Genomic DNA, 61079 nt, shown 5'->3' on the forward strand with positions numbered 1-61079 from the left:
CAGAGATCCGACCAAGGGTTTCCCCCGGACTCGAGATATGCCACCGGCACCCCGCCAGCACCGGAACTGGCAGCAAAAGTTGCAGATCGGACACAGCCGTAGGGGAGGAGTGAGCACAGGAGGAAGAGCAGCTCGACCTTCAGATCTGGAGCGGAAGAAGACCGCGCAACGACCACCACCCACCGGATCCACGCCGCCCGAGAAGCCGAGGACGCCGGCCGTCACATCCCACACACGCCGCCTGTCGCAGAGGTTGCGCCGCCTCGCCGTCCGGGGCCGCCGCCCCGGTGTCCGGGGTCCTTTGCGCAGGAAAGAAGCGACAAGAGGCCTCGCCGCCACCTTCATCGGCGGCCGCCGGGGCTTGCCACGCGTCCCTCGGGTGGCGGCGAGGGGAGGAGATGTAGGGAGGGGTGGCGGCGGCGGGGGGAACACTAATCGCCCCCGGGTCGCCCGCTGGGGACGACACGAGAGCCGCGGGGGGGGGGGTCTGTTTCTTCTACTCTCCTTGGCTCACGTCGTCAGTAGAACAAAACTCAAAACTAGAATACACGGCCAAAGCCTGCCTGTTATATAGGGGACACAAATATGACCAACGTTAGAATAAATTCGAGGCATACCGTTGATCATCCAAGGACCAAGCAATCACACGAGCACGACACCGAGATTTGTTGACGAGGTTCGCCGATATGGCTACATCCCCGGGGCCTGACTATGGGCACTCCTCCCCATGACACCGCTATAATACTGCACCCGGTCGCCCTGGACACCGGCACATGTCGCCGGCTTCACCTGCGTTCCGGTGCTATTATGTTGGCATAGGTTACATCGTGTGTCTAGCCCCACTATATATGAGAGGCCTAGGATACAAGTGTCCTACTAGGACACGACTCCATATCCTATCTAAACACAATACAACTCAGAGTCCAACTGTAACCTAACTTTGTACATAATATTCGACACAACTCTAACAAACTCCACCTTGGCAAATATTCTCCACCACCCTGAATTTGTCAATGCGTCAAACTTCCATGTACATTGGACTTTAGTTTATCCCATAAGAACCGCTGCTACTCCAAAGACTCCATATGACTCCACCTGCAACTTGCAGTCCCTTCTTTTCTTGACCACAGTCAACACTCGAGCAAAATTAAGTTCCTTGTTACTCTAGTTTGTGCTCTCAACTTTCAGAGTATCGGTCCAACGCCATCACACATTGATCACTGACATGCGTGAAAGTGAATAACTCACATATTAGGTGTCACACATAAGAGTTACCTAAACTCAACATCACCGCTCTTTCTTGTCCGTCTGTCCGAAACTTGAAGGAATTTCATCATTGCTTGTAGTCATCCCGAGTCAAATTGGCAGTTGTCTCACCACATGTATGACCATCAGAGCCCTGGCCCGCCTCCATGTCCCGTGCGTACCGCACGCCTTGCCGCTATTACCGCGTCGAGCCTCCGCTGTTCCGGTCGAGTCCCAAGGGTCGCAAACCCACACCACTCAACCCCCACTGCAGAGTACCACCGATCATTGCCGACCGGTGACGAGTTTCACGCTTCCATCAGACCACTGGGCTCCAGTCTGAACTGCATGTCGCTCGCTTTCTCCCTTGCTGAATAGGCTTCGATCCCCTAGATCCTTACATCGTAGCCCCTCAATCCAGCTCCACCTTCAACATGACTCCATGGTGGTTTTACGTGCCACCCCGCGCCCCGTTGACTATAAGATCTCATGTGCACTGTCTTGAGTCAACCCCGCGCCATAGTCTTGTCGAAGCCACACAAGCCCTCGGGCATGTGCCACGTGTTTCCATGCCCCAGAAGTCGGTCACCATCAGCATCACGCTTCTATGTCGTCATCGCCAATTCCACCACCGTCTTCTATATCGACCGACTCGCGTCGATCCGTCAGATTGTCTAGTCCGACCCAGGCTCCCAAATCAATCCATGAATTTCCATCCATCACATGATAATTTCATCTCAGCTGACATGACTTGCTGCAATGCCTTCAAGCATCCCTGATATGCCAACAAATCGTTCATCTTTATCTGCTGTAACCCAAGGTTTTCAGTTTCAGTGAACTTCTCCACGTCAAACCTGGTATCTGTTGGCGCCATGGTCCTTTGTACGGCCGACCCTGCGAAAAATTATCCAAGCTTTGCACATGATGCCCCAAGTACACGAACAGAATCTCCGGTCCTCCGTGTACTACTGACAATTCCAACCAAAAAATCCTTTTGGTCATCACGTGTAGTGCTCCTGTCTTGGCTCAACTCTTGGTTGCTAAGCTAATTTCTTTGCCTCGCCTCGTCCCTTTCCCAGCTGCCTCCTTGTGCATGGTTCCAGCAGTCCGGCTGGGCTACGAGTTCTCCCGGGACTCGGTCCCTTTTGTTTCCAAAACAAATCTCTATCTACGGTTGTTTCTAGTTGCACCACACATCGTCAAAATCTGCACGTCCCGCGACCGATCGAGTCCATGCTCAGCCGCCCCCTGCACACGTTCTTCCGTCGCTTGGGCCTGTCCGCATTGCCGCTGGCCACGTCCCAACCTCGCCGACTCCGAGTACTCAACTCGACGACCACGCGATCGTGACCCACACTGATTCTTCCGATCTCGCTGATGATTGATTCTTTCACGATATTTTTACCCCTAGATCAACACGATCCACCTCGATCTTGAACCTTGCTTATGATACCACTTGCTAGAATAAATTCGAGACATATCGTTGATCATCCGAGGACCAAGCAATCACACGAGCACAACACTGAGATTTGTTAACGAGGTTCACCGATATGACTACATCCCCGGGGCCTGACTATGGGCGCTCCTCCCCATGACACCGCTACAATACCGTTGACATAGGTTACATCATGTGTCTAGCCCGCTATATATGAGAGGCCTAGGATACAAGTGCCCTACTAGGACACGACTCCATATCCTATCTAAACACAATACAACTCAGAGTCCAACTGTAACCTAACTTTGTACACAATATTCGACACAACTCTAACAACCAAACCGACTCAAGCACCCAAGGTAGATACGGACTCTATCTCCTATTGATACTAATCAAGGATCTTAATCACCTAGGAGACTAGATAACAACGCAACTTGTACTGGAGAAAAACAAAATAGACTTGACTCACGTATACGCCACCTATACCAAACTGAATCAAACTTGACTCGTATATTTCCCACCATAACGTGTGTACAGCACATGGAGTTCTAAATATTGGCTTAACTACATCGGGTGCAACAAGCTCAATAGGGATTCTTCCAACATAAATAATATGCTTCATGTTCGCATGTTCAAATGAGCCTGGGTTGTTTTGGAACTCTCAGGTATGACACGGATGCCCACATAATCCTCTCCTTGAAACGAAGCCATCCTCAGCTGTGTGGTGCTTTTAGAGACCTTCTTCTTTATTGAAAGAATATCATCCTCGTTAATAGCATTAGCAAACATTTGCTGCAACACACGTCGCCTTCAGCGCCCCAAAAAGAATAAGTGTTGGACCTTCCCTTATGTGTAGCACAAATCATATTTCCATGACCTTCCTAATAACAATTCACATGCAACCATTGGTGAAACATCACAGATAACTATATCACTATAGTCGCCAACCAGAAAAATGACATGGACCTTTTGAGTAACTTCCAATCTTCCCGACTGATATAACCAGTCAACGCAGTGTGGTTGTGGGTGCTTCGAGGTAGGCGAAGCTGAAGTATACACCAAGCCCTTGCTGACCGCATCGGTGTAGCTTCCACCACTATTAGAATTTTCTTATACGCGGGATGCCAGGCCCTTCGCCGAGAGCCAAAACATGGACACTCAACAAAGTAAACAATGCCGAGAGCCACACTCGGCAAACCTGGCTTCATGACAACTAGCTGACGTTGCCATCATGGGCTCACGGCAAACAAGCACCACATGGCAAACGGGGCAGACACCGAGAAACACGTGCGGTAAAGAGAAGCCATGTGGCATGCCCATTCGAAACTGATGGCACCATCACTTGGTTTACCTATACCGAGAGCTGTGACATCGCCCTCGGTATAAACACGTGTAACATCCCAAATTTTCAATTTGGAATGTTATACATTAGAGCATCATGCATATCACATTTTATTTTGCATTTTGGTTGATCCAAGAAATTCTACGCAACTCAATGACCCACAGAGAGAGTTGGGGATTTCGTTATTTTCATATTTGAGTTCTCTCAAATTTTGAGAATAGGATCATTTGATTTTATTTATTTTATCATCAATTATTTCTATTACAAAAATATGAGAGAGGGAATAAAATGACTTTCCCAAAATAAAGAAATATTGAGGATTTAATTAAAAAATCAAATAAGATTTTATTTCGGAGTTTTTCGGTGTATTATTTGAATTTAGGAAAAATGTGCATTTTTTAAAATTGCATTTAGGGTCCAAATAAATGTTCACCTTGTGCGACTTGATTTTAGAAGCCCGTGAAAATTTATTTCAAAATTTTTGGAGTCCATTTAGTATTTCTTTTTATTTTTCTTCTGAGCGGAATAATTAAAAAAACGAACCGACTTCGAACCGACTTTTTATTTTTTTTTAAATGAGTGTCCTGAAGGCCAAAATGGCAATAGAAGTTCTGGGAAGAAGCCGAACCCTTTCAACAGGGGACAGGTGAACCACGTTAGCGTGGAGGAGATTGAAGCTCGGCCCGATGCAGTAATAGGTAAGTTTTTGGTTAAGTCATTTACTGCACTCGTTCTTTTTTATACTGGCGCATCGCATTCATACATCTCAAGGGGATTTGTGGATAAGTATAACCTATCAACCCAAGCCCTTAGGTCACCCATGTTAGTAACCTCGCCCGGAGCAGAGTATGTGGCAAGTCTATGGTGTGATCGGTTACCATTAAGGATTGGTAACTATGTTTTTCCCTCAGACCTAATAGTATTAGAATCTCAAGGATTGGATGTGATATTAGGCATGGATTGGTTATCAAAGTATGAAGGGAATATTGAATGTGCTAGTAAGTCAATTTTGCTTACCACACCAGAAGGGAGAAGGATCAAGTATGTATCCCGGCATGTGCCAAAGAGGACTCAAGTAAATTGCCTAACAGGAGTTGTGCAGGAGGAAGTACCAGTGATAAGGGATTTCCCTGATGTATTTCCAGAGGAGTTGCCAGGCATGCCTCCGGATAGAGATATTGAGTTTTTGATTAAGCTATTGCCAGGCATAGGACCAATATTAAAGAGACCATATAGGATGCCAGCAAAGGATTTGGTGGAAATTAAGAAGCAGATTAAGGAGTTACTGGATAAGGGATATATTCGCCCAAGTTCTTCGCCTTGGGGATCGCCAGTACTTCTAGTGGAGAAGAAGGATGGATCATTAAGGATGGTTGTTGATTATCGAGGATTGAATGAAGTAACGATCAAGAACAAGTACCCGCTACCAATGATCAACGATCTGTTTGATCGATTGCAAGGAGCTAAGGTATTTTCCAAGATCGATCTGCGATCAGGATACCACCAGTTGAAGATTCGAGAACAGGATATTCCGAAGATAGCTTTTACCACCAGGTATGGGCTGTATGAGTATACCGTTATGTCATTTGGTCTGACTAACGCACCTGCCTATTTTATGAACATGATGAACAAAGTGTTTATGGAGTTTTTGAATAAGTTTGTCGTAGTGTTCATTGATGATATCCTAGTCTACTCGAAGAATGAAGAGGAGCATAAGGAGCATTTGCGTTTGGTACTTGGAAAGCTCAGAGAACACCAATTATATGCCAAGTTCAGCAAATGTGAGTTTTGGTTGAAGGAAGTAGGATTCCTCGGACATGTTATATCTGGAGAAGGTATAGCAGTAGATCCCACTAAAGTTGATACCATGACCAAGTGGGAAGCACCAACCACAGTTGGAGAGATCCGGAGTTTTCTTGGACTCGCAGGATACTACCGGAGATTTATTGAGAATTTCTCAAAGATTGCGAAGCCTATGACGGAGTTGTTGAAGAAAGATACCAAGTTCATATGGACAGAGGAATGTGAGGCTAGTTTCCAGGAGTTGAAGAAACGTTTGGTTACCTCACCAGTGTTGATTTTGCCAGATCAAACCAAGGATTATGAGGTGTATTGCGATGCTTCACGTCGAGGACTTGGAGCAGTGCTTACGCAGGAAGGGAAAGTTGTTTCATATGCCTCAAGACAACTGAAGCCTCATGAGTTGAATTATGCTACGCATGATTTGGAGTTAGCAGTCGTAGTGCATGTATTGAAGATATGGAGACATTTTCTCATTGGAAATCATTGTGAGGTGTACACAGATCATAAGAGTTTGAAGTACATTTTCACACAGAAGGAATTAAATCTCAGACAAAGGAGATGGTTGGAGCTTATCAAGTGTAACATCCCAAATTTTCAATTTGGAATGTTATACATTAGATCATCATGCATATCATATTTTATTTTGCTTTTGGTTTTGATCCTAGAAAATCCTAAGCAACTCAAGGACCCACGGAGAGAGTTGGGGATTTCGTTATTTACATATTTGAGTTTTCTCAAATTTTGTAAACAGGATCATTTGATTTTATTTATTTTATCATCAATTATTTCTATTACAAAAATATGAGAGAGGGAATAAAATGACTTTCCCAAAATATAGAAATATTGAGGATTTAATAAAAAATCAAATAACTTTTATTTCGGAGTTTTTCGGTATTTTTATTTGGAATTAGGAAAAATGCGCGTTTTTTAAAATTGCATTTAGAGCCCAAATAAATGTTCACTTTATCGAGCTTGATTTTAGAAGCCCGGAAAAATTTATTTTGTGACTTTTGGAGTCCGTTTAGTATTTCTTTTTATTTTTCTTCCAAGCGGAATTATTAAAAAAACAGTGGAACCGACTATGGGCCGTACTCGGCCAGGACTCCCCTGGCCGGGGCCTTTATAAGGCGCTGCCCCGAGAGCCCAGCCGCCCCAGCCCCAAACCCTAGGCCAGCCGCCGCCGCCGCCAGCCGCCGCCGATCCGCCGGAGCCGCGCGTCGCCCGAGGTTCGCCGCCCTCGAAATCCGTGCCGTTTAAAAAAATTCCGTTCGTCGTTTTTCTTTTCGTCGGATTTTCCGCAGTTATTTTCTGATCGCGGTTTCTGATCCAATTTTCGTTTTAGTATAACTTTTCGCTCGTTTATCGGAATCAGGCGATTCAAGCGCCTGGAGTTTCGTCTCGAAACCCTCTTTCCGAATAATCAACTTAAACAAGTTTTTGCTACTGTGAAATTTGACTTAGATCCAGATTACTAGAACGAAGTTGTTTTCTTTCGCCGTTTGATTCCTTTTGCTTCGTTTGATTTGATTCTTTTTGCAAACCAGGGTTCTTAAGTTGAACTTTCTGGTTAGATCTTCTATTTGAGTTTTACCTGTGGATTAGATGAGTACTTATTGTATGCTTGTTGTTTGTCTGCGATAGAATACCCGGAGTGCGCCGCCTGTTACTTTGAATCTCTAGGTTTCGCGGATCATCAGCAAGGCAAGTAACACTTTGATCATACCTTTTTCTACAACCCAGTTTTATTGCATTAGATCAATCCTCACACATTGCATGATTAGGATCTAATTAAATTGTGGGATGGGAAGTAGATGAGGTAGTACCTATTACCTGTTTATTATCAAACATTTGGGAGTTACTTCTACGTTTGCTTATTATGCCATGCTATGCTAGTAGACGTGGATTGGGTGAGTGAAATCCATGACAGATGTGAGATTGATAATTAATGGTTTATCTAAGGTGGCAACTTAAACACACATCTGGGTGGATTGAGGCACCTGGTTTCCAGGACTTGCCTGTTTTTCTTTTGGACCGCCACCCAGGCTCAAAGGGATCATGAGATTATTCATACTAGAAACTTCCGTGTGCAGCCACAAGCCATTATGGGCTCTGGCATAGTTGACTAAGTTGTGCGAACTCTTACAGTGGTAGACTAGCAGATGTAGGGGATGTAGGTGGTACGGTCTACCCGATCGTAAGGTGCTAGCACTTCTGAAAGACTATGTCTCGGTCATCCGTCTTCTCAAACACCCTGTAGTGCGAGAAACCAAACGGAGGCGATCGAGTCTTGTGGGGAAAAGTGTGCAAACCTCTGCAGAGTGTAACAAACTAATCATGGTTAGCCGTGTCCCCGGTTGTGGACATCTTGAGTATCTAGTACCTGGATTTTCATGTGAATCTCAACATGTTACTCTAAAATTAATTTTGTTGGGTTAATGATGATGCTTAATTGGGATTGAGAATGCTGTCAACCATTCTCAATGTTTAACAACCACCATGATAGTAATTAAATTTATTCCTTTGAAGTAGGGAAAAATTGGCTTTACGCAAAAACTTTAACCATAGAGCTTTCCACCAGCCAAATATGCATATAGTATAGCTGTTGCATTCCATTACTCTCTATGTGTTACCTTGCCAGCATATTCCATGTGTTGGCCCATTTTCGGGCTGCAACGTTAATGTTGCAGACTTTTCAGATGACGATTAAGGAGTTTTAGGTCGTGGTCCTATACTCAGTGATGTCGTTGGAGTTGATGGACTCACCTATCTTCCAAGCCTTCCGCTGTTATCGTTATTAGATGGCCTTAAGCCATATTTATTGTAATAAGATCTCTTTTGAGACACTCGATGTAATAAGTGTGTGATTGCTACTCTGCTATAAATCCTTTGAGTACTGTGTGGTGTCAGCATTACTGATCCAGGGATGACACCGGAGCACAGAGATCAGACTGTTTGAGGTCTGGTCGCTACAGAGATGGTATCAGAGCACATGCTGACTTTAGGACACGACCACTAAGCTAAAGACCTAGATCACTACTCACTCTCTTCTCTTCTGACCTCTCATCTTTTCTACTCTTTAGGATGGCGGATGCAAGGAACAAGTTCACCCAACCAGATGAAGATACACCCTTTGGACGCCACTTGAAGGAAGTCACTAGATATCTGAACATAGGAATACCAAGCTTCACAGGAACCTACAACGCCACTCTACCTGAAGAAGAGCGCTGGATGATTCAAGTTCAAGTTCCAGGAAGGACGTTCATGCCAGTCACTGAGCCCATAGCGTTTTCTTTTGATGCACCAACTTGGAGTCTAGGAAAGAGTATGGCAGCTCACATCGCCATGGGACGCATTGGAGAAGTCTACCACAAGGATCTCAAGGATACTATCTACCAGATTTGTGGGCGTCGAGATGAACACTGGGAGATTATCAGCACCAGGAAAGATAGATCAATTGCAGCTTTTATCCAGGAGTTAAACCAGCACATTCGACGACAGGAGAATCAGATGGGCGCCGACATGATAGATCTGAAGAAGGCTAAGACTAGAATCAAGGAACTGGAGGAAGAACTCAAGGCTACACGTGAAGATTATGAAGAAGAAATTGAAGTATTGGTGGATAAGAATGCCGACCTAACTATGAAGCTAGCAGTATTTATGGGAGGCCCGACTCCAGTAGATGAAGACGAAGAACCCAAGGAGATTAGCCCGGAAGACTACATCATCATTGACGGCACCGACTCGGAACAAGATAGTAGCAATGATGACTATGTTGATGAAGCAGGAGCAAATATCATGGAGTCTACAACCGTAGAATATTTCTAGTAGACCACCTCATCAGTAGTAGTAGTCCACCATGTAAATATAGTAGTCCGAGCACTTTGCGATAGTTAGATCAATTGTATGCCTTGTTTGTTTGACTGAAGTGAATTGATTGCTTTTGCCTCATGTGCATATGGGTAGTGTTTTCTCTTTAGACCCCCTCTATTCTTAAATCTCGTCTTTTCTAAACCCTCAGATGCCTCCGAGACGTGACCCCGGATTTGCCTTTCCGCCGGAGCTCACCCAGTTGATCCAGCAGCAGAACACCTTGATGCAGTTGCTAGTTCAGAACCAGAATCAGGGAAACAACAAAAACAACCCACCACCACCACCACCACCTATTGACCACTTAGCCCATTTTCTTAGGCTGAATCCGCCGGTGTTTTCCAGTAGCACCGAGCCGATAGTAGCAGATGATTGGCTCCGCAAGATAGCTAGGGAGTTGACCATGCGGAGAAGGTTAAGTTTGCCGCACATCAGTTAGAAGGACCCGCAGCATCCTGGTGGGAGAATTTCACAGCCACTTTCCCAGTCGACACTGTCACATGGGACTAGTTTCAGCAGGCTTTCCGTACTGCCCATGTTTCAGCAGGAGCAATGGCCATGAAGAAGCGTGAGTTTCGTAACTTGCGCCAAGGAGGACGGACAATTGGCCAGTATGTGGAGGAGTTTAGTAAGCTAGCATGTTATGCCCCAGATGACGTTGCTACGGATGCAGCTAAGCAGGAGAAATTCCTGGAAGGACTGAATGATGAGTTGAGTATGCAGTTGATGGTAGCCACCTTCAACAACTACCAGGAGTTGGTAGATCGTGCTCTTATGATTGAAGGGAAGCAGTAGCAAATTGAGAACCGCAAGAGGAAGTATGGACAAGGAAAGTATAATTCAGGAGCTCAGCAGAAGCCACGTTTTACCCCTAGGCCGGGAGGACATTTTCAGCATACCCATGGAGTAGGTAGCTCGCACAATCACGATGGCACCAAGAATGGTAATGGGAATGGAGGAAGCAACGACAGAACCGCAACACCCCATCAACCCCAGCCAAGAAGGACTTGAGCCACGTCACTTGCTATAAGTGTTCGAAGCCAGGACATTATGCAAATGAATGTCCTGAAGCCAAAATGGCAATGGAAGTTCTGGGAAGAAGTCGAACCCTTTCAACAGGGGACAGGTGAACCACGTTAGCGTGGAGGAGGTTGAAGCTCAGCCCGATGTAGTAATAGGTAAGTTTTTGGTTAAGTCATTTACTGCACTCGTTCTTTTTGATACTGGTGCATCGCATTCATACATCTCAAGGAGATTTGTGTATAAGTATAACCTACCAACCCAAGCCCTTAGGTCACCCATGTTAGTAACCTCGCCAGGAGCAGAGTATGTGGCTAGTCTATGGTGTGATCGGTTACCATTAAGGATTGGTAACTATGTTTTTCCCTCAGACCTAGTAGTATTGGAATCTCAAGGATTGGATGTGATATTAGGCATGGATTGGTTATCAAAGTATGAAGGGAATATTGAGTGTGCTAGTAAGTCAATTTTGCTTACCACACCAGAAGGGAGAAAGATCAAGTATGTATCCCGGCATGTGCCAAAGAGGACCCAAGTAAATTGCCTAACAGGAGTTGTGCAGGAGGAAGTACCAGTGGTAAAGGATTTCCCTGATGTATTTCCTGAAGAGTTGTCGGGCATGCCACCGGATAGAGGCATTGAGTTTTTTGATTGAGCTATTGCCAAGTACTGGGCCAATATCAAAGAGACCATATAGGATGCCAGCAAAGGATTTGGTGGAAATTAAGAAGCAGATTAAGGAGTTACTGGATAAGGGATATATTCGCCCAAGTTCTTCGCCTTGGGGATCGCCAGTACTTCTAGTGGAGAAGAAGGATGGATCGTTAAGAATGGTTGTTGATTATCGTGGATTGAACGAAGTAACAATCAAAAACAAGTACCCGCTACCAATGATCAATGATCTGTTTGATCGATTGCAAGGAGCTAAGGTATTTTCCAAGATCGATTTGCGATCAGGATACCACCAGTTGAAGATTCGAGAACAGGATATTCCGAAGACAGCTTTTATCACCAGATATGGGCTGTATGAGTATACCGTTATGTCATTTGGTCTGACTAACGCGCCTGCCTATTTTATGAACATGATGAACAAAGTGTTTATGGAGTTTTTGGATAAGTTCGTCGTAGTGTTCATTGATGATATCATGGTTTATTCGAAGAATGAAGAGGAGCATAAGGAGCATTTACGTTTGGTACTTGGAAAGCTCAAAGAACACCAATTATATGCCAAGTTTAGCAAATGTGAGTTTTGGTTGAAGGAAGTAGGATTCCTCGGACACGTTATATTCGAAGAAGGTAGAGCAGTAGATCCCGCTAAAGTTGAAACCGTGACCAAGTGGGAAGCCCCAACTACCGTTGGAGAGATCCGGAGTTTTCTTGGACTTGCAGGATACTACCGGAGGTTTATTGAGAATTTCTCAAAGATTGCGAAGCCTATGACGGAGTTGTTGAAGAAGGATACTAAGTTCAAATGGACTGAGGAGTGTGAGGCAAGTTTTCAGGAATTGAAGAACTGTTTGGTTACCTCACCAGTGTTGATTTTGCCAGATCAAACCAAGGATTATGAGGTGTATTGCGAAGCTTCACGTCGAGGACTTGGAGCAGTGCTTATGCAGGAAGGGAGAGTTGTTTCATATGCCTCAAGACAACTGAAGCCCCATGAGTTGAATTATGCCACGCATGATTTGGAGTTAGCAGCCGTAGTGCATGCATTGAAGACATGGAGACATTTCCTCATTGGAAACCATTGTGAGGTGTACACGGATCATAAGAGTTTGAAGTACATTTTCACACAGAAGGAGTTGAACCTCAGACAAAGGAGATGGTTGGAGCTCATCAAGGATTATGATATGAAATTGCATTATCATCCCGGGAAGGCTAATGTAGTAGCTGATGCATTAAGCCGCAAGAGCCATGTCAATACGTTAATGACGGGAGAAATACCCAAGGAGTTAGCAGAAAATCTTCGTGAACTATGTTTGGAAATAGTTCCGAGAGGCTATGTAGCAGCGTTGGAAATTTAGTCAACTTTGATGGATAGAATCAGAGAAGCTCAGAAATCTGACAAGGAGATTGCTTCTATAAAAGAGAAAATGAGCCAAGGAAAAGCTAAGGGATTTCGTGAGGATGAGCACGACACCCTATGGTTTGAAGACCGTGTTTATGTACCCAATGACCCGGAGATCAGAAAGTTGATTCTGCAAGAGGCACATGATTCACCGTATTCGATTCACCCAGGAAATACCAAGATGTATTTGGATTTGAAGGATATTTTCTGGTGGACCGGAATGAAGAAGGATATTGCGAAGTATGTAGCAGTTTGTGACGTATGTCAGAGAGTAAAGGCAGAGCATCAGAAGCCAGCAGGATTGTTACAACCATTACCGATACCCGAATGGAAGTGGGATAAGCTAGGCATGGATTTTATCACGGGATTACCAAGGACTCGTTCAGGCTATGACTCGATTTGGGTTGTAGTTGATCGATTGACGAAGGTAGCTCATTTCATCCCAGTAAAGACCACTTGCACCAGTGCTAAGTTGGCGAAGATATACATGACCAGGATCGTATGTTTGCGTGGAGTTCTGAGGAGCATCGTATCAGATAGAGGAACCCAGTTTACCTCAAAGTTCTGCAAGTAGTTGCATAAGACTTTGGGTACTAGGCTAGAATTTAGTACAGCTTTTCATCCGCAGACAGATGGACAGACCAAGAGAGTCAATCAGATTTTGGAGGATATGCTGAAAGCTTGTGCGCTAGATTATGGATCTAGTTGGGACGATAATTTGCCATATGCAGAGTTCTCTTACAATAATAGCTATCAGACCAGTTTGAAGATGGCCCCTTTCGAAGCTCTGTACGGAAGGAGGTGCAGGACACCGTTGTCATGGGACGAAGTTGGAGACCGCCAGTTGTTTGGACCAGATCTGATTAAAGAGTCTGAACAGAAGGTGAAGTTGATTCGCGATAGGCTCAAGGTAGCCCAGTCTAGGCAGAAGAGCTACGCAGATTCTAAACGCAAGGAGACAGTTTACGAAGTCGGAGATAGAGCTTATCTTCGAGTATCCCCACTTAGAGGGATTAAGCGCTTTGGAGTTAAAGGGAAGTTAGCGCCACGATTTGTAGGGCCATATCGAGTTTTGGAGCGTATGGGAGAAGTGGCCTACAAGTTGGAATTGCCAGAAGGATTGACAGGAGTTCATGATGTGTTCCACGTTTCTCAGTTGAAGAAGTGTCACGCAGAGATGACTGACATACCTTTGAGAGACACAGTGCCATTAGAAGCAATTCAGTTGGATAACAATTTGACCTATGAGGAGAAACCAGTCAAGATTCTCGAGTTTGCCAGCCGAGTCACTCGCAGCAAGGTTATCAAGTTTTGCAAAGTTCAGTGGAGCCACCACACGGAGGATGAAGCCACCTGGGAGCGAGAGGAAGATTTGCTCAAGGACCACCCTCACCTATTTTCTAGCCAACCCGAATCTCGAGGGCGAGATTCATCTTAAGGGGGTAGGTTTGTAACATCCCAAATTTTCAATTTGGAATGTTATACATTAGATCATCATGCATATCATATTTTATTTTGCTTTTGGTTTTGATCCTAGAAAATCCTAAGCAACTCAAGGACCCACAGAGAGAGTTGGGGATTTCGTTATTTACATATTTGAGTTTTCTCAAATTTTGTAAACAGGATCATTTGATTTTATTTATTTTATCATCAATTATTTCTATTACAAAAATATGAGAGAGGGAATAAAATGACTTTCCCAAAATATAGAAATATTGAGGATTTAATAAAAAAATCAAATAACTTTTATTTCGGAGTTTTTCGGTATTTTTATCTGGATTTAGGAAAAATGCGCGTTTTTCAAAATTGCATTTAGGGCCCAAATAAATGTTCACTTTATCGGGCTTGATTTTAGAAGCTGGGAAAATTTATTTCGTGATTTTTGGAGTCCGTTTAGTATTTCTTTTTATTTTTCTTCCGAGCAGAATTATTAAAAAAAAACAGCGGAACCGACTATGGGCCGTACTCGGCCAGGACTCCCCTGGCCGGGGCCTTTATAAGGCGCTGCCCCGAGAGCCCAGCCGTCCCAGCCCCAAACCCTAGGCCAGCCGCCGCCGCCGCCGCCGCCGCCGACGACCCGCCGGAGCCGCGCGTCGCCCGAGGTTCACCACCCTCGAAATCCGTGCCGTTTAAAAAAATTCCGTTCGTCGTTTTTCTTTTCGTCGGATTTTCCGCGGTTATTTTCTGATCGCGATTTCTGATCCGATTTTCGTTTTAGTATAACTTTTCACTCGTTTATCGGAATCAGGCGATTCAAGCGCCTGGAGTTTAGTCTCGAAACCCTCTTTCCGAATAATCAACTTAAACAAGTTTTTGCTACTGTAAAATTTGACTTAGATCCAGATTACTAGAACGAAGTTGTTTTATTTCGCCGTTTGATTTCTTTTGCTTCGTTCGATTTGATTCTTTTTGCCAACCGGAGTTCTTAAGTTTAATCTTCTGGTTAGATCTCTTATTTGAGTTTTACCTGTGCATTAGATGAGTACTTATTGTATGCTTGTTTGTTTGTCTGCGATAGAATACCCGGAGTGCGCCGCCTGTTACTTCGAATCGTTAGGTTTCGCGGATCATCAGCAAGGAAAGTAACACTTTGATCATACCTTTTCTACTACCCAGTTTTATTGCATTAGATCAATCCTCACACATTGCATGATTAGGATCTAATTAAATTGTGGGATGGGAAGTATATGAGGTAGTACCTATTACCTGTTTATTATCAAATCTTTGGGAGTTACTTCTATGTTTGCTTATTATGACATGTTATGCTAGTAGACGTGTATTGGGTGAGTGAAATCCATGACAGATGTGAGATTGTTAATAAATGGTTTATCTAAGGTGGCAACTTAAACACACATCTGGGTGGATTGAGGCACCTGGGTATTCCAGGACTTGCCTGTTTTCTTTGGACCGCCACCCAGGCTCAAAGGGATCATGAGACTATTCATACTACAAACTTCCGTGTGCAGCCACAAGCTATTATGGGCTCTAGCATAGTTGACTAAGTTGTGTGAACTCTTACAGTGGTAGACTAGCAGATGTAGGGGATGTAGGTGGTACGGTCTACCCGATCGTAAGGTGCTAGCACTTCTGAAAGACTATGTCTTGGTCATCCGTCTTCTCAAACACCCTGTAGTGCGAGAAACCAAACGGAGGCGATCGAGTCTTGTGGCGAAAAGTGCGCAAACCTCTGCAGAGTGTAACAAACTAATCATGGTTAGCCGTGTCCCCGGTTATGGACATCTTGAGTATCTAGTACTTGGATTTTCATGTGAATCTCAACATGTTACTCTAAAGTTAATTTTGTTGGGTTAATGATGATGCTTAATTGGGATTGAGAATGCTGTCAACCATTCTCAATGTTTAACAACCACCATGATAGTAATTAAATTTATTCCTTTGAAGTAGGGAAAAATTGGCTTTACGCAAAAACTTTAACCATAGAGCTTTCCACCAGCCAAATATGCATATAGTATAGCCGTTGCATTCCATTACTCTCTATGTGTTACCTTGCCAGCATATTCCATGTGCTGACCCGTTTTCGGGCTGCAACGTTAATGTTGCAGACTTTTCAGACGACGATTAAGGAGTTTTAGGTCGTGGTCCTATACTCAGTGATGCCGTTGGAGTTGATGGACTCACCTATCTTCCAAGCCTTCCGCTGTTATCGTTATTAGATGGCCTTAAGCCATATTTATTGTAATAAGATCTCTTTTGAGACACTCGATGTAATAAGTGTGTGATTACTACTCTGCTATAAATCCTTCGAGTACTGTGTGGTGTCAGCATTACTGATCCAGGGATGACACCGGAGCACAGAGATCAGACTATTTGAGGTCTGGTCGCTACATCAAGGATTATGGTATGAAATTGCATTATCACCCCGGAAAGGCTAATGTAGTAGCTGACGCATTAAGCCGCAAGAGCCATGTCAATACATTAATGACGGGAGGAATACCAACGGAGTTAGCCGAAAATCTTCGTGAACTATGTTTGGAAATAGTTCCGAGAGGTTATGTAGCAGCAATGGAGATTCAGTCAACCTTGATGGATAAAATCAGGGAAGCTCAGAAAGCTGACCAAGAGATTGCCGCTATAAAAGAGAAACTGAGCAAAGGAAAAGCTAAAGGATTCCGTGAGGATGAGCACGACACCCTATGGTTTGAAGACCGCGTTTAAGTGCCCAATGACCCGGAGATTAGGAAGTTGATTTTGCAAGAGGCACACGACTCACCGTATTCAATTCACCCAGGAAATACCAAGATGTATCTGGATTTGAAGGATATTTTTTGGTGGACCGAAATGAAGAAGGATATAGCGGAGTATGTAGCAGTTTATGATGTATGTCAGAGAGTAAAGGCAGAGCATCAGAAGCCAGCAGGATTGTTACAACCATTGCCGATACCCGAATGGAAGTGAGATAAGCTAGGCATGGATTTTATCACGGGATTTCCCAGGACTCATTCAGGCTATGACTCGATTTGGGTTGTAGTTGACCGATTAATGAAAGTAGCTCATTTCATCCCAGTAAAGACCACTTACACCAGTGCTAAGTTGGCAAAGATATACATGACCAGGATCGTATGTTTGCATGGAGTTCCAAGGAGTATCGTATCGGATAGAGGAACCCAGTTTACCTCAAAGTTCTGGAAGCAGTTGCACGAAACTTTAGGAACCAGGCTAGAATTCGGTACAGCTTTTCATCCACAGACAGATGGACAGACCGAGAGAGTCAATCAGATTTTGGAGGATATGCTGAGAGCTTGTGCACTAGATTATGGATCTAGTTGGGACTATAATTTGCCATATGCAGAGTTCTCTTAAAACAACAGTTACCAAACCAGTTTAAAGATGGCCCCTTTCGAAGCCTTATATGGAAGGAGGTGCAGGACACCGTTGTCATGGGACGAAGTTGGAGACCGCCAGTTGTCTGGTCCTGACTTGATTAAAGAGTCTGAACAGAAGGTGAAGCTGATTCGCGATAGGCTCAAGGTGTAGGAGATATGCCCTAGAGGCAATAATAAATGATATTATTTATCTCTGAGTTCATAATTATGTTTATGTTCCATGCTATAACTGCAATGATTCTCGAGTCTGCAATATCCACGAGGCTCGGAGGAAGACTCATATGCACGTGTGGAATAATAAACGGTAAGAAGTATTCCTAGTCTAGCCTCTAAGACTAGCTCAAGTGTTGCATGATGGTTCTGTTTTCCTGATCATGGGCATCTCTATGCCAGCAACTTTGAGGGCACAATGTTAAGAGAACATTTGTGTTGAATCGACCCGGTTTGATGTTATGCTATGAGATTCATTCGTCACAAGTTAATGGTAAATAACACAGAGATGGTTAACGTTTGCATGATTCCTTAGACCATGAGAGTATCGAGTTTCTTCATGCTTGCTTCATGAACTTTGGGGTTTGTTAAACGTCATCCGTAAATGGGTGGCTATTACGGCGGCTTACAGGTTCATGGAAAAGTGTGTCAAGTAACTTGATAGCTCAAGATTGGGATTTGCTCCTCCGACAATGGAGAGATATTCTTGGGCCCTCTCGGTGTTACGGTATCCATCATCGTCTGGCCAGACACAGTGTGATTTGATCACAGGGATGCCGGAACACGGAAACGAGAAAAGAGAACAAAACCAGTAACGAGGTAACTAGCATAGTGGACAAGTTGTTGATCCACGGGGATGCAAGTATATTTCACCTTGGGTCTTTGTAACATATCGCGAAGCAACAGGAATAGCACACGGCAACTGGAGGTTCACTCGAATATTCATTCGTGTGGGTATAGGGGTCAATATGGGTGTCCACGGCTCCGATGTTGATCATTGATCGGAAGGGGTTCCGGGTCATGTCTATACTTCACCGAACCTATAGGGTCACACGCTTAAGGGTCATCTATCTGTTGAATACTAGACAGAGAGTCTGAGAGAAAATCACCGGAAAAGTTTCGGACACCGGAAAAGTTTCGGACAGCGGAATCGTACCGCAGAGAGAGGTTATCGGATGAGTTTCGATGATACCGAAAAGTTGTTTCGGGATATACCATTAAGTCAATTTGGTTTCGGCAAATGCCTGATAATTCTTGAAGGGTGCCAGAATCATTCTGGAAGCTTTTTGGAATTTTCTGAGATAAAAACCGGAAATGTTCCGGAGCTGCCGGAACCACTTCAGATGCGTTTCGCAGATGAAAATCACTAAAATGGAATTGTTCTAGAACGCGTTGAAAATTATTATGGTGGGTATTGGAAATGTTCTAAGCCCACATAAATATTTTCAGTTCGAACGGACGCTGAAAAATGTCGTCGTGAATAGTGAAAGTGCTTTTTGGGTTACTTTATGGAAAGCCACCTTTTGGGGCTTTGCTCCAAAAGATCTTGGGGATGACATGGATGGATAGGAGCCATTTTTTGGGCCCCTCATGGGGGTGTGGCCGGCCACATGGGGTATCCCCCCTTGGGGACCCTCTTGTTCCTTGGTTTCACTCTTATGCCCTTGAGGAAGGACTTCATTCATGTGCATTTTGGGTTTTTGTGTTAAATTACCCTACCCCTTGGGATTTCCTATAAATAGAGGTGGAGGGGCAGCCCTCCACATCCATCCCTTTGCTCTCATACAAGTGCCATGCAATGATCTGGCTTCTTCTCTCCCTCCCAGCGAAATAGTTTCGTAGAGCCGAAAGGCTGTCTGGGTTCCGGCAGGAACTAGTTCTGGACGGCGAAGCCCTGCCGGATAGATGACACCGTATGTGTGCAACTCTGTAGAGAGATCGTAGTTTCAGTCTTAGTTCGTGAGTGCCTCCCTAAGGGCTGTCCATGTGACCGTCCGAGTTTTGAAGGTCCTCCCGAAGGGCTGTCCGAGTGACCGTTCGAGTTCCGAAGGTCCTCCCGGAGGGCTGTCCGCGACACCGTCCGGAGGGCTGTTCGACCGCCTCCCGGAGGGCTGTCTGAGGAGAAGATGAGGGTATACATCCTCGCGGTTGGGAGATTGTAAATCCTAGCTGCGGGGATCTGCACCGCCGTTCGTCATCGACTCTACTTCCCGCTGCGCTACGAGTCGGTAACGAATAAGATCAAACCATGTATGCAGTCTCCATAGTGGTCCTGGGCTGGTGCGTAGGTCGGATATTTTTGTTTTCTGCTGCGTTCCCCTACAGTGGCATCATGAGCTGTGCTATGCGTAGATGCAGGTTGCGATCTAGAATACATGGAGATGTATGGGTATTGCATAATATAATTTTGGAGTAGATGAGATCTATTGCTGAAAATTATTTATGCGGGTGACAGATGAAATCTGTTACCCGACGTTCTTGTTGCTTCCCTAGAATTTGCGTTTGCTCAATCTCGAGACAGCATGGTAGAATTTGACAAAGTTCTGGCAATCCGTGATCCTGATTGATCATGGAAGTGCTATCAGTTCTTTGGGTTCTGTCGTAGTCAAAAGAAAGATGAAATTCGCAGATGAAAGGGCATTGCAGATATGATCTGCACGGGGGTCATGCGTATGACGAAGTTTAGTATGGGGTTCGAGATTTTATTATCTCGTGCTTCATACATCCCGAGATGTTAATCTAGCAACTTGAATAATCATACTTGATGATAAAACGTTGGTAGCTGTGGTTTAAGTCGAAACCTTAGAAGCCACGAAAAACAAGTTTGCATGAACCGATTAGAAACGTCTAACTTGGTTTTGCAGGAGGGTTTGCATGTGCATGTGATGTGGTATAGCAATGCTCATATTCAATTTGATTATGTATGAGATGACTATATGATGTAAATTGATTAACATGACCTGCGTGTCATGATTCGGCATGATGGCTGGAGCCATATGATTGTCACTTTAGTGACCTGCGTGTCAACCTTAAGTAATGCACTTATTTTATTAGCTATAGAGATAGCAATATTATTTGGTGCATCGACAAGGTGGTGGCAATCTTCACGAAGGTGAACACCGACGCGAATGCCCAAGACGAAGAAATGAAAGACTTCTCCGTCAGAAAGGGCTATACCATATCATGCTATTATGAATTGCCTGAGATGTTTATCCCTTATGATGCACCCTTCTTGATTGCGTGGTAGTCGCTTTTTATTAGGGTGATCTCTCACTAAAATATCAAGTAGTTAGTGTTCTCCCAAGTGTAGCACCGTCACGGCACCTATCTTTTCGGGGTGCGCCATGGATGCATGGGTACGAACGATTAGAGAAGTGTGAGGCGGGTGAGGTCAGACCTCGCAGCAAGATCACTTGGTTGTCTTGACGTTCATGGCAGGATCGTCCTGAGCTCGGAACACACGCATCGAAAGATGAGCAAGAGTCACATAGAGATGTGATCGGCAAGTTGGCCTACCGATTAAAATTCCCGTTATGAGATGATGATTCTATGGCGATGAGTTGAAATCTGGATCTTGTATCACTCAAAATTAATTATGAGAGATATTGATTTGAGTGGGAGCGCACTGTTGAATTAACATGTTTAATTCTCAATGCAATTAATTATGAACACTGTCTAAGTGTTTCTTGCTAATAGTTATAGAATAATGGCTCGCGTTTCCACCTTCCCTATTAAAATTGAATAGCTGTTAAATATCTGGTTAAAACTTTACGGTTGGTAACGTAATGCGAGGATTGTCCTCAAGAGTGCCGAGAAGGACTTTGTCCTATCGCATACTTTCGGTATTCTCCCGCTAATGCTATGGATCATGTGACTCTCGTCCTTCGATCCAAAAGCTAGAATTCCGTTTTCAGTCAAGTGCAATATGTTTGCTTCCATGAGACCTGAACTTCGAAGGTTTGGATAGTTATGTGATATTCATGGAATCTGAAAATCATTTTCAGGCACAAACAAAGGCTAACAGATATGTGATATCCAAAGCAATGTTTGTTTTGCAAACTGTTAGTAAAAGTGTTTACTAGGCATTTGACTGATAAGAGAGGGATCCAGAAGAAAGCCTTTCATATGATGAAGTTGGATTCTTTTTCTGGAAGTAGGAGAAATACTAAAAGTTAAACTGTTAGAAGTAAAATGGCAAAAAGAAAAGAAGTCTGGAATATCCAGCTCATGTATGAATGTCATACAAGTTTTTGATGTATAGTAGGCTGGTCAAAGATATAGTTCTTGGGAATTATGGTTAAACATGTTAATCACTAATTCTTGGGTATTGTGAGTTAATCACAAAGATACCCGCTCGATTGCATTCTGTTACGAATCAATGTAAGAGCTACTATGGCCTAAAAGGCTAGCCAAAAATGAGGTTAAGGTATACACGGGGAACATAGTAAATGTTACTATACCGGTGTATTGTTGTCTGTATTTATTTTCATAATTCATTTAGAGTTTTTCAAACTCTAGCCCATTGCATAAGGTATCTTGCAAGAAGGTTGTTCATAAGAGAACTTTTTATGTTCGATGTTATGAATAACACAAGGGCCATATTTTCATTATGAATGAAATGTATGTTATGAATATTGATAATAATACATTACCTCTAGGTTTATTTTCATAATTCATTTTAGAGTTTCATACACTCTAGCCCATTGCACAATGTTTTTGCAAGAGAGGTTATTCATAAAAACAACAATTGTTGTTCAGTATTATGAATAACATGAAGGGCCATGCTTCCATCCAAGATGGGATGTATGTTATGAATATTGATGGTAATATGATACATCCATAACACTGACACTAAATGTCACAAGACTAAAAGAATACCACACAAGTGTGGCACTACATTTGGTCACATTTGGGGAAACCCGCATGGAAAATTCCATTATGATGGATTTTGAAGTCGTTTGATTTTGAATCATCTGACACTTGCAACTTTCCTCCGAAAGGTGAAGTGACTGAAATACCGTTCACAGGCAATAAAGAATGAACAACAAACTTATTGGTGATCATACATTTGATGTGTGTAGTCCGATAAATGTTGCAAGTAGTGGATTTATCTATCTTCAGAAATGGCTCAAGTAGATATATGGATATTTACTTGATGAGACGTAAGTCTGGATCTTTTGAAATCATTCGAAAAGTTTCCAAAAATGAAGTAGAAGTTATTGTAACAAGAAAATTATGTTTCTACAATTTGATTGCAGAAAGGAATATTTGAGTTACAAGTTTAGCGAATGTCTGATGAGTTGTGAAAGGGGTTTCATAACTTGCACTTCCCAGAATACCACTGCAAGTGGAAAGTCTATGAAGATGTAATCAAACCATTTATGACATGGTAAGATCAAAGATGACATAAATAAATTTGCCATTATCCATTTTAAAGAGTGATGCTTTAGAGACTATGGCTTTTACACTGAAAAGAGCTCCATCGAGTCTGTTGAAATGACGCCATGGTATGGTACGCCCAACCATGTTATATCTTTTCTTAAACATTTGGAATATGGGGCTTGTGTAAAAGGTTACAAACCTATTCCAAATCAGACAAATGCTACTTTGTAGGTTATCCCAAGTCATTGGGTACTCCTCCCTCACTATACCGAGGCAAATAGTTTTGCCACGAAACGGTATGCTTTTAAAGAGAATGGTTCTTTCAAAAAGGGTGAGTGGGAGGACAGTGAAAACTCGACGAGATAACAGTATCTTTGTCATCAGGTTAAAGGAAAGGAACCTTGGAAGTAATTCCAGAGTTTCCTACTGCGACTGATACGGAAGTCTCTACAATAAAATGTATGGACTTCGGTCGAACTTGCATCTGAACCACGTAGGCAAGGCTCGTGCAAACCTCTCAGGTGCGCAGACGAGATATTGTTGTTGGACAACAGTATACCTACGATACACAAGGAAGCGTTGATGGGCCCTGACTCCGGAATTGGCTAAATGCCAATACAACCCGAGTTAGTTTTCATATAAGTGATTCAAGATTAAAACCTTGATACACCTTTCGGAAGACTTAGAGTCTAACGAATATTTATGGAACTTAAAACTGATATGGATAAAAATGTTTTATTCATAAAGCTCGACTTGTTGCAAAAACAAGTTCAAGGCGTTGACTACGATGAGGTTGTTTCATCGTAGCGATGCTTAAAGTCGGTTCGGGTTGAATTAGCAATTAATACATATTTCAATCACGAGATATGAAACATGGATGATAAAAGGATTTCCATCTTATGGAAATAAAACCTAGGACTTGTATGTGATATAGTCCAAAGTAATTTATCGATCCAGAGGATGCTAGTAAATATGCAAACTTCAAAGATCCAGCGATGGACAGAAGAGAGCAAAATGGAGTTGGAATCTTCGTGTTTTGATGAAATGGTCAAAAGGGGTTTTGACTTCATCAATGGGTAACGAAGATGCTTGTAATTCAAGAAAGTAAGTGGGAGCGCAATAATATTTCTAAAAACCTTATGTGCTTGACACATTGGTAATTGGAAATAAATTTCTTGACACGAATTAGGACTTCATTTGAAAATAGTTTTTCGATGAAGTGCTTAGGCTAAATAGCCTTGGTATTAGGCATGATGATCTATGGAGATAGATTTACCTAATGGGGCTAAGCTATGAATACATATTGACAAGATGCTAAAATCTTTTAGCATTTAAAACGCCAAGGAGTGATTCTTGTCGAAGTCACATGGAAAGAGTTTTTGCAAGATTCGGTGTCCCAAAACACTGATGAGTAAAATACATGATGGAGATTCCACACACTCTTGTGTTTGGATTAATCATGTATTCCATGGTATGTAAAACAACCAGATATGTCCGATACTCCAAAGGTGTTGCGAGTATGGATACCAAAGTGATCAAAAGTACTGATCATAGGACAACAGTGAAAGATGTCATTTAGTACCAGAGTAGTACTGATGACATGTTTTCTCGCAATAAGAGATTATGAAGAGCTCGTTGTAAGTAATTACATCGATACAGTCTTCATCAATGCTCCATGCGATTTTTGATTTAAGTTAAGGGTTTTGTGTAATACACAATATGGTCGCACGGTAGTTGGAAATTGTTCCCAACAGGATACTGTGGCGAATTCTATAACAAATGACTAAGTATGCTGACGCTTTAGAAGCGACAAACAAGATGTTGAATCATATAGTTCATTCATGAACTTAGTATGGTTCCAAGATGGCTTTTGTCAATGGGACACTACTGCAGGTAGTTTCTCCATAACTCAGTCTGAGGAATCCAGGTTCAACCTGTGATTCACATTTATACAAAGCCAAGTCCGCACAAAATATGAATTTTGTGAAAGCGTGAAAACGCGAGGATATGCAGAGATAGACACGGAGCTGAAGTTGTCAGCTCCGATGGACATCAGGCTATACCACATGCGAAGCATTTTTTACACCGGTATGCCATAGGTGTAAAGTGCATTAGCATTAACTAGATTATTGACTCTAGTGCAAGTGGGAGTCTGTAGGAGATATGCCCTAGAGGCAATAATAAATGATATTATTTATCTCTGAGTTCATAATTATGTTTATGTTCCATGCTATAACTGCAATGATTCTCGAGTCTGCAATATCCACGAGGCTCGGAGGAAGACTCATATGCACGTGTGGAATAATAAACGGTAAGAAGTATTCCTAGTCTAGCCTCTAAGACTAGCTCAAGTGTTGCATGATGGTTCTGTTTTCCTGATCATGGGCATCTCTATGCCAGCAACTTTGAGGGCACAATGTTAAGAGAACATTTGTGTTGAATCGACCCGGTTTGATGTTATGCTATGAGATTCATTCGTCACAAGTTAATGGTAAATAACACAGAGATGGTTAACGTTTGCATGATTCCTTAGACCATGAGAGTATCGAGTTTCTTCATGCTTGCTTCATGAACTTTGGGGTTTGTTAAACGTCATCCGTAAATGGGTGGCTATTACGGCGGCTTACAGGTTCATGGAAAAGTGTGTCAAGTAACTTGATAGCTCAAGATTGGGATTTGCTCCTCCGACAATGGAGAGATATTCTTGGGCCCTCTCGGTGTTACGGTATCCATCATCGTCTGGCCAGACACAGTGTGATTTGATCACAGGGATGCCGGAACACGGAAACGAGAAAAGAGAACAAAACCAGTAACGAGGTAACTAGCATAGTGGACAAGTTGTTGATCCACGGGGATGCAAGTATATTTCACCTTGGGTCTTTGTAACATATCGCGAAGCAACAGGAATAGCACACGGCAACTAGAGGTTCACTCGAATATTCATTCGTGTGGGTATAGGGGTCAATATGGGTGTCCACGGCTCCGATGTTGATCATTGATCGGAAGGGGTTCCGGGTCATGTCTATACTTCACCGAACCTATAGGGTCACACTCTTAAGGGTCATCTATCTGTTGAATACTAGACAGAGAGTCTGAGAGAAAATCACCGGAAAAGTTTCGGACACCGGAAAAGTTTCGGACAGCGGAATCGTACCGCAGAGAGAGGTTATCGGATGAGTTTCGATGATACCGAAAAGTTGTTTCGGGATATACCATTAAGTCAATTTGGTTTCGGCAAATGCCTGATAATTCTTGAAGGGTGCCAGAATCATTCTGGAAGCTTTTTGGAATTTTCTGAGATAAAAACCGGAAATGTTCCGGAGCTGCCGGAACCACTTCAGATGCGTTTCGTAGATGAAAATCACTAAAATGGAATTGTTCCAGAACGCGTTGAAAATTATTATGGTGGGTATTGGAAATGTTCAAAGCCCACATAAATATTTTCAGTTCGAACGGACGCTGAAAAATGTCGTCGTGAATAGTGAAAGTGCTTTTTGGGTTACTTTATGGAAAGCCACCTTTTGGGGCTTTGCTCCAAAAGATCTTGGGGATGACATGGATGGATAGGAGCCATTTTTTGGGCCCCTCATGGGGGTGTGGCCGGCCACATGGGGTATCCCCCCTTGGGGACCCTCTTGTTCCTTGGTTTCACTCTTATGCCCTTGAGGAAGGACTTCATTCATGTGCATTTTGGGTTTTTGTGTTAAATTACCCTACCCCTTGGGATTTCCTATAAATAGAGGTGGAGGGGCAGCCCTCCACATCCATCCCTTTGCTCTCATACAAGTGCCATGCAATGATCTGGCTTCTTCTCTCCCTCCCAGCGAAATAGTTTCGTAGAGCCGAAAGGCTGTCTGGGTTCCGGCAGGAACTAGTTCTGGACGGTGAAGCCCTGCCGGATAGATGACACCGTATGTGTGCAACTCTGTAGAGAGATCGTAGTTTCAGTCTTAGTTCGTGAGTGCCTCCCTAAGGGCTGTCCATGTGACCGTCCGAGTTTTGAAGGTCCTCCCGAAGGGCTGTCCGAGTGACCGTTCGAGTTCCGAAGGTCCTCCCGGAGGGCTGTCCGCGACACCGTCCGGAGGGCTGTTCGACCGCCTCCCGGAGGGCTGTCTGAGGATAAGATGAGGGTATACATCCTCGCGGTTGGGAGGTTGTAAATCCTAGCTGCGGGGATCTGCACCGCCGTTCGTCATCGACTCTACTTCCCGCTGCGCTACGAGTCGGTAACGAATAAGATCAAACCATGTATGCAGTCTCCATAGTGGTCCTGGGCTGGTGCGTAGGTCGGATATTTTTGTTTTCTGCTGCGTTCCCCTACACAAGGTAGCCCAGTCCAGACAGAAGAGCTATGCAGATTCTAAACGCAAGGAGACGGTTTACGAAGTCGGAGACAGAGCTTATCTTCGAGTATCTCCACTTCGGGGAACAAAGCGTTTTGGAGTTAAAGGGAAGTTAGCACCACGATTTGTAGGACCATATCGAGTTTTGGAGCGTATGGGAGAAGTGGCCTACAAGTTGGAATTGCCCGAAGGATTGTCAGGAGTACATGATGTGTTCCACGTTTCTCAGTTAAAGAAATGTCACGCGGAGATGGCTGACATACCGTTGAGAGACACAGTGCCTTTGGAAACTATTCAGTTGGATAACGATTTGACCTACGAGGAGAAACCAGTCAAGATTCTCGAGTTTGCCAGCCGAGTTACTCGCAGCAAAGTTATTAAGTTTTGCAAAGTTCAGTGGAGCCATCACACGGAGGATGAAGCCACCTGGGAACGAGAGGAAGATTTGCTCAAAGACGACTCTCACCTATTTTCTAGCCAACCCGAATCTCGAGGGCGAGATTTATCTTAAGGGGGGTAGGTTTGTAACATCCCAAATTTTCAATTTGGAATGTTATACATTAGAGCATCATGCATATCATATTTTATTTTGCATTTTGGTTGATCCTAGAAATTCTACGCAACTCAATGACCCACGGAGAGAGTTGGGGATTTCGTTATTTTCATATTTGAGTTCTCTCAAATTTTGAGAATAGGATCATTTGATTTTATTTATTTTACCATCAATTATTTCTATTACAAAAATATGAGAGAGGGAATAAAATGACTTTCCCAAAATAAAGAAATATTGAGGATTTAATAAAAAATCAAATAAGATTTTATTTCAGAGTTTTTCAGTGTTTTATTTGAATTTAGGAAAAATATACATTTTTTAAAATTGCATTTAGGGCCCAAATAAATGTTCACCTTGTGCGGCTTGATTTTAGAAGACCGTGAAAATTTATTTCGGAATTTTTGGAGTCCGTTTAGTATTTCTTTTTATTTTTCTTCCGAGCGGAATAATTAAAAAAAACGAACCGACTTCGGGCCGTATCCGAGCGGGACACCGTCCGGGGGCAGCCTTTAAATAGCGCTGCCCCGAGCCGCCCCAGCCCATCAGCCCCGCCTCGATCCGTGCGCGCCGCCGGAGCCGCCGCCACCGACGACGACGATCCCACCGCCCGAGGTTCGTCGCGCCTCGTTTTCCGTGCCGATAAAAATATCGGCGTTCGTCGTTTTTCTTTTTCTCGGATTAAATCCGCGATTTTTCTGATCGCGATTCCTGATCCGATTTTCGTTTTAGTTTAACTTTTCGCTCGTTTATCAGAATCAGGCAATTCAAGCGCCTAGAGTTTCGTCTCGAAACCCTCTATCCGAATAACCAACTTAAACAAGTTTTTGTTACTGTAAAATTTGCCTAGATCCAGATTGCTAGAACGAAGTTGTTTTCTTTCGCCGTTCGTCTTTCGTTGTTTCGTTCGATTTGATTCTTTTTGCCAACCGGAGTTCTTAAGTTTAATCTTCTGGTTAGATCTCTTATATGAGTTTTACCTGTGCATTAGATGAGTACTTATTGTATGCTTGTTTGTTTGTCTGCGATAGAATACCCGGAGTGCGCCGCCTGTTACTTCGAATCGTTAGGTTTCGCGGATCATCAGCAAGGCAAGTAACACTTTGATCATACCTTTTCTACTACCCAGTTTTATTGCATTAGATTAATCCTCACACATTGCATGATTAGGATCTAATTAAATTGTGGGATGGGAAGTAGATGAGGTAGTACCTATTACCTGTTTATTATCAAACCTTTGGGAGTTACTTCTACGTTTGCTTATTATGACATGCTATACTAGTAGACGTGGATTGGGTGAGTGAAATCCATGACAGATGTGAGATTGTTAATAAATGGTTTATCTAAGGTGGCAACTTAAACACACATCTGGGTGGATTGAGGCACCTGGGTATTCCAGGACTTGCCTGTTTTCTTTGGACCGCCACCCAGGCTCAAAGGGATCATGAGACTATTCATACTAGAAACTTCCGTGTGCAGCCACAAGCTATTATGGGCTATAGCATAGTTGACTAAGTTGTGCGAACTCTTATAGTGGTAGGCTAGCATATGTAGGGGATGTAGGTGGTACGGTCTACCTGATCGTAAGGTGCTAGCGCTTCTGAAAGACTATGTCTCGGTCATCCGTCTTCTCAAACACCATGTAGTGCGAGAAACCAAACGGAGGCGATCGAGTCTTGTGGGAAAAAGTGCGCAAACCTCTGCAGAGTGTAATAAACTAATCATGGTTCGCCGTGTCCCCGGTTATGGACAAATCTTGAGTATCTAGTACTTGGATTTTCATGTGAATCTCAGCGTGTTACTCTAAATTAATTTTGTTGGGTTATGTTTAATGATGATGCGTAATTGGGATTGAGAGTGCTGTCAACCATTCTCAATGTTTAACAACTACCATGATAGTAATTAAATTTTATTTCTTTGAGGTAGGGAAAAATTGGTTTTATGCAAAACTGTAACCATAGAGCTTTCCACCAGCTAAATATGCATATAGTATAGCTGTTTCATTCCATTACTCTCTATGTGTTACCTTGCCAGCATATTCCATGTGCTGACCCGTTTTCGGGCTGCAATGCAACGTTAATGTTGCAGACTTTTCAGACGACGATTAAGGAGTTTTTAGGTCGTGGTTCTATACTCAGTGATGCCGTTGGAGTTGATGGACTCACTTATCTTTCAAGCCTTCTGCTGTTATTGTTATTAGATGGCCTTAAGCCATATTTATTATAATAAGTTCTCTTTTGAGACACTCAATGTAATAAGTGTGTGATTGCTACTCTGCTATAAATCCTTCGAGTACTGTGTGGTGTCAGCATTACTGATCCAGAGATGACACCGGAGCACAGAGATCAGACTATTTGAGGTCTGGTCGCTACAACACGTCACAGAAACATTACTACCTGACATGTGGTCCCATTGGTCACATTTATCAGTAAAAGTTTTAAATTATTTGATAAATCTTTAAAAAGAATAATATGACGATGTCTTTGCCGAGAGCCATGCTCAGCAATGCTGATATACGACGCCGTGCAAATTATGAAGCGCGCGTGGTCTAGCGCCCCAAATTTGCAGCGCATGATAGTGCTTTTTAACACGTGCTCTAAACTTTTTTAAGTGCGCACTATTTTGCAGCATCTGCTAGAGTGTTTTCGCGCCCAAAAAAACGGTTTTTAGTGCGTGGAGCAGTTTTTGCGCGTCTGTTGTAGATGCTCTAAAAGAAAGCAAGCATACTCATACTGCGGGGGGCACATTTCATGCCTGAAATTGCAAAACAGTTCTGCTTTTGAAATCCATCCATCCATTATTGCTGCTTCCTTTTCTTTTCTGCCGTAAGAATCTCTGTTGTGTGTGTCCTTTTACATCGTGTGTGAATGATCATGACGAACTGGGTGATGCGTGGACGGTACAGTAACACATTTGGTCAGCAGATATCTTCACCAGCGAAGCAGCTCTTGCCGATGCAAACAGCCTCCGATGTCACCCCGTCCTGCTCTTAGCCGCCTGGGCGAAATGACGTGCGTGCCCCTCCTGCTCTTAGCTGCCTCTTGGTTAAGCCGCATGCCATTTGCGTCATTTCCTGGCTGGATCATGAGGAAGTGGCATTCCCATGAGGCCATGCATGACACCACGCCTTGCCTTCCATAGCAGAACTGGGGGCTTAGCCTCTCATCAGAATTGCATCCTGCTTAACTGCCATTAATCGATTGAGCGAGCCACATCATTTGCATTTGCATTGGCCATCTTTACTAGTAGAGTCAAGATAAATCAAGTTTTGAAATCCCTCACACCCTTCTTGCACCCCACCTACCCATAACAGCCTCCGATCACGGCGATGATACCGGTGCGGCGATGGATAAAAGCGACAGCACATTCATGCATGCTAATTGTCAGGTTTTCAGTTCTCACCAGTAATATAATTAGGTAGTTGCATTTCTGAATTGCATTGCATCCCCAAAATGGCATAGAGGTGTATGCATGGCCCTATACATACTTTGCTGATGATGCAACACCCCTGTTGTAGCCTTCACTTGAAGCGGTTCTTCGGTTAGGAATTGCTTTCGGCTGATCCGTCGACCGCCGACCGCCGGGAAGCGTTCTGAAAGGTAGCTTTCTTCTGACCCCAGTTTATGTAACAGCAGTCGTGCTAGGTTTATGTAATTCTGTTAGCTCACACTTGATTTTGATCCTCTGCTTGCTTGCTGATGATCATAATGCATGCATGATACTAGTACTGTGTAATGTACCTTTGCTGCCTGCGATCGTGTGTACGTAGCCCTGTGCCACCGGTGACATCAACAAATCCTATCCTGATTCCCGACAGCTGCAGAGAAAGCCTTGCGTCTATGATATGTCACTCGCTTGCTCAATCCTAGGACAAGCTGACCACTGCGCACTGGCGCTGAGCTGAGCGATGGTGGGAGGAGGAGACTATCACCAGGCTGTTCATGGCCATGGAGGGGGAGGAGGGGGCACCGTGGAGGCTGCGCTCAGGCCGCTCGTCGGCGGCGCCCACGGCTGGGACTACTGCATCTACTGGCGGCTCTCTCCTGACCAGCGGTACGTACGTGTGTGCGTGTGCGTGTGCGTGTGTCCGATTGTTCATGCGATTCTTGCAGCCAGAGCTTGATGATGATGATCCATGGCAGGTTCTTGGAGATGACGGGGTTCTGCTGCAGCGCGGAGTTCGAGGCGCAGGTGGCCACGCTCGCCGACGTCCCTTCCTCCATCCCTCTCGACTCCTCCTCCATCGGGTAATTAAACTACCTTCTACTTCTCCTTGATGCCGGCCGGTCATGTCGACCGCCATTAATTTTTGGCCGGATCTCTGACTGTTGACTTTGTTGGTTGGTCAGGATGCACGCTCAGGCGCTGCTGTCGAACCAGCCGATCTGGCAGAGCAGCGGCGGGGCGCCGGGTCCGGATCTACTCACGGGCTACGAGGCTGCCTCCAGCGGCGGCGAGAAGACGCGGCTCCTCGTCCCCGTCGCCGGCGGGATCGTCGAGCTCTTCGCTTCAAGATACGTACGTGCGTGCGTGCGTGGCCTGTGATGGGAAATATCAGTTAGGTTTGGAAGTAGTTAGGGGGCACGCGGTTCGCGTGAGCTGACGCGACGGCGGCGGCAACGGCGGTGCACCGTACGCAACAGCCTTCGCGTTTCCATGGTGCGTGGTGTATATATACGGCTGACCTGACCTGACTGGGGTGCCATTAATGCAGATGGCGGAGGAGCAGCAGATGGCGGAGCTGGTCATGGCGCAGTGCGGCGGCGGTGGGCAGGGGTGGCAGGAGACGGAGGCGCAGGGGTTCGCGTGGGACGCGGCGGCGGCGGCGGCGGCAGACCCGGGGCGGCTCTACGCGGCGGCGTCCCTCAACCTGTTCGATGGCGCCGGGGGAAGCGGCTCCGGCGAGCCGTTCCTGGCGGGAGTGCTGGAGGACGGCGCGGCCGGCGTGGGGTGGCAGTACGCGGCAGAGAGCAGCGAGCCGCCGTCGACGGTGGCGCAGGAGCACCAGCAGCTGCACGGCTCGGGCGTGGGGAGGGCGGACTCGGGGTCGGAGAGGAGCGACATGCAGCTGGGGGACCCCGACGACAACGTCGACGGCGAGACGCAGAGGGGCTCCGGCAAAGACGGCGGCGGGAAGCGACAGCAGTGCAAGAACCTCATCGCGGAGCGGAAGCGGCGCAAGAAGCTCAACAACCGCCTCTACACGCTCCGGTCCCTCGTCCCCAACATCACCAAGGTAATTCACTATCATCCTTCCATGGCCGCCGCCATGCATGATTCTTGTGAATTTCAAAGCTCAAAGAGAGCGCGTGGATCCATGTCGGCAGATGGACCGGGCGTCGATCCTCGGGGACGCGATCGACTACATCGTGGGGCTGCAGAAGCAGGTGAAGGACCTGCAGGACGAGCTGGAGGACCCGAACCCGCCGGGGGGCACCGGCGGCGACAGCAAGGCCCCCGACGTGCTCCTCGACGACCACCCGCCGCCGGGCCTCGACAACGACGAGGACTCGCCGCAGCAGCATCCGTTCCCGTCCGCCGGCGGCAAGCGGGCCCGGAAGGAGGAGGCCGGCGAGGAGGAGGAGAAGGAGGCGGAGGACCAGGACATGGAGCCGCAGGTGGAGGTCCGGCAGGTGGAGGGGAAGGAGTTCTTCCTGCAGGTGCTCTGCTCCCACAAGTCCGGGCGCTTCGTCCGCATCATGGACGAGATCGCCGCCCTCGGCCTTCAGATCACCAGCGTCAACGTCACCTCCTATAACAAGCTCGTCCTCAACGTCTTCCGCGCCGTCGTACGTCCCGCTCTAGCCGGCCGATCGCCATTGTTGCAGCCTGCTGATGGGGACTCACGGTGGCCTTAATTTGGTTCGTTTGTAGATGAAGGACAACGAGGTGGCGGTGCCCGCGGACAGGGTGAGGGACTCGCTACTGGAGGTGACGAGGGAGATGTATGGCGGGAGCGGCGCGTGGTCGTCCCCGGTCCCTCCCCCGCCGCTGACAAACGCGAAGCTCGATGGCATGGACGGGCAGGCGGTGCCGGCGGTGGCCGGGGACCACTACCAGCTGCATCACCAAGTGCTGGGAGGATATCATCACCAGCATCTGCACTACCTCGCCATGGATTGATTGATTCCCTACATTACTACTAGCTACTATAGGTCCATGGCTGGATTAGTTGATATACGTAATTAGTTCCCTTCATGCTCGTAATTTGTTTTCCCTCGTTTGTTCGTTCAAATTTGTGTCAAGTTTAACTAATTAACTGGAGGACAGAACAGTGAAATCAAATTGTTTGTTGTTTGGGTGAATTCGTGATAATTCCGAGGGAATTGATTTCTTTTTTTTTCCTTTACTATCCCAGTCGATTTTTGGGTTGCGCTATATTCAGCCTGTTCTTGTTGCTGTTGGACATATTAGCAATTTTTTAATTAATTTAATCGAATTCTGGCTTGGAATCCCCCATTGTAACCCCACCTACACAAACTGTGAATTTCAAACATGTAACCGTGTACTTGTGTCATATTTCATATTATATTGTGTTTGTCTTAACAATATGTGCCTGCAAATTTCAATCGCATACCCATAAGGATCCACAAGCTATAGAGAGAGAATAAATCAAATTCAACTAAATGACTCGGTTTATCAAAGGGACATGACTACACATGGGCGTACCCAAGTTGAGCTACCCGGGTGCACAGGACATCGGGTGCAAGATGTTTCCTTTGTAAGTTTCATGCAAAATATAGTGTGTGACACCCCATCTGTAGATGAAAAATATGACTGATCATATGCTAGGACACCTGGTCATTTTCAGTCTAGATCCGCCCCTGTGGCTACAGACCCATATATATATATGTGGTGGTAATACCTAACTTATGCAGCGGACTATCACATTTCTTTGACAATTGCCAACTAGCCGCCTACATCTTAACACAACACCATGCTCGGTGCTCGACCGACATATCTCCCGCATGAGATGCCTACGAATGGTTGACTCGGCAAGTGATTGTAGGATATAGGGCAGTGAAAATGATCACCGGTCCATATGTTTGTTAGATACTTCAAGGCTTTCCCAAGATTGGCAATTTTGTTTTCCAACCTTTTTCTTTGATTGCTTGTTGAATTCACATCAAGTTAGCTCACACTTAATATGCTACGGACAGCGATGAGCAAGAAACACATATTTGACTAAAAATTGGAACAATCGCTACAAATTAGTGATTTAATAGTTAGGTTCCTGCTTATCTTTCTTCCTACCTAACTTGAGAGATTTATAACTTTTATCTATGAACAACAAAGATAATGACATGCAGGGTTGCTTATCTTTCTTCCTTCCTACCTCACCTGAGAGATTTATAACTTTTATATATGGACAACAAAGATAATGACATGTAGGGTAGCAGTAAGGTCCCCCACCCCCTACATATTACAGTATCAAAAAGATGTTACCTTTTCTCCCTAAAGAATGCCCAGGTGTAATTTATAGTGCTTGCACGAATTCTAAATCGGTAACAGCAAGTGCAACCGCTATAGGTCTCAATACTTTGATCGGACCACCACCATCAGTATGAGAGTCAAAATCTCCATCGACCTTGAGTCAGGTGTTACAAATACGGATTTGCTATTTTACAGCTGACTGTTTTTCAATTTGTTTATGTTCAATTTGTTGTCCGTCCGTTCTTGCGCAGAGATTCACGCTGGTTATTCTTATCGGGTCCGGTTTTTTCTGTCTTGTGCGGTTTTTTTTGTGCCCGTTACCGCCATGCCCGGCCGGTCTGATTTTTGTTCTGTTTGAATTTCGGGCTGTGTGCCTTCTCCGTTACCTCCTCTTTCATTTTGTCCTCTCTGTTTCGATAAGGCAGAGGCGGAGCTCGAGCGGCAGAGCAGGAGGCGATTTCTCCCCATCCATGGCGATTTGGCGACCTTCCCCCGCCGGAGCTTGATTTCTCTCCCCTTCCTCTTCGCTCCCCGGTTGTCGCAGTTGGTTGTTCCTCTCTCTCTCTCTCTCTCTCTCTCTCTCTCTCTCTCTCTCTCTCTCTCTCTCTCTCTCTCTCTCTCTCTCTCTCTCCGTCGCGCGCTTGTGCTGCTCTGCTCTTGTTCGTTCCAGATCTAGGTCAGTTCATGCCGACCTCTCGCCCATCTGGTGCAGCCGTTGGTAGGTGTGATTGGTAGGGTTTTTGATTGTTGTGGTTCCCCTTTTGTCTGTGTAGTTGGAGCGTGCGGATTTTCTGTAGGTGAGAGGGCGGCTTGTGGTTGTTTTGTGCGGATTTTCTGTAGGTGGGAGGGCGGCTTGTGGTTGTTTTGTTCCCCTTTTTGTCTGTTTAGATGCAGCGTGTGGATTTTCTGTAGATGTTCGTGTAGGTGCTCATGTTTCTATAGGTGAGAGGCCGATCTATAGGTGCTCTTGTACCTGCTCATGTTCATGTAGTTGAGCGGGAATCGTGTTCATGTTGGTGCGGATGCCGTAGGTGTACTGGTAGATGAGCGGGATGCCGTAGGTGTACTTGTAGATGCCGAGCTCATGTTCCTGTTCATGCTGCCATGCTCCCTGATGCTTCCTGATCATGCCCTTATGCTAGTTGTTAATGTTCCTGCTCTAGCTCTTTATATATTCCAATGAAATTTGGCTCCTTGTGCTCCTTTTCAGTGTTGTCAATTGTTTGGTCAGTCACTTTCAGTGTTGTCATAGACAGTGTTGTATTTTTGCTTCTAGGGGTGATTTTTTTATTGTAATTACAGTGTAATTTTCCCAGAATGTCACTGTAACTTTATGTCAGTTTTACTGTGTAATTCCAGTGTAATTTTTACCCATTAATTCCGGTGCAATTTCAATTGTAAGTACAGTGTAATTCCAGTGTCAGTGCTATTTCCAGTGTAGTTCCAGTGTAATTTTTATCCATTTTTTCCAGTGCTATTTCCAGTGCAATTTCAATTGTAATTACAGTGTAATTCGAGTGTATTTAATTCAAGTGCTATTTCCAGTGTAACTACAGTGTAATTCCACTGTGATTTTTACCCATTTTTTCCAGCGCTATTTTCCAGTGCAATTTCAATTGTAATTACAGTGTAATTCCAGTGTGATTTGAGTGAGATTTCTGCAGTGTTATTTGATTGTATTTACAGTGTACTTTTCAGTGTAATTTACCCATTCAATTCCAATGTAATTTTAATGGATTTTTACAGTGTAATTTGATTACCTCGAGCCTGCCGCAGGGGAGCACCATGGCCGACGCCTTGGAGAAAGTGTTAGCGGTCGCCGCCGCCTCTCTGGAGGCATGGAAACCCTTACGGGAATGCGACTGGGGAGTGGGCCGGGTTACGGATTTCCATTCTTGACGCACCAAAATTGGTTTGAGAAAAAACCGGGGAAAAGAAAACCAGGAACGACAACCTAGGGTGGGAGGAGCGATGCGGGGAGGGGGAGGGGGACGAAAGGGGTCAACGTAAGAGGGGGAGGGAACCTTACGTTTCTTTTAGGCCCTCCGTCCAGAAATACTTGCCATCAAAATGGATAAAAGGGGATGGACGGAGAGAGTAGTAGAGATAGAGACTTTAGTTGGTGTAGTTTGATTATTCCTTTGTTATAAGTTACACTACTATGTTGCTTCGGATCGACGATCAACAAACATTTTGCAGGCATTACTCAATTCCTCATGGATTCAGTACTCTCAATTTGTGAATACATATAACTAACCATGTGCACTTGTAGGACACAGGGGAGCTAAGCGCTTTGTTTGGAGTTCTGTTTTGTCACTGTTCGGAAGTGTTTGCAGGTTCTTTAGGCAATAATCGAAGATGGTCATCTTTATGGATGATAAGTCAACAATCTTGAATTCTAGCATGTACTCCCTCAGTTCCAAATTACTTGCCCAGGTATGGATGTACATCCATACCTGCGACAAGTAATTTGAAACGGAGGAAGTAATCCATACCTGCGACAAGTAATTTGAAACGGAGTAAGTAATCCATACCTGCGACAAGTAATTTGAAACGGAGGGAATATATCTCCTTTGTGCCATGCCATTTTGATAAAATTTGCCATCCTATCCATTAACATACCAACTACTCCCACCGTTTTTAAATATAAGTCTTTTTAAAGATTCCACTACGAAGTACATACAGAGCAAAATAAATGAATCTACATTCTAAAATATGTCTATATACATTTGTATGTAGTATGTAATGAAATCTTTAAAAAGACTTATATTTATGAACGAAGGGAGTACATGCTAGTGCTGATCGGCAGTCTAATGTTCTTAGGCTGGCGATCACTTCGCCAGGGTACAACAACCGAGGGAAATGGCAAGCTTCCGTAAACAAGTGTTAAGATCCCAGTATACTACTCCCTCCGTTCCTAAATACTTGTCTTTCTAGAGATTTCAACAAGTGACTACATACGAAATAAAATGAGTGAATCTATACTCTAAAATATGTCTACATACATCCGTATGTTGTGTCCATTTGAAATGTCTAGAAAGACAAATATTTGGGAACGGAGGGAGTATATTTACTCAATCACCATTGTTCTGGCTACAAGCCTTGAATTACAAGGCAGAAGAGAGAAGAAGACAATGAACAGAGTAATCAAGCCAGGTTCTTGGCGGGAGCCGCCTTTCCATTCCAAGGCAGCCTCCAAGCAATCTTTTCTTTTTAGAATAGCCTCCAGGCAATCTCTCGTATTTGTAGTGGCAGCCCTATCTCTTGAGCAGGCCGAGGCCGAGATTTGTGGCCCACTGTCCAACCCAACTGCAGAAGTGGTGTGTGCCGCTGACACCAAGCTTGATTTTTTTTTATCTTTGCAAAATAAAGCAAACTGCCTCAGCTAGTAGAGGGGTTAGCATCGATGCCCGTGGAGAGTAAAAGTTGCATTTGGATCGAGCTGTGGTCGATGGAGAACGAGTAGATGACAATGCACCACAGTCAAAAAATGGAAGTAGAATCTGCAGGGAAGGAGCCCACGCTACCGGAGATGGAACATAGTCGAAGCAGTGGTCGGTACCGCAAGTGCTCATCGGAGGGAAAACGGTTGAGCTTTATGGTATGAAGTGGCAATGGGGAAATGAAATAATGTTGCGCGGTAATCCTATTCGGTGATTAAGTCCTCAATTTTTTTAGCAAATTAAGTCCTCAAATAGTGCCTTAGTGGTAGACAGTTCACACACTAGAGCATAACAGGCCGGCCCATGTAGAGAATGCATTGTAGGTGGGGGTTTTCAACTTTGGGAAACTTCTAGTTTCATCATTTTTTTGCTTGGCTTTTCTTGGTTTTCTCTCTCTGTGTTTTTTGCCGGTTTTATTCCATTTTACCCCTTTCTTTATTTTGTTTTCATTACTTGGTTATTTTTCCTCTTTTCACTTTCTAAAAATAACATGTTAACATTTGTTTCATATTCACATTTTTTAAAAATTAGCGAGCAGTTTTTAAATAACTGACCATTTTAAAATTAACAATGGTTTTTCTTTTTAAATCCACAAACATATTTTCATTTTTCGAATGTTTTTTCATGAACATTTATTAAATAGGCCATCTTATTTGACCCCAGGTATCATCTTCGCCTTGATCTTTCCTTTGTTTCGATCGCCAGCGTACACTTTCTTATTCCACCATTGTGATATCTTTGTCCTGGACAAAGACCAAGAGCTCGTGGCCTGGTGCAGGTGAAAGAACAACTTACAGGTTGCAGTCAAAGGAGTGAAAACATTATTACATTCATAAATATTTTTATAAAATTCTTTACCATTTTGTAAAGAACATAAACATTTTTTAGATCCACAAAGATTTTTCTAATTTGTGAACATTTTGCAAATTCACTGACATTTTTCACATTCATGAACATTTTTGTAAATTCATGATTATTTTATAATCCCAAGAACATTTTTTAAACTCATAAACTTTTTAAAATTGACAAGAATAACATAGCCAATCGCTTGAACTAGCAGTTTTTTTTTGCACAATCTCGCAAACATTAGCAAGTACTCCCTCCGTAAACTAATATAAAAGCATTTAAAATACTAAAGTAGTGATCTAAACGTTATTATATTAGTTTACAGAGGGAGTACTACTACTTAAAAGAGAGTACTTTAGTCACCCGCAAAAAAAAAGAGAGTACTTTAGCGAGCAAGCGAGCGACCGAGACATGGGTCCTTTCAAGTGGGAAAACAAAACACAAGGGAGCTTGCGACTGAGAGAATTGAACGAGTGTAGCGAGTGACCGAAACGAGCGGACATGCGAACGACTAGGTCGTGACCTGCGAGCGCTATGAGCACCCCGATTTTCGTATTTTGTTTTGTTCTTCCAGTGTTTGTATTACAGTTCTGCTCGGGGTTTCCCGTTTTCATTTTTCTTGTTCTTTATCATTTTTCTCTTCAGGTATCTTAGGTTTTGTTTGTTTTTTCTTCGGTTTTTACTGGGTTTTTATTTTATTTTCATTTTTTTGTTCAACATATATTAAACTTTTCCATCCAAATTATACTTTTTTGTATACAAAACATTTTTTATACACGTTTCACATATCTCAAATACATGATTATTATATTTTATAATATTGTTTTTCATGCCTTTTTTCATACATATTGTAATTTTCCATATACATCTAATCATTTTCTTAAACAAGTTTAACATTTTTAAATACATGATTAATAGGTCTGAATAATTATTTTGAACATTTTTTGAATACACGTTGAAACATGTTTCATAACCGTTGTACATTCTGTCTGCATTTTTGCAAAAACATATGTTTTAATGTCTTTTTTCATACATATTGTATATTTTTTATATATGTAAAATCTTTATAATATATATTAAAAAAATTAAATACATGATTTCACATTTTTCTTAATAGGTGGTACACATTTTTTTCAAATATAGATCCAAACAATTTTTGCATGATATGAAAGGTTTTTTGAAACTATTTTTACATTTTTTTCACATTGTAGAAGCAATTTCTTAAAAATATCAGACACATTTGGTTTGTAATGTATGAACATTTTTCTAAATGTAGTGTACATCTTTTTAATGGTACAATTTTTTTCTTTTGGAATTACACAAAGAGTTTGTTTAGATCATATAACATTTTCCCAAATGTCCATGCACATTTTTAAGATGTTCATACTTTATTTGGATGTTAGACACATTTTCTAAAAGACGCGTGGTCATTTTACACTACATTTACTATATTTACTTTCATGATATATATATATATATATATATATATATATATATATGTTTTTTACTTTGAAAATATATATATATATAAAATGCATGACGAAAGCATGAGAAAACCATGTCGTAACTGGGCTTGACCACTAGGCTAGTTGCGGGCCATGCTTCGGGCGGCACATAGCCGGCAATCTGTATTTTGTACTCCCTCCGTCCCGAAAAGCTTGTCCCGCAAATGTATGTATCTAGCACCAAGTTAGTGCTAGATACATCTATTTGATGGACAAGTTTGGGACAAGTTTTTTCGGACAGAGGGAGCAGTACAATACCGCATTGGACAGGGAGCAAACGCAGACGTTGGTGCATGCTATTAGGCCAGCTCACTTACTAGGTTATTTTTTTCCTGGCATGAAATTAGTTTTTAGTTTCTTGAAGAAACTAGACTTGTTTGAAGTCGGTTTTACCTAAATATCGCTACTATAGCATTTCTTTTTAAATCAAGATTTCCAATAAATGTTGATAAATTCGAAAAAGTTTGCAAAATTCGAATATGCTCATGGGTTTAAAACATTGATTTCACGAACTCAATAATTGTTCACAAAGTTCAAAAAAAGGTTCATCGATTCAAAAACCGCCTGTTAAATTAAAAATTATCCCTAAATTGGGAAACATATTCATGAATTCAAAAAAATCATGAATTTTTTAAAAAATGTATAGACTTCAAAAAATATTTACCAATTACGAAAATATTTCCCTATATTCAAAAAGCGTTCATGGATTCTAAAATGTTCATAAATTTCAATTTTTCTTACGAATTCAGATATTTTCACCCTTTTTTAAAGTTTGATAATATTAAACAATTAATTTAGAAATTTTTCGAATTTTGGAACAAAAAATCCGGACCAAAAAATTAATGGAAAAGAAGAAAAAAATCTAAATCTAGAAAGAAAAGAAAGAACGAAAATGGAAAAAACAGAAAGGAAAAACATAGCATAAAATGGTGGGGGTTTGCGATACCTCGTCATTTCCTGACCTATGCGCTAAATAGGATCACCATTGGCTACCTCACGAACTGTGGTTCTCGTGGTGCAACCAGCCTATTAGAGTTAAGTCCTAAACTTGGCACTAATGCTCGTATTTTTTCTAAATTTATTCTAATCATTCAGGCGATGTTCATTTAGTGAGAGAAGACGTTCCCGTCGACTACGAAGGCGTCCTTAATGAGTTCATCAGTCTCAAGATATTGTTTCAGCTCAGTATGTGTATGTATGTGGGCATCTGCGTTTGTCCTGTGTTTCAAAAAGAATGAAAAAGAAATAGTCATTGCGACAAATTGATGGCATAGCTCCATTCGCGCTCCAATTGATTTTCATGCATGTGCAATTTATTTGGTTTAACATTAGATGGTCGTTGTGGTGTCTCATCGTTGCCGACATGGTCTGTAGCGTGTTGGATTTTGGGTATGGTCACTTTTAGGATGCTTTCGATGATACTTTACTTCTTTCTTCATATTTTACCATTTACAGTAGTGTCGTCCTTGCGAGATGGTTTTTCTCGGCAGTGTTTGTGCACAAAGGTGAAAAAAGAGAGGAAAGAACTGCGCGCGACCGCTTGTGGTAAGTTTTGAAAGTGCCTAAGATTTAATTAATCGCTATTAAAGGCCATTTAGGTAAAATTATATGTACACAGATTCTTCCAGCTTTGCATTGATATTTTTGTCTATGTTTGGCTGGCTGAGTGCACTGTATCTTACTGTTTGGCTGAAATTGTATACCCACATGATAGCTGAACACCTTAACCTTATAGGTTTTTTTTTGCGGGGTACCTTACATTGTCACTGTACTAAAAAAACTTACGTTGTCACTCTTTTTGTTTAATTTGAATAAAAATGGAGCTGGGCCTCCACCCCTATTTGTGATGCTGACTCTCCATGATCTCGACCTGACAAGAAAAAGAGAGAGACCATAATTCCTAGAGTGACACTGCCAACGGTAGAGATACGACAAATCGAGAAAGCATAGATATTTCCAACGGAGTAATCCAGGGTTCCTCTGGATATGGCAATGTGTCCCTCCGCTGAGTTCCTTGTCCAACCCCACCGCACCACGACCTCGTCGCCCCCGCCCCACCCCCTCCGTCCTGCCCTTGCAGCACAAAACTCCCTCCCTCTATGCAAGGCATACTCAAAGTTTCGCGGTCTTCAATGTACAACTTCGAATGACAATATGTACTTCTGCAGAGGTATTTTGTGTTGTAAAATATTTTTCCCTCTATGTACTTGTTTGTAGATGTAGTACATGCGAAAATCATAGTCAAAATTGAACATGGCGATCACCGTGAAATGTCACTTGCGATTCTGGGAAAAGGAGCAGTAAATAATCAGTTAATTGCATATTCTATTTATTTTAAACACAATACAACCACAGATACTCACATACACTTATCCGTATGAGCATACGTACACACATCATATCTGTATGAACACCTTTGAGATACTGAACCGACATAACATCTTGAGATTGACGAAAGTCACCATAGCCGCTTAGTAGTCGACGAAAAGATCTCCTTCCACTAAATAAACATCGTTGAACTTGAAAAGTCTAGAATAACTCAAAAAAAGAAAAAACCGAATACCAGAGCCAAGTTTAGAGAACTTAAACGTACGTTCAGCTCGGAGTAGTTTTATTTTCTAGTACATGCACGCCGTGACCAAAGGATTCTGCCCCTGTACACATCGGCAAGGACTGGTTAAACATGCAGCTAGCTATGACCCACATGTCATGCCGGCACATACGCAGCATAAAATCACATGTAAAAATAAAATACGCTATTGTCATACTCTCAACTTTATACTAAAACTGTTTTGAGCTAAAACCACGACGAGTAATTTGAAATGAAAAGAGTACTTAGGAAGGGAGTGTATAATTGAGAGGGACGGAGAGATTAGAGCACGTTTGGTTTCAATAAGTCACCTGACTTATAAGTCAGGTGACTTAAAAACAGTGACTTATAAGTCATGTCTGTTTGGTTGTCACCTGACTTATAAGTCACCTGACCACACATTCCTACCTTATAAGTCATGTCTGTTTGGTTGTCACCTGATTTCTAAGACTGGTCACAATGGGGAGGAACTTAGAAGTAACATCACACACTCCAATACAACTTTGCTTACGTGGCACATATTTAATGAAGAGAGAGGTGCTTGTGGTAACTACTCCCTCCGTCCGGGTGTATAAGTCATTCGCGTAGTTCTAGGTCATCAATTTAAGGAATTAAATATGTGTTATATGTCATGAAAACTATACCACTAGATTTCCACACGGATGTAGTTTTTAAATATATATTTTTTGTCACATATAATACATATTTAGATAGTTAAATTATCGACCTAGAACTACGCGAATGACTTATACACCGGGACGGAGGTAGTAGCTAAGTTACCGGAACATCACACACTCCAAGAAACAATGAGTCTATAACCTAATAAATACATCTTTGCATGACACTACATAGATGTTCCTACCCACTATGGAGGTAGTAACATAGTCTAGGAAAATGTGTAAGTTACTAGCTTATGTTCTTGCCCATTGTGACCAGCCTGACCAACCTCAACCTCAACCTGACGCCTTGCTTTAGCTGACGCCGTTATCCGGTTAGCCCAACCCAACCCCTGGATATTAATTAGCTGACGAGAGCAACAACGCCTGTGTCCAAAACGGAAACGAGTGACCACGACTGGGCCCTCCATTGCTTAGCTGACGCTGTTATCCGGCCATTATCAATCAGTCCACCCCCCGCCATCCCACCGGCCGGATCATCGGCGGCGGCGATAGGCGTCCGTGATGGTGGTGGTGATGGAGAAGGAGATGGAGATGGAGCGCAGGGCGTACGCGCGCGTGGGCCTCCTCGGCAACCCGAGCGACGTGTACGGCGGCCGCGCCGTCTCCTTCGCCGTCGCGGGGCTCTGGGCCACCGTCCGCCTCCGCGCCTCCGACGACCTCCTCGTCCAGCCCCACCCGCGCCACGACCTCGTCGCCTTCCCCTCCCTCCACGCCCTCGTAAGCGCCAATCTCTGTTCTTCCAGATTAATCGGCGTCAGTTTTTCCAGATCGACCAATCTCTCTATAAATTCCAACCGATCCTTCTGCAGGTGGAGCGCCTGGACGGCGGCGGCTACTACGGCGGCGTGCGGCTGCTGCTGGCGATCTGCAGGGTCTTCCACGACCACTGCAAGCACAGCGGGATCGCCCTGGAGGACAAGAACTTCGCCCTCTCGTACGACACCAACATTCCCCGCCAGGTCCCACCCCCATCCTCCCTCAGATCCGTCCGTACTTTCGTCATGCCGGGGAGGTCCCCCACACCCTCCCTCCCTCAGATCCCCCAAAGATTTACGCTTTTCCAACGCTGGCCGTTGAGAGTTGGTTTGTTGTCTCCTCTGCTGCCAACAGGCCGGGCTCTCCGGCTCCAGCGCCATCGTCTGCGCCGCGCTGAGCTGCCTCCTGGATTTCTACGGCGTCAGGGACAGGATCGGGGTCGAGGTCCGGCCCAGCCTCATCCTCAACGCCGAGAAGGAGCTCGGCATCGTCGCCGGGCTCCAGGACCGCGTCGCGCAGGTCTACGGCGGCCTTGTCTACATGGTATAATGCGTGGCAGCCATATATATGCAACCATGTTCACCTTCACCTGTTGCTCTGTTTTGCTGAATCTTTTGATTTTGTGTTTTGCTTCTCAGGATTTTAGCCAGGAGCATATGGATAAGCTGGGTCATGGAGTGTACACGCCGCTGGACGTTGATCTGCTCCCCCCTCTGTATCTCATCTACGCCGAGAACCCGAGTGACTCGGGCAAGGTTTGTTCAAGCTGAGTTTAAATCACATCGTTTTTTCTTGCTTGAACAGTCTTGCTGATTTCTGCATTTGAACCTTGTCTGACTGATTAGGTCCACAGCAGCGTCAGGCAAAGGTGGCTCGACGGCGACGAGTTCGTAATATCATCCATGAAAGAAGTCGCGCATCTCGCGTATGATGGCCACAATGCGTTGTTGCAGAAGAATTATGCCGAGCTCGCGAGGCTTATGAACAGGAACTTTGATCTGCGGAGGTGAGACCGATGCCGACGAGGCTTAGAGAACAGAATTTAGCCGACGTGTGTATGAAATTTATCTGTGCAGCAGTAGAAGCTATTCCAGTTAACTAGTCGTGCACAATTGGTCGCAGGAAAATGTTTGGAGACGACGCGCTCGGTGAGTTGAACATAAAGATGGTTGAGGTAGCGAGGAGCGTCGGCGCCGCGTCGAAGTTCACGGGCAGTGGGGGCGCGGTGGTGGCCCTCTGCCCAGACGGTGATGCGCAGGTGGAGCTCCTGAAGACGGCGTGCCAGGAGGCTGGTTTCGTGGTGGAGCAGATTGAAGTCGCCCCGTCGGCACTGACAAAGGAGGAGCTGGCAAACTTATCAAGTCATCAGTAGCCAAAAGGATCTCATATATTCAAATATACGCCCTCCGTCCCGAATTAGTTGTCTTAAATTGACACAACTAATTTGGGACGGGGTAATAGACAAGAGCATAGCAAGCATGCAATTTGCTGTCACCACAGGAGTCCATTTTTTTCTTATTTGTTCGAGTCATCACAGGATCACATGAGTTTTTCATGTTGTTTCATCATACTTTTGTGTGTGTGGTGTAAGTGGAACACTGATGTATCATCATGCTGATGCATGCAAAATAAAAGGTTGCTTTTCTTACCGATGATCTCATTGTCAGTTGGTCAGAACCAATCAATCTTGTTCCTCCATTGCTGGAGGTGGATGCCCTCCAGCTTCAGCTCAGCTCAGCTCTGCTTACGGTCCCCGGTGGCTCCACGCTGGCCAGCGCCAGGGACAAACCGGGCCTCTCTCAACGCGACCCTTGAGGCCCGGCCCACGCGAACAGCCCAGCCCACGAGTCGCTGGCACGGAGACCCCCAAGCACAAACCCAAGCCCACCACGCTAGTCCCACTCCAGCATCTTCCCACGCTCGCACAAACCGCGCCGCCGCCCGCCACCGGACGCCATCTCCCCCACCTCCACGCAGCGGCCGCCGGACGGAGGAGCCAGCAGCTAGAAGCTTGGATGGCGGGAGAAGACGCGGCGGCATGCGCGCCCCAGGTTGACGGGCACGCGCCGCGGGACGCCGCCTCGTTCGACGAGGAGACGCGGGCCCTCATCGCGCCCGACGCCGGGAGCCTCCCGGCGGCCCCGCCCTCCGCCGTCGAGGCCAACTTCGCGCGCTACTTCGTCGCCGGTAAAAAGAAAGACTCCAGCTTTGCTGCTCCTGTAAATGATGTACATGGAAGATTCTGAGCTTAGAGCTCTGTTCTATTGGCAGCGTTTGATTTCTGGAGTGGAAGGAGTATTAGATTCTCACTTCTCAAGTGGAGCTTGCTTCCTTTCTTTGGCGCCGGAAGCTCTAATCTTTCTGTAGTGCTTAGAATTGATTGTTTGTGCATATGTTGAACTGGTTACATGGTTTACAAAGTTGTTGTGAGAGTATCAGCTACTAAATTTTTTAATCAAAGAATTTATCCATCCCCACCTGAATAATGCCTTTTTTTCTTTCTTGAAAAATATCTAAAGAAAATTGGAACGTATTTTGTGTCTATGTGTGTGCAACTCTGCACTGTGGTGCTGTAATTTTGGTTAACAAATTATTGCAATGGCCTATTGTCAAATGTAACCAAAATGGTTAAACTTAAATCGTGAACTCTTACTTTCAGTCGTCTAACCCATCTCTTCTCGTTTTCTTGGCAGATTATCTCAACCCAGGACATGACCAGTTTGTGTACCGACATCCAAACGGGTAGGCTTATTTTATTTTTATTTTATTGAGAACTTAAACAGGTCAAAATTGGCTTTCTCATGATTAGCGACAATAAATGGTCTTCCGGTGAATTTTGCATATTCACTAGTTCTATCTGAAGCTGGGTTATTTCTAGGCAGTGGAAAAAAAGTTGCTCAATGTATGCACAGATAATATCAATGTAGTGATCTTTGCCTTCGGACAGATGCGTTGTTTAATGTCGCTTACTTATTTTTAATGCAACTCTAGTCGACACATGCCAATACTTCTTTTTTTTGCTTAGCGACATGACATTGGTGATTAGGAAGGAAATTTATTCTCTTTGGTTTCTTATGTTCCTTAAACTTTAGGTTGTGCGTGGTTGGTTTAGCTCCAGCCCATGTTGCACTGAAAGAGGAAGGGGGGATAACTGCTATTGACTTCAATGTTGGGAAGACAGATCGCAGTGAGATAAAAGTCACAGGGAAACGCAAAAGGGTAATTTGAGTTGACGTGTGTTCTCTGTTTAATTGATTAATTAGCAGAATCATTTGATGTCTGCTTCCTATTACAGAATGCACAACATTTGCAAGAAAATTCAGCATTATGTAAAGTCTGCACAAAGGATAAAACTTTTGTGGTGAGGTTGGTCCGCTAGGTCTCGCAATTGATTATGCCTGACGTCATTGTATTCTTACACTGAAGTGTTGTCTACGTCCAATTTCCATAGGTGTTGCGTGAAAGGGCAGCTTTTGGAGATTAATGATAGATTGATGAAACAACCCGATCTGCTTAATACCTCTGTAAGTACCTCTATCAGAAGGACACTTTTGATGCTTTGCTATTAGTGTGGCTTGTCGTTGTCGGTGGCATATCGTAGCAATGGTGACGCCTACATGCATAAATTGAACCACCTATATTTTTCTAGTTGGTTGGTACCGCTACCGATTGTCTCTTACTGAAGATAGTTTTCTGGTCCAGCCTTTATGATCCATGCGTATCGGAGAGATGTTTAAGTTAGTTTTTGTTTGTAAACTCACTGTCGGTGTTGTTCCCAAGTGAGTACTGAATAGCACCGAAACATGAGTGCAACCTCGAGAGGAATATCTTGTCGAATTTCAGTTTAACATGTTTCTAGTAAAAAAATCAGTTTAACATGGATAAGCTTGCACTTTTGTAATATATATTATTCCATTACCTCTGTTGAAGTATTTCATGTTTTGTCCAGAAGTGCCTGATGAAACCTTGCCTGTGAAGAGACAAGAGAGTCTGTGGATTCAAACAACATTTTGATTGTGCACATTTGTTTGCTTGAATATTTCATTAGTTAAGGAGAAATTTGATTTAGAACGTAAGATGCAAAAGGCCTACTCTCCCGCAATGATTTAACCCAAATGCTTCACCCACCCAATCCCTCAAATTTCCACTCCTTCCTTGACTTCTGCGACAATCGTTACCATATTCTGACCAGTACATGGTTTTTCCTTTTCATTTGTAGGCCGACAGAGAAGGATACATAGCAATCTTCATGCAGAAACCAGCTGACTGGCTCAAAGTGAAGGATAAATTTCTTAGCTTTGAGGAGTACAAGAACTTGAGAGGAATCTGCTGACACCAAAAGGTAGTCAGTGATAATTTTACACCCTTTTGCTTTCCAAGACAGCGATGAACTTGGACGAGCGTGTTTCCGGAATTTGAGTTGATGCATGCTTATCAATTTCATTGAAATGCTCATAACAAACCCTATTTTCTTGCATCGTTTTTTGTCGCACGTGCATGCACATCTGATTCGTTTTTTTATCTCTGCAGAAGGAATTCATGCTGGCCAATTGTGTATTCATCGTTCAATTCAGAGCCGGAGCTCAGGTCTCTTGGCCTGATCCTCGCACACAGATGCCATTCTTTTTTTAGAATCGGAGAGCCAGCTCGAGATAACTGCATCTTTACCAGCATGATATTGAAGCTGAGCCTGTTGGCTTTTCTGACAATTTAGTGGACGCATTATTCTGATAGTTTCAAACTTAATAGTCTACCGAACTGCAGAACAAGCTTTGGAATTGAAATCATTTGAAGTTCATAGAGAGCTTATGTGCTTGACTCCGTGACTGTATAGCTTGATGGTCTCCCCACACACAATGCTTGCGAAATGCATGTGTTAGTTTGATACAAACATTGTATGAGGTTCGCTTAATTTCTTCTGTCGGGAGTTCGGAGGCAGAACAGTTCATTCATTTGTAATTCTACCTGGTTTCCGACTTCCTTTCTTCTCCCCTCCTGCTCTCCTTAATTGTTTGTTCTACATATGCTATGAAATCACAATACTTCCAGAGATAACTACCAACACATTTTCTATCGTCTATTGAAACAAAAGCTCCTCCAGATTTAAGCATACAGGGTTCACATTAGATTATTGTACTATTCAAGAGGAACAACTCCAAAACACATGGATGAAGGTGGATTCATGAATTTAAACAAGGCAATGCTTCAACCAATGAATGTACAAGCAACACACATTTGTGATTATGATCAGTTGGGCCTACAGAAAGATTGTGTTTTTGCTTGCCAAAGCTATTGCTTGGTTCAATTAATGACGAAACCCGAAAAAACGAGAATGTTTCCCTAAAAATAAACAAATCCTTTCAGACTAAATTCCTTGTGGATGATTTCATGAGCTTCTTGAGTTACCTAATGTACAGTCATGTGCAGTGAAGGCCCAAACAACCCATTGCCAGGTCCTTGTTGTTGTCTGTGCTGTCATAAAACTCCTGTAAGGCTCTTTTTTTTTTTTTTGAAACGGAGGCATAAGCTTTGCCTCATCCATTAATTAAGAAGGAGAATAGAGTTTGTTTGTTACACCACACATATTACATGAGGTCCATTACTCTCCCGGCATTATGCTACCCAATTTGTGTGCACCCGCAGTAACCCAAAGTCTAGCTTCTCTTTTGATGGTGTCGAAGATGACCGGCGCAGGTGTTGACTTGTGCCTGAATATACGAGCGTTTCTCTCATTCCAAATGGTCCACCCAACTAGCATAGTGAGGGATGCCATGGCCTTTCTATTGGGGATGTTGCTTCCAGACATGTTTCTCCACCAAAGCGAGAGAGAGTGCAAATTGTCCCAAGTTGACATGTCAATCATATGGAGACCAAGCCAATTTTTGATGAGGTTCCAAATCCTAAGGGTGAAGCGACACTTGTAGAAAAGATGGGCTCCATTTTCTTGCACACGCTGGCAAAGCGGACACAGTCCACAATTTTGCCAACCCCTCCTAGCGAGTCTGTCAGCCGTCCAAATCATATTACGGGTTGCAAGCCAAGCAAAGAATTTCACCTTCGGCGGAGCCCAAGCGCCCCAAATGTAGCAGTGGAAGGTGGTGCCCATAGATCCAATGAATTGTAACTCCTGTAAGGCTGGAACACATGAAGAAAAAGAGCCATCCTGAACACCAGATGCAGCATTATTTTTATCAGATCAATAACATGAAGTTAATATGCCCTCATTACCTGAAGATCATTTTGGTTTTTCCTTCTCAAGTGTGATCTCCACTAGCTGAATATTTCCCTGTAGTGATTCAGCCTTGCACGAGGGAAGGAAAGAGAAACCATCCAGAAGCTTCAAACATTTCAAACCCCACTTCACCATCAAAAATTCAATCAAGTGATGACCACTGCGCAAAAGAATCGAGCCAATATATTAGGGCAGTAGCTCCCAGGAATTTTATCAAGTGGAGAAGGCTGAAGAATTTCTTGGAACCTGCGATTGTGGTATGTGGTGATGAACACTGCCCCAGGAGAATTTTCCAGGAGGAAGGTAACCGTCGCAAAGAGATCGTCAAATTCTAACCAAAATAGATGCAGCGGTATGTTACTTACGTAGCTCAGACAAAGCGACAAGAATGCAAGTCAATCAGAGTAGATGAGTAGCTTACTTGCTGAATCATAAAGCACATCGGCTCCGAGAATAATATCAGGGTGCAAATCAAACACAGGTTCATCCCAATCTCCCCAAGTAAGTCCCAATACCTGCATGGTTAAGTATGAGTTACTACTTGCACAAAGTAGAGCTGCTTTCGAAGGATGCAACCTGTAACAAATAATAACTTCAGATCAAAGCTTACCGTGCAGTTGGCGTTATTGAGACTGCATATTTGCCGTATATTGTCCAGTACCTGCTCATTGCCAACGAAAGCGGAAAGCTATAAGCATTGAGTCATCAATAAGTACTATTGAAAACTAAAAGAAGGTTTAGCCGGGATGGGGTTGAGCTAACTTCTGCATTATGTGCAATGTCTGTCAGCGTAACATCTGCTCCAACTTTTGCAGCTACTAAACCCGGTAGCGAGGTTCCCGCACCAAGCTGTAAGCCATAGACACGAATCAGAAAAGCATAAAAATAATCAATAAATCCTTTTATTGCGGAACAAAAAATGAAAAATAAGAACGACACTTGCAATGCCGAGAAATTTCAAGTTGCAGAATGGAAAAATAGCTGTTCCATCCAAACAAACAAAAAAACTCACGACAAAGGAATGTGAATTGCACCGACACAGAGAATAAGGACCTTTTCAAAGCTCAAGCATGGAGAAGTACCCTATGTTAAGCACTGGAACTTGTTCTGTAGAGAATCTGAAGGATGATTAGTACCTCGACAACTCTGGAGCGGGAGAAGCGCGGCCTCTGCTGCCACACGTATTCCGCGAGGATGACGCTGCATGGCCAGACGAACATCCCGTAATCCTCCTCTATGTTCTGCACACCGGTTGATAAGCATGCAGTTTGTCAAGGCAGTCAAATTGAAGAAAGATAGCATTATCGCTGGAAGACATCCGTGCACCAGTCCTGGTGGCAGACGCATTTCGCCGAACGGCTGAGCTGCATCCACGAGCTGAGACGGACGAACCTCGACGACGTCGACGCGGAGGTCGTGGTCGCTCTCGGCAGAGGCGCCGCCGAAGTAGTGGCGCGAGACCGTGGTCATGCGCGGCGGCGGAGCGCGCCCGGGCTCCTCCTCCGCCTCCGACGAGGACGCAGAAGCGGAAGCAGAGTCCATTGCGTTGCGGAAGTCGGGAAAACGCAGGCCAGGCCGGGAAATATATGTAGTGCGTATGCTATCGAAGTAATGAAAGGTGTGAGGTGCTACATCAACACAACGGGGATGTAGCTCAGATGGTAGAGCGCTCGCTTAGCATGCGAGAGGTATGGGGATCGATACCCCACTTCTCCAACTTCTTTTTTCACTCCGGTTGTGGGGAGGCGAAGGTGTTTTTTTTATGGATGAGGTGTTAAGTTAGTTACAACTTACAAAGCACATTTCTGTTAAAACATAATTTTAGCAGAGCTCAAAAGGTATCAGTAGCTCAGTCAGTATGTACAAACGATAAGGCAGGCAACACCAATTTGATATAAATAAATGTCCTGTTTTTATATAAACACAATAAAACGCCGATGATAGCATGCATCACACATCCTTTTCCTTATAAGCACTGTCAAGAAACTGGAGGATCTTTATGCAAGCAGAAGTAAGGAATCGCTTCATCTCGCTCCCATGCCGTTTCCTCCGGAGACCCGAGGGCTCCAAACCCTAGTCGCGGTTGGGCTCTTACTTCATCACCCTTGCCATCACTGTCGCCGGCCTCGTCTGCGGTGCTAGTGGGCCTCATTCCCAAAGGGGACAGGCCCCCGTGGTAGGGGGGCTCGGAACCTAGGGTGGTGACCTTGGGACGGTTGTGGTGTCGCGACTTACTCTGGCATGGGGGTGGGGTGTTGTGAGCGGGCGACGGACTGTTGGCTTGCTGGAGGTGGAGGCAACGCAATGGGTGGAGGTTTTGTCATGGGCGTGCGTGGCTCCTTATTGTTGCGTGCTCCGGCGTTTGTGGATTTTGCCACCTTCGTCCAAATCCAGCTTTCGACCATACTTTTCGGTGCCCACTGCTATGATATGTATCTAGTGGGGTGCAGGGTTAGATTGTTGGGGTGGCAAAAATGTTGATATGTGTGATTTTGGGCGGCGCAATCGATGGTGATGTGTGGCATCCCAGGCAAAAGCTCTATTCTAGCTCTTCGCCGGAACTAACGATTGTGAAACCTTCTAGTGTCGCTTACCTCCATGGTGGCATCGTTTGATAGAGCTATGTCACTTCGTCCTGGTTTGTGAATCTCCGGGGAAGAAACCACAGATCCATATGAATATGTCGATGGCAACGCTTTGTGCGCCGCTCCCCTCCTTGGGGGCATCGACTTGGAGCCTCTCTGCTTGGCGTCATCTAGGAACGAGTTGTTCAGTTGTGGTGGTGTGGGTGGTCTGCCTCTTATCTATTGATATCGTCTCCTAGCGTGGCCCGAAGGTGCTAGAGTTTGCCTTGTGCAATCACGGTGGTGGGTGTGTAGAGCAAAGCAATTCGGGTGTGGACTCCACTCCATGATGGCCATCAATTTTGTTGGTGGGTATCATTGTTGTGTTGTAACCTCGACTGTATGTGGCCCTTCATCCAGGTGTGCATCCGGTTGCTTGTTGCCTTTCAACTGTGTGTGGTCAGATTGTTTGGTCTTGGGTGATTGGAGCCCTTCTTCTATGGTGGTGGTGTTTATGGTGCAACTTCCCGTTGGTGAGGACGTTGTAAGAAGATGGCCCTCCATTTTTTTCTTCCTTTCGATGCTTGCCCTGTTGTTGTCTCAACACATCTTCTCCTTTTCTATCTTACAACCGTCGTTATTTGTTATTTTCTTCCTTTTATTCCCTTGCAATTTCACGGTTGCATCAATTTCTACGCTTAACGAATGAAATCCAACGCGGATATAGTTCGTGAAGAAAAAGAAGAATCTGAATGGGTAATTCTTGGTATTGACAAAGTCACCACAAAGCTGAAAGAACATTGCCAGAAGATCACAATTATATTCGAAACAATGTGAGCACATGTGCCAAGTCTAAAAATTAAACCCATAATAGATTAGTTTCATCACAATGAATCTAACCATCTGGGTTACGTTCAGTTCACATAAGGGTATTGGTTAGTTGGATTGGTTTGAGCTGATTAAAAAGGTGAAAGTCCCTATTATTCGTTTTATGCAAGCTACATATCCAACAGGAAAAAATCGAGTGCATGACAATATACTTGATAGTGTCTTAAATTTAATGTGTGTACGTGTGTCATGCGACGCTAGTTTGCTTCTATGTACATATCATTTGTTGCCATATGTGGAAATCATAGTTTTGCCATCGGTCCATGGATTCGGTTTTGGTTGAAATAATTTCAGCTAACACCAATAGAAACCACCTGTGTTGATTTTATTTGAAAACTAACTCAAAAAATATGTCAATCGATTTTTTCAGTGAACCGACTCAAGAATTCTTTTTTATTATACACATTATCCATAGAGAAATAGCCTGCCCTAGTTGCTTAAGCGCTTCCCTCTATCCACCACTTAGGATAATGCCAACTTGAAAACATCCAACTTCAAGGAAACGTATCTCCCTCATAGTTCAAATGCTAGTCCCACTCCCTCATTCTCTCCCCAGCACCTCCACTACGAAGATCATGTGCCTACTATTGACATTTAGCCCTGCGACTCCCAAGCCAGTGAGACGTTCTAAACGTATATACTTTTTTGAACATTTTTGTTAGGCTTTCCCTATAGACTTTCTAAATTGAATGAAAACTAATGGGACAGATGATGTCTTCAGGAGAATTGCAAAATGGCATTTGTTATTGTGCAGATATAAAAGTATAGGGAAAATCCAACAAAAATACTTTCTTGCAAGTCATCGAAAGGGAAGGCTACCCGCAAGAGGTGGACCCCTAAGGAGGCCCATGGGACCCACACACCTCTGCTACATGTCCAAGGAGGGGGTCATGTGTGTGACCCATGTGGGGCCTGTAGGGTTCCCCTCTGCCTCTCCTTCCGACTATAAGTCACCATCAACCATTGCTTCAAGTATTTACAACTCACCATATATATTTGTGTGAAACTAAGAGTCACTGCCATTGCTATTCTTTGTCGTGAGAGGCCGTTTGGAGGGACCTCTAGAGTGTGTGATTCTTCGCCTCAACTCCATCAACCCCCTTTTAATCGTCTCCAACATGTTTTCTCCATCCATGTATAAATAATTCCCTGTAGGCACATGAGATGTGTGGAAATTGGATTATGCCAATCATGTAATAGTGCTAAGATCTGTAGGGTTTTGGTCCATGATATGATGATTGTTCTTGAGTTCATGTTGCAATGACTTTGTTATGCTCAATGCATATTAGTATGGTATGATCAGTATGATCTCACATGAATCCTATATGTTATCATGATTTTTATATGTTTGAGTTATTCATGGAAGTTGTATGCACATGTTATAGTCTCAACCGGCGATCCCTGAAGGTGACATGACGGGATATCAATGGGGGCCTTTAATTTGAGGAGCTCGTGGATTCATAAAGTGTTAATGCATTGGCCTGATTGTTTGTAAAAAGAACACCTTAATTACCCTTAGTTTCAACTGTGACCCCAATGACATGGGAGGATAGTACATATATTGTTGGGCAAGTTCTTAGAAATAAGCACATTCAACTACATACGGAATACATGCCTACAAAAAGTGACAGAACATGAGATAGGAACCATAGTTTATCGTTTCTACTATGTTATATATTGATGTGATTCATGCCACAACCCCATATTCATCCCCATGCCTATGTTTTCCATAACTGTTTGCTCTATTTAAGATACTTGATACTTGTCAACCGCTAGGTATTCATTGCTTTCATTTAGTTTTCTAAAGCACACAACCAAATCACCTCCAATAATATGAGTATTAGCTCCAACTAGTAGAGTCAAAAAGTTCAAATTGCCTAAAGGATGTGTTGTAGAACTACCTCTAAAGCCCTAATTTGTACCAGTATATATGCCAGTTAGAACATGAATGTCATTTATTTTGTGGAATGACCAAATTCCATATATTAAGTATCACATACCCTTACAAAACACCCTTACATAAATTGTAAAATACATCCAAGTTTCTAAGGGTGCTGAAGTATCTTTCTCATTCATCCACCAGCGAGGCACTGTGAGCAAAGCTCGTTGCCGCCTCTTGCTCACCGTATCAGCGGAGAAAACTTGTTGAACCCTAGGAGCTTGTAGATTCAATGGTTGGGAAGTCGTCAATGTAGACGAGAAGAAGCTGGCGGTCGCGATCTGCATAGTAGATTGTCGTTCTTGATAATGAAAGGTAAGAAGAGCCTGTAGAACACCCCAGATCTGACCAAAAGTATTCGAGGAACATAAATTTCACCCCCCCTGTGATTTGTTATAGTTGATTGGCAGTATGTGTCAAAGGTTCACATGCTTTTCTTTTTCCATGATTCTATCATTTACATAACAACGAGTTTGGTTGGAAGTATTTAGAAATAGGGAATAAGAACTGAAGGGATAAGGGATTTTAAATTCGCCCCACGATTAGGGGAAACTAGGAATCAAGGAGAGATTATGCATGGGAGTTGAGAGACCAATTTCATAATTTTAATAACATGTCGGGGGAAGGGATGAAAATTGATGATAGTTGTTTTAGTTACATCTTGACGCTTCATCATGATTTGTGTTATCATATTTTTGAAAAGATTTTGCTAATTCTTGCTAACTCTAATTATCTCAACATGTAGTTAAGCCATCTCAACATGTCACCATGCTTACGTCCTTTATACATCATACATGCTGCTCATATTCAGTACCACTAATTCTAATTCTCTCAATATGCATATGTGTCAATTCACAATACCATCATGTTGGAAATATGCCTTAGAGGCAATAATAAAATGGTTATTATTATATTTCCTTGTTCATGATAATTGTCTATTGTTCATGCTATAATTGTGTTATCCGGAAATCGTAATACATGTGTGAATACATAGACCACAACACGTCCCTAGTGAGCCTCTAGTTGACTAGCTCGTTGATCAAAAGATAGTCATGGTTTCCTGACTATGGACATTAGATGTCATTGATAACGGGATCACATCATTAGGAGAATGATGTGATGGACAAGACCCAATCCTAAGCATAGCTCAAAGATCGTGTAGTTCGTTTGCTATAGCTTTTCCGAATGTCAAGTATCATTTCCTTAGACCATGAGATTGTGCAACTCCCGGATACCATAGGAGTGCTTTGGGTGTGCCAAACATCACAACATAACTGGGTGACTATAAAGGTGCACTACGGGTATCTCCGAAAGTGTCTGTTGGGTTGGCACGAATCGAGACTGGGATTTGTCACTCCGTATGACGGAGAGGTATCTCTGGGCCCACTCGGTAATGCATAATCATAATGAGCTCAAAGTGACCAAGTGGTTGATCACGGGATCATGCATTACGGTACGAGTAAAGTGACTTGCCGGTAACGAGATTGAACGAGGTATTGGGATACCGACGATCGAGTCTCGGGCAAGTAACGTACCGATTGACAAAGGGAATTGTATACGGGATTGATTGAATCCTCGACATCGTGGTTCATCCGATGAGATCATCGAGGAGCATGTGGGAGCCAACATGGGTATCCAGATCCCGTTGTTGGTTATTGACCGGAGAGTCGTCTCGGTCATGTCTGCGTGTCTCCCGAACCCGTAGGGTCTACAAACTTAAGGTTCGGTGACGCTAGGGTTGTTGAGATATTAGTATGCGGTAACCAGAAAGTTGTTCGGAGTCCCCGATGAGATCCCGGACATCACGAGGAGTTCCGGAATGGTCTGGAGGTGAAGAATTATATATAGGAAGTCCAGTTTCGGGGGTCACCGGTATTGTACCGGGACCACCAAAAGGGTCCCGGGGGTCCACCGGGTGGGGCCACCTATCCCGAAGGGCCCCATGGGCTGAAGTGGGGAAGGGAACCAGCCCCTGGTGGGCTGGTACGCCCCCCTTGGGCCTCCCCCTGCGCTTAGGGTTGGAAACCCTAGGGGTGGGGGGCGCCCCACTTGGCTTGTGGGGCAAGCCACCCCCTTGGCCGCCGCCCCCCCTTGGAGATCCCATCTCCTAGGGCCGGCGCCCCCCTAGGGGTCCTATATATAGTGGGGGGAGGGAGGGCAGTGGTACCCTAGCCCCTGGCGTCTCCCTCTCCCTCCCGTGACACCTCTCCCTCTCGCTAAGCTTGGCGAAGCCGTGCCGAGATCGCCGCTGTTTCCACCACCACGCCGTCGTGCTGCTGGATATCCATCAACCTCTCCTTCCCCCTTGCTGGATCAAGAAGGAGGAGACGTCTTCCCAACCGTACGTGTGTTGAACACGGAGGTGCCGTCCGTTCGGCGCTAGATCATCGGTGATTTGGATCACGACGAGTACGACTCCATCAATCCCGTTCTCTTGAACGCTTCCGCTCGCGATCTACAAGGGTATGTAGATGCACTCCCCTCTTCCTCGTTGCTAGATGGCTCCATAGAATGATCTTGGTGATGCGTAGAAAATTTTAAAATTCTGCTCCGTTCCCCAACAGTGGCATCATGAGCTAGGTCTATGCGTAGTTTCTATGCACGAGTAGAACACAAAGCAGTTGTGGGCATCGATATTGTAAATTTACTTGTTGTTACTAGTCTTATCTTGATTCGGCGGCATCGTGGGATGAAGCGGCCCGGACCGTCCTTACACGTACGCTTAGGTGAGACTGGTTCCACCGACTGACATGCACTAGTTGCATAAGGTGGCTAACGGGTGTCTGTCTCTCCCACTTTAGTCGGACCGGATTCGATGAAAAGGGTCCTTATGAAGGGTAAATAGAAATTGGCATATCACGTTGTGGTTTTGGCGTAGGTAAGAAACGTTCTTGCTAGAAACCTATAGCAGCCACGTAAAAACTTGCAACAACAATTAGAGGACATCTAACTTGTTTTTGCAGCATGTGCCGTGTGATGTGATATGGCCAAAAGGATGTGATGATTGATATATGTGATGTATGAGATTGATCATGTTCTTGTAATAGGAATCACGACTTGCATGTCGATGAGTATGACAACCGGCAGGAGCCATAGGAGTTGTCTTAATTTATTTATGACCTGCGTGTCAACATAAACGTCATGTAATTACTTTACTTTATTGCTAAAGCGTTAGCCATAGTAGTAGAAGTAATAGATGACGAGACAACTTCAAGAAGACACGATGATGGAGATCATGATGATGGAGATCATGGTGTCATGCCGGTGACAACGATGATCATGGAGCCCCGAAGATGGAGATCAAAAGGAGCAAATGATATTGGCCATATCATGTCACTATTTGATTGCATGTGATGTTTATCATGTTTTACATCTTATTTGCTTAGAACGACGGTAGCTTAAATAAGATGATCCCTCGTAATAATTTCAAGAAAGTGTTCCCCCTAACTGTGCACCATTGCGAAGGTTCGTTGTTTCGAAGCACCATGTGATGATCGGGTGTGATAGATTTTAACGTTCGAATACAACGGGTGTAAGCCATATTTACACACGCAATACACTTAGGTTGACTTGACGAGCCTAGCATGTACAGACATGGCCTCGGAACACGGAAGACCGAAAGGTCGAGCATGAGTCGTATAGAAGATACGATCAACATGAAGATGTTTACCGATGTTGACTAGTCCGTCTCACGTGATGATCGGACACGGCCTAGTTGACTCGGATCATGTTTCACTTAGATGACTAGAGGGATGTCTATCTGAGTGGGAGTTCATTGAATAATTTGATTAGATGAACTTAATTATCATGAACTTAGTCTAAAATATTTACATTATGTCTTGTAGATCAAATGGCCCATGCTAATGTTGCCCTCAAATTCAATGCGTTTCTAGAGAAAACCAAGCTGAAAGATTATGGCAGCAACTATACGGACTGGGTCCGGAACCTGAGAATCATCCTCATAGCTGCCAAAAAAGATTATGTCCTAGAAGCACCGCTAGGTGACGCACCCATCCCAGAGAACCAAGACGTTATGAACGCTTGGCAGTCACGTGCTAATGATTACTCCCTCGTTCAGTGCGGCATGCAGCTTAGAACCGGGGCTCCAAAAGCATTTTGAGCAACACAGAGCATATGAGATGTTCGAAGAGCTGAAAATGGTTTTCCAAGCTCATGCCCGGGTCGAGAGATATGAAATCTCCGACAAGTTCTTCAGTTGTAAGATGGAGGAAAATAGTTCTGTCAGTGAGCACATACTCAAAATGCATGGGTTGCATAACCGCTTGACTGAGCTGGGAGTTAATCTTCCGAT

At 44.0% G+C, this 61079-nt stretch overlaps 3 protein-coding genes and 1 non-coding gene across 9 annotated transcripts; 3 read left to right on the plus strand and 1 right to left on the minus strand.

The window, feature by feature from the left end:
- The first annotated feature begins 31261 nt into the window (after positions 1 to 31261).
- Positions 31262 to 34195, plus strand: LOC123130208 (transcription factor TDR). Of its 4 annotated transcripts, XM_044550162.1 has the most exons (8): positions 31262 to 31307; positions 31408 to 31489; positions 31760 to 31943; positions 32033 to 32137; positions 32240 to 32408; positions 32605 to 33126; positions 33218 to 33679; positions 33765 to 34195. In XM_044550162.1, the coding sequence occupies exons 3-8, from the start codon at positions 31798 to 31800 to the stop codon at positions 34011 to 34013; spliced, it is 1653 nt and encodes a 550-aa protein (XP_044406097.1). In that variant the 5' UTR covers positions 31262 to 31307; positions 31408 to 31489; positions 31760 to 31797; the 3' UTR covers positions 34014 to 34195. The 4 variants fall into 4 exon arrangements, with proteins under 4 accessions (XP_044406097.1, XP_044406095.1, XP_044406096.1 ...); XM_044550160.1 differs by having other exon boundaries at positions 31273 to 31489; positions 31708 to 31943; XM_044550161.1 differs by having other exon boundaries at positions 31284 to 31489; positions 31616 to 31943.
- A 10551-nt stretch (positions 34196 to 44746) lies between these two features.
- LOC123131908 (glucuronokinase 1) lies at positions 44747 to 50103 on the plus strand. Its single transcript, XM_044551619.1, has 12 exons — positions 44747 to 45105; positions 45198 to 45347; positions 45499 to 45687; positions 45783 to 45899; positions 45990 to 46150; positions 46267 to 46505; positions 47838 to 47886; positions 48237 to 48363; positions 48440 to 48510; positions 48596 to 48668; positions 49364 to 49486; positions 49675 to 50103. The coding sequence occupies exons 1-11, from the start codon at positions 44890 to 44892 to the stop codon at positions 49475 to 49477; spliced, it is 1506 nt and encodes a 501-aa protein (XP_044407554.1). The 5' UTR covers positions 44747 to 44889; the 3' UTR covers positions 49478 to 49486; positions 49675 to 50103.
- A 535-nt stretch (positions 50104 to 50638) lies between these two features.
- LOC123131906 (methyltransferase-like protein 23) lies at positions 50639 to 52917 on the minus strand. Of its 3 annotated transcripts, none has more exons than XM_044551618.1 (8): positions 52769 to 52917; positions 52513 to 52617; positions 52139 to 52225; positions 51987 to 52037; positions 51798 to 51891; positions 51623 to 51707; positions 51373 to 51536; positions 50639 to 51271 (listed from the first exon to the last, which is right to left on the minus strand). In XM_044551618.1, the coding sequence occupies exons 1-7, from the start codon at positions 52844 to 52846 to the stop codon at positions 51380 to 51382; spliced, it is 657 nt and encodes a 218-aa protein (XP_044407553.1). In that variant the 5' UTR covers positions 52847 to 52917; the 3' UTR covers positions 50639 to 51271; positions 51373 to 51379. The 3 variants fall into 3 exon arrangements, with proteins under 3 accessions (XP_044407553.1, XP_044407551.1, XP_044407552.1); XM_044551616.1 differs by having other exon boundaries at positions 50639 to 51279; XM_044551617.1 differs by having other exon boundaries at positions 50639 to 51307.
- Positions 52918 to 53019: 102 nt separating this feature from the next.
- On the plus strand, positions 53020 to 53092 carry TRNAA-AGC (transfer RNA alanine (anticodon AGC)). Its single transcript has one exon. It is a non-coding gene; the product is annotated as a tRNA-Ala (tRNA).
- Positions 53093 to 61079: the final 7987 nt, after the last annotated feature.

The sequence above is a fragment of the Triticum aestivum genome, chromosome 6A (assembly GCF_018294505.1).
Source record: "Triticum aestivum cultivar Chinese Spring chromosome 6A, IWGSC CS RefSeq v2.1, whole genome shotgun sequence".
Classification (NCBI taxonomy): domain Eukaryota; kingdom Viridiplantae; phylum Streptophyta; class Magnoliopsida; order Poales; family Poaceae; genus Triticum; species Triticum aestivum.

Bases quoted from the DNA above. Each gene is read 5' to 3' on its own strand.
- LOC123131908 (XM_044551619.1), top strand. From the start codon at position 44,890: ATGGTGGTGGTGATGGAGAAGGAGATGGAGATGGAGCGCAGGGCGTAC. The intron at 45,106-45,197 runs GTAAGCGCCAAT...ATCCTTCTGCAG, and splicing joins TCCCCTCCCTCCACGCCCTC to GTGGAGCGCCTGGACGGCGG. The intron at 45,348-45,498 runs GTCCCACCCCCA...TGCTGCCAACAG, and splicing joins ACACCAACATTCCCCGCCAG to GCCGGGCTCTCCGGCTCCAG.
- LOC123130208 (XM_044550162.1), top strand. From the start codon at position 31,798: ATGGTGGGAGGAGGAGACTATCACCAGGCTGTTCATGGCCATGGAGGG. The intron at 31,944-32,032 runs GTACGTACGTGT...GATCCATGGCAG, and splicing joins CGGCTCTCTCCTGACCAGCG to GTTCTTGGAGATGACGGGGT. The intron at 33,680-33,764 runs GTACGTCCCGCT...GTTCGTTTGTAG, and splicing joins TCAACGTCTTCCGCGCCGTC to ATGAAGGACAACGAGGTGGC.
- LOC123131906 (XM_044551618.1), bottom strand. From the start codon at position 52,846: ATGACCACGGTCTCGCGCCACTACTTCGGCGGCGCCTCTGCCGAGAGC. The intron at 52,038-52,138 runs GTTAGCTCAACC...GGCAATGAGCAG, and splicing joins ACATTGCACATAATGCAGAA to GTACTGGACAATATACGGCA. The intron at 51,892-51,986 runs GTAAGCTTTGAT...TTAACCATGCAG, and splicing joins TCAATAACGCCAACTGCACG to GTATTGGGACTTACTTGGGG.